Raw genomic sequence first — 72,089 nt, 5'->3', positions numbered from 1 at the left:
AGTACCACATAGGACTCTAATGGTGACTCCAAGGTTAGTGCCAAAAACAGGTGTCTCACAAAAAGTAACTCTTTCAAAAAGTGCCTCACTTGGCTACCTGTCCAGTGTAAGGAGAAAGAACAACCTTTGAATTAATCACACATCTGATTAAATCTAAGTTGAATACTTTGCTTAGATAGCGCCATTCCATTCCATGACATGGGTACTCGATAATGTAATAAGGACCAGCATTTATCACTCTCTGGCTAATGACTCTGAGCTCATTTATATTGTCAAAGAAGGTCTTGAATATTCCAACAAAGCTAAATTACAAGAAAAACACTATAACCCCAAATGTATGGAGATGACAGAGTTCCTTAAAGAGGAAATGACCAAATTACTTAGAGAAATCCAGGAAAACAGAAAAAAATTGGAGGAAATCAGTAAATTCCACAAGGAAGTCCAGGAATACACAAACTAAAAGGTACAGGAAGCCAAAATTCCTATAAATAAAGCCAAAAAAGAACACACCAACGGGTGAAGTGAAAAAAACTATTCAATACATAAAAGTGGAAATAGAAGCAACAAAGAAAACTAAAACTTAGGAAATAGTGGAAATAAAAATTTAGGACTGCAAAAAGGAACTACAGAGGCAAGGTTCACCCATAGAACACAGACATGGAAGAAAAATCTCAATCATTGAATAAGCAATAGAAGGAATGGGTAAATCAGACAATGAAAATGTTAAGTCTAAATATTCCTGATATAAAACATTATGGAAATCCAGGACACTGTAAAAGGACTAAACATAAGAATACTTAGGAAGAGAGGAAGGAGAATCCTCCTCAAAGTCTCAGAAAGTATTGACAACCAAATCCTAGAAGAAAAACTTCCTAACATAAAGAAAACACAAGAATCATCAAAACACCAAACAGAGGGGACCAAAAAATAAAGTCTCTTCTCTGTGTAATAATAAAAACACACAGTTCAAGAAAAGAATACTAAAAGCTGCAAAGGTAAAAAGCCAGGAAAAACATAAAGGAAGATCTATTAAGATCACAGATGTCTTCTCCTTGCAGTCTGTAGATGCCAGAAGGGTTTGTACACATGTGCCGCAGAAACAACAGATGTCTGGATTTTAATATGTAAAAAATGACTACACCGTAAATGGAAAAAATTAAGATAGTTCATGATAAACTCAAATTTAGACAACCTCTCTCTACACATACAGACCTACACAAAGAGACAGAGGGAGAATCTAACCCGAGGAAGTTAAGGATACACAGGAAAACACAGTTAGTAAATAATCTCTTACTGTCTACAAAAGAAGGGAAAGCACACACACAGCCCAACACCAACACCACCTGCAGTGGCAACAAAAACAACAAAATACAAGGAGTTAGCAATCACCATTTATTGATTCATTCAATAAAAACAAGTTTTGATTTGGGAGAAAATGTAGCTGAAAATTGGCCCAGGACTTTGAGGTTTTATGTGTTTGAAAGCTATACAACTTTCTGTCTCAGGTTGGGTGTGGGCGGTGAGGTTTTGAAGATAAACTTCTCAATATATTTTTGTGTCTCTCACTGATCAGTAGTGACTTAATTCCAATAAATTCTTTTTTTTTTCCTTTTTTTTTTTCCCAGACAGGGTTTCTCTGTGTAGCCCTGGCTGTCCTGGAACGCACTCTAGACTTGTTGGGCCTCGAACTCAGAAATCTGCCTGCATCTGCCTCCCGAGTGCTAGGATTAAAGAAGTGCACCACCACCAGCCCAATAAATTCTTATCCTTTGCATTGTCCTGGAGTGTGAGTTGTGTTGAACCTGACTGGACACAACAATGTAAAGGTTTACCACACTGCTGACATTCATAGCATCTGTCTCCAGTATGAATAATCTCATATAAAGAAGAATATACATAAAAAGAAGCTCAATGAAAAAGCTTCACCATACTAAATAGATTCACAATGTTTCTACCCAGCTCAAATTCTTCCATGATGAAGATGACTACAAAATTGTGCAAAGGCTTTCCCATATTAAATATATTCAGAGGGTTTCTCCCTCAGCCTTTCAATGGCTAGGAACAGATCTCATGACCAAACCAACTCTCAGAAAAGCAAACATTTAAATTGGGGTTTCTCTGCCGTGCAGTTTGTCTTGTGTATGCCTAAAGAACTATGACATGCAAAGGTTTTACTACGTTCTTAACATTGACGTGGGTTCTCACTTGTATGTGATCTTTTATGTCATCGTAGATGACTGTGACATCAAATGCTTTACAACACCGACTACCTTCCTAAGGTTTCTGTCTTCTATGTGTTCTTTTAAAATAATGGAGACTATAGAGTTGTAAAAAGTCTTTAACACATTGATTGCTTTTATGAGGTTTCTTTCCAGTGTGGAATCTTTTACGTTTGGAAGATGAGTGGGATATGCACAGGTTTTAGCACACTGATTACGTTCATAAGGTTTCTATCTAATATGGGTTCTTTTATGATTATAGAGACAATAACTTTGAGAAAAGGCTTTATCACATTGATTACATTTCTAAGGTTTCTCTCCATTATGGGTTCTTTTATGATATTGGAGACAACTGTGACCTGCAAAGGCTTTACCACATTGATTACATTCATAGGGTTTCTCTCCAGTATGTTTTTTTTTTTTTTACATTTCAATTTTTTATTGGATATTTTCTTCATTTACATTTAAAACGCTATCCCGAAAGTCCCCCTATACACTCCTACCCCAATGCTCCCCTACCTACCCACTCCCACTTCTGGGCCCTGGCATTCCTCTGTCCTGGGGCTTATAAAGTTTGCAAGACCAAGGGGCCTCTCTTCCCAGTGATTGCAAACTACGCCATCTTCTGCAACATATGCAGCTAGAGACATGAGCTCTGGGGTACTGGTTAGTTTATATTGTTGTTCTGCCTACAGGGTTGTAGACCCCTTCAGCTCCTTTGGTACTTTCTCAGGCTCCTCCATTGAGGGCCCTGTTTTCCATCCAATGTGAGCATCCACTTATGTATTTGCCAGGCACTAGAATAGCCTCCCAAGAGACAGCTATATCAGGAAAGCATGTGTTCTTTTCTGATATTGGAGATGACTGTGACGTGCAAATGCTTTCCCACATTGATTACATTCATAGGGTTTCTCTCCAGTATGTTTAGTTTTATGACGTTGGAGATGACTGGGTCTTGCAAAGGCTTTACCATGTTGATTACATTAATAGGGTTTCTCTCCATTATGTGTTCTTTTATGAGATTGGAGACCATTGTGACCTGCAAATGCTTTACTACATTGATTACATTTATAGGGTTTCTCTCCAGTGTGTTCTTTTATGATAGTGGAGACTACTGAGTTGTGCAAAGACTTTACCACATTGATTACATTCATAGGGTTTCTCTCCAGTATGTGTTCTTTTATGACATTGGAGACTACTGAGTAGTGCAAAGGCTTTACCACATTGATTACATTCATAGGGTTTCTCTCCAGTATGTGTTCTTTTATGATAGTGGAGAGTACTGAATTGTGCAAAGGTTTTACCACATTGATTACATTCATAGGGTTTCTCTCCAGTATGTGTTCTTTTATGATAATGGAGACCATTGTGACTTGTAAAAGCTTTACCACATTGATTACATTTATAGGGATTTTCTCCAGTATGTGTTCTTTTATGACATTGGAGTCTACTGAGTAGTGCAAAGGCTTTACCACATTCATTACATTCATAGGGTTTCTCTCCAGTATGTGTTCTTTTATGACATTGGAGACCATTGTGACCTGCAAAGGCTTTACCACACTGATTACATTTATAGGGTTTCTCTCCAGTATGTGTTCTTTTATGACAGTGGAGACTACTGGATTGTGCAAAGGCTTTACCACATTGATTACATTTATAGGGTTTCTCTCCAGTATGTGTTCTTTTATGACATTGGAGATTACCGAAATGTGCAAAGGCTTTACCACATTGATTACATTCATAGGGTTTCTCTCCAGTATGTGTTCTTTTATGATATTGGAAACCATTGTGACTTGTAAATGCTTTACCACATTGATTACATTTATAGGGTTTCTCTCCAGTATGTGTTCTCTTATGACATTGGAGATGAGCGGGTCTTGCAAAGGCTTTACCACGTTGATTACATTCATAGGGTTTCTCTCCAGTATGTGTTCTTTTATAACGTTGAAGATGACTGCATTTTTTAAAGGCTTGACCACATTGATGACATTCATAAGGTTTCTCTCCAGTATGGGTTCTTTCATGATATTGAAGATGACTGGGTGTTGTAAAGGCTTTACCACATTGATTATGTTCATGTGTTTTCTCCCCAATTTGACTTGTTTTATGACATTGGAGATGACTGGGACATGAAAAGGCTTTAGAACGTTCATTACATTCATAGAGTTTCTCTCCACTATGATTACTTACATACCTGCAATGAAAATTGGCACATGTCATATGTTTACTATATTAATTTCCCTGTTCAATCATTTCATCAAGATGAATAAAGTTTACAAATTGGTCTACTGATAAAGATGGACCAGATCATCTGGTTTTATCACTTTATATGTTCATTATTATTATTATTATATTCCTTATTATTGGTTGTTTTGCATCTTTCGAGATATCTGTGATGGTTATTACATGGCTGACATTTATAACATCCTTTTTATATTGGGTATTTATATGATGTATTTCTTCTATATGAGGAAAATGGAACAACCCAGAACATTATAACACTAATTGCTTTCATAATTTTTCCTGTAGCGTGAATTATACCACAATTTGACTGTGAACTAGGACAAACAAAAGAATTTCCAAATTCCTAGTACCCATAAAGATTTTCTACAGTGTGAGCTTGGGGAAGTTCCCAGTAAAGTTAGTAAATCAATTGACTGCAAACTTTATCATATACAGAATGTCTACCAAAGGCAGAATCTGACATATTTTCTCAGCGTTCTGGTATAGAAATGGAACATTGCTTCTTTCAATATCTCTATGCTCACATGGCTTTTATCCATTGTGACATATGATATGCATATAAAAAGAAGAATAACAGATGAAAGGTTTCCACATTGCATTCACACTGTTTGACTTTTTGTTCCTCAGAGACATGTAATATATGAATTAAGGTTTCTCCTATGACAACACTCTTGACTCTCATAAGCTGTACCCTAAACAAATGATCAATTTCACTAAAAGAATATGAGTATCACCAACTTTCCCATGGATTACTTGCTTATCAGAAGGTTTTGGATATATATTTATCACTATTCGATGTGCAATATCTAAGTCTTGTAAGTCTATACACATTGTCAGATCAGTATGGCTCTAATAGAGGTACAAATTGAATAAAGGTATCTCTTATGGCAATGTTTCCTCATTTTGAGGAATGCTTTGATAGATAAATCAGATAACTACATCGAAGCAGAACATTTTTTTAAGAATATTATAATTAGGGCTGGCGAGATGGCTCAGTTGTTAAGAGAGCAGACTGCTCTTCCGAAGGTCCTGAGTTCAAATCCCGGCAACCACATGGTGGCTCACAACCATCCTTAACGAAATATGATGCCATCTTCTGGAGTATCTGAGGAAAGCTATAGTGTACTTACATATAATAAATAAATAAATCTTAAAAAAATAATATTGTAATTATAGTTACACGTGAAGTATTGACATTTTACACTGCTGATTTTCTTTAGAGCTTCCATAAAATAGTAAAATTTCTTCAGAGGCATAATTGCATCAGCTTGTACATGAAAATTACCTTTCATTTCTTCTTGAACTTTGACAATGTCTTTCAATATGATGGTTTTCCCAAGTGTAGCCTAAAAGACAGTACCAGAAAAATAAATGATACAGTATTGGAAATAAGGCAAAATTCAAGGTACTGTGAATTTTCACATCACTGGACACTATTTATGCAGCTCAGTCTTCCTTGTTCTCAATTGTAATAACTGAGCATCATCACTCACCAAGAGAGACTCCTGCTATTTTGAAAAGCAAAAGAAAATTCACAGTCATACCTATAACAGTGAGGTTCCAGTAGGTCTCCAGCATCACATCTTTGTAGAGACTCTTTTGGGAAGGATCCAGCAAATTCCACTCTTCCCCAGTGAAGTTCACATGCACATCATCATAAGTCACTGCGTCCTAAAATATCCCATACATGTGTACATCACAAAACACAGTACTGACATCACTGTAAAGTAAACGTATGCTTCCTTCACCATATATTCATGTAATTCTGGTGCTTCCTCCACTGACTTCCTGACACAGAAGTTATAATCTAAGTACCATAACATATTGAAGGAAATTGAGTTGAAGGTTCACCTGTGTTGCTTATGAACATTTTAAATAAATAGGGTAAAGACTTTTGAGAGGAATTCCAATTGACAGTGAGATGTAGGGTGAAACAGATCAACAGTTCTGAGGACACATCCCAGAAATTGTAAGAAGAATCACTAACGAGAAAAATCATGGACAAGCAGGGTGTATTTGTTCATGTCTTTAATCCCAGAGTCACGGGCAGGTATACATCATTGAGCTGGATCCCAGTCTGTTCTATGTAACACATTCCAGGACAGCAAAGGTTACATATTAAGACCCTTACTCCACTGCAAAAATCAACCACAGAGACAAAAATGATAGAAAGAACTCAGTTGTTTACTACAGTTCCTACAAAAAGTATACAATCCCTGCACTTCGGTACTCATCTAGCAGAAACAGGAAGTGTACTGGTTTAAACTGCAACATTAGTAAAACTTTACTGGCAATCAAGGCACATTTAATGGACCAATGGACAGATGAAAATATTAGTAATATAAGTGTTGAACATAAAAAGCAGCGTAAGGCAGGAGAGAGTGATAACTCAGCCGTGGAAAGCTCTTGTTGGTCTTCCAGATAACAGTGGTCAATTACTAGCATTTACGTGACCCATGGCTTTATGAACAGGAGTTTTGAGTCCACCTTCCAACAACACTAAAAATGAGGCACACATGATATTCATATTCACACACACAGGCAAAACACTCCTATTTATTTAAAAAATTAAAAATTTCAAAACAAACACAAGAGTTTGGAGAAACATCAACACCCAGAATCCATTGACTCTGAAGCCTCAGGCAGTATTGATGTCATGAGCATATGCCATCCTAAAAAAATAGACTATAATAATCTATGTGCCCACGGGGTACAAAGGGGGCCCCAACCCCGCTCAAAGGAGAAACGGAGGAGATTGGGAGGAGGGAGTCTGTGAGGGCAGGGACCTAGAGGAGGGACAGTGATCAGGGTGATAATGAATATCTAAATTATAGGATAAACCAAAAAAAAAGGAAAGAAAGAAAAAGGAAAATTTTGAGTGTATACACTTTCATCTTCCTCACAATGAATCTAGAAAGGCTCCTGCACTGTTCAAATGTCTAAAGTCTCTGCTGACACTCAAGACAATATCTTGACAGCCACATCAGAAAGCAAAGTTGCAATATCAAACAGAAAGTTATATCGTTCCAACATAAAATGGCACTGAATACCCCTTCCCATTCCAATCAATAGGAATGTGCACACAGGGAGAGAAGATTGAACAAAGGCAAGAAAAACAGCAGGGCAAACACCAAATCCTATAGCTTTGTTTCAAACACATTGGACTTCAATTCCTGAAGGCATAGATGGTGCTCTTCCTGTAACTTCTCATACATCTCTCAGTTTGGGTACTTCATCTCCCTGTAGCATCTCTCCATGGCAAATTTCTCAATGTGTTAATTTTCTCCATAATTTGTGGTCACAAAATGCAACTCAAGCATCAACCTCACCACTTAAATGCAAGGAACTCAAACAGTCTTCCCTGGGATCCTGACTTTGTCAAAAGATGGCTGGAGTGGTGCTAAACTGAAACCATAAAGAAAGAATCTATGACCATGCTATTTTCATCTTTCAGTTTCCAGAAGCGGCACAATGTGGATGACCCTGTGAAGTTTGGCTTCTAAATTAACGGACCCTGCCTCACTTGGACCACATTTGCAGCAGGTTTTGTTTAAGGTTCCGTCCTGGGATGAGGAAACACTGAATATTCCTCCCATTAATTTAAAACATAGCAAGCAGGAGGAAGTGCTACACTTAGGGTACCTTCATAGGCTATACCCACAAGAGCATTTGCTCCATTAAGTTCATAGCCACTTTATTTATAACAGTTAGAAACAGGAAAGAATGCAGATGTTCCTCAACTGAAATGTGGACACAAAAACCATGTTTAATTTACAAAATGGGAAGCTATTCAGGTATAAAAAACAAGGACATCATGGATTTTGCAGAGAAATGGATACAATTAGAAACTAATATCTAGAATGAGGTAACTCAGGCCCAAAAGGACATGCATGTACGTACTCACTTACAAGTGAATAATAACCATAAGTACAGGATACCCACACTGCACTTCATAGACCGAAAGACACTAAAAAAGATAAGGCACAAATGAGCATAGTTGAATCTCACTCAGAAGGGGTTAAGAAAGAGACAGAAGAGGCAGATGGAAGGGAGAGAACTGGATGGGACAGTAGTTAAGAAAGAAGAAGGGGAGTGTTAGGAACAGGTGTGATAAGAGACAAGGGAAGGCCAGAGAGTCAGGAAAATGAAATGAAATCAGCAGATGCTGGGAGGGTTAGGGTGGAGGCATCTGTCAAATGTGCCTGAGACTATGAATGAGAGAGCACAAATGCAGCTAGGGAGGTGATCTTAGCTGAGATAGATAGCATTGAGTTATGGACCATGAAGAGGTGACATATTGCAGTCAGGCAGAACAAGCAGTGAAGTGTTCAGTACACCAAAAAAACCAAAAACCTTTCCTCCCAAAATTTGTTCCTTCTGCAAGTAAGGCAGGCACAAAGTTGAAACAGAGACTGAGGGAATGGCCAAACTATACCCTGCCCAAATGGTAAACCATCCCATGGGCAAGCACCAAGGCTGGCATTACTGAGGATAATTTGTTATACTTGCAGATAGTAGCTTAGCATAATTGTCCTCTGAGCATCTTCATCCAGCATCTGACTGAAAAATATGCAGACATTCACAGCCTAACATTGGACAGGGCTCAGGGAGTATTTTAAAAGATTTGGGGAAAGAATTGATGGCCTCTGAAGGAATAGGAAGTCCATGAGAAGATCCTCAGAGTCAACTAACCTGGAACCTAGGAGACTCTCAGAGATGGAGCCACCAACCAAAGAGAACACACCCAGGCTGGGACGGAGGCCCCCACCATATAGTGGATGTGCTGCTCAGTCTTCATGGGGTACCCAACATCCAGAGCAGGACATGTCCTTAAGCTTTTCCTGTCTGTGCAAACTGTTTCCCTATCTGGGCTGCCTTGTCTGACTTCAGTGGGAAAGGATGTGTCTAACCCTGCAGAGACTTGACATGCCATAGTTGGGGGATACTCAAGTGGTTCCCACCCTCTCTGGGGAGATAAAAGGGAGTCAATTATGAGGGACTGTGGAAGGTGGAATGGGATGGGTGTAACAATTAGAATGTAAATTGAATAAAGAAATAGGGGAAGTTGGGCATGGTGGTGCACACCTTTAATCCCAGCACTGGGGAAGCAGAGGCAGGGGGATTTTTGAGTTCGAGGACAGCCTGGTCTACAAAGTAAGTTCCCAGACAGCCAGAGCGACACAGAGAAACCCTGTCTCAGAGGGGGAAAAAAAAAAAAAGAAATAGGAAGATTGAACAAATACTTATCAATAGCATAAAAATATACAAATCGGGGAATATTTTTTTTGTTTGACCTACTCAATATCTCAGGGCATAAGCCAAGTACAAAAGTTTTTTTTTTTTGCCAAAATATCACAGAAATGACCTCTTCCTAAAGTTTTCAGTCTATTTTCCACTGAAATAGTATGACCTCATCTTTGTGTGGCTGCATTACTATCAACACTCCAATCTTCCAGACCCTACGGGAACAACTGATTAAGCTCCATGTACACCTTCCTATGACTTTTGCCATCTGATATTTTCCATAATCCTTCAAAAGAGACCATAGATTCTGTCCAGCAGCAAAATCAGCTTTTGAAACAATTGCTATTGTTGCTGTTGTCCTTGCTGCTCTACCTTGCAACTCTGCTACTGTGATGGTTTCCTCTGAGCAGAAGCATCTCAGGTAATAAATGTTTGTTTTACAGGGTTCTGTCAGATCATACCCCATCCTACTGGGAGCTCAGACTAGAAACTGAAGCTAGAAAATGAAGGCAAAAACATTTGACAAACACTACTTCCTGCTTTGCTTTCTTGCTTGGTCACTCTCTCATGCTCTGCAGCCTCCCTCAGCCTTGAAGCAGGCTGATCCAGACTTTGACCTTGCTGCCATTAAGAAGGAGATTACCTAGTGTCTTAGTCAGGGTTTCTATTCCTAAAAAAAAAAAAACATCATGACCAAGAAGCAAGTTGGGGAGGAAAAGGTTTATTTGGCTTACACTTCCATACTGCTGTTCATCACCAAGGAAATCAGGACTTGAACTCAAGAAGATCAGAAAGCAGGAGCTGATGCACAGGCCATGGAGAGATGTTCATTACTGGCTTGCTTCCCATGGCTTGCTCAGCCTGCTCTCTTATAAAACCAAGACTACCAGCCCAGAGATGGTCCCACCCACAAGGGGGCCTTTCCCCCTTGATCACTAATGGACAAAATGCATTACAGTTGGATCTCATGGAGGCATTTCCTCAACTGAAGCTTCTTTCTCTGTGATAACTCCAGCTGTGTCAAGTTGACACATAAAACCAGCCAGTATACCTAGGGTAGAGCCTTCTGACCTTGATGGCTCTATTTGTTCTTCTCCAATACTCTGCTTCCTGCTGAAAGGTCCTGGAGACTATCTGGAGACAAGCCCTGTAGATCGCCTATGGGCTGGCTCCAGGCACAAAGAATGGGCTGGCAGAGGATGGGCCTACCCTCTTTATAAGCAGGGACTCTTAGTAAACATCAGAGGCTTTGAACAGAAAGGTTTGTCTTGGCCTCATTCTTTTGTTGCCCTCTGATCTCTTTCAGCCCCGGGCTGCCTTTCAGGGGAACCCAGTTCACATAGCCACAGGCAGCTACAATGCTCACCTAGCTCTCTCATCCAACCCACGACCACTTGCTTCCCAATATTGCCACCATTCATGGAAGAGTCTTCCTATATCAATTATCAACACTATCTCTCAGAGACATAGAAACCAGCCATTCTGATGAGGGCACACCTGCAACTGAGACTCCTTCAGATGACTGTAGTCTGAAATGTTGAGTTAAAACAACTATGACACAGAGACAATAATAAATGAGAAAGTTGTAAAATTCCAAAACCAACGATGTAACCATATCAATTATAGGACCCCTGCCACCACATCAGGGAGTTGGAGTAGTGTCTGAGCCAAAATAAAATGGGAAGGGATCCTGGCTCAGAGCATGGAAAGATACAGTGGAATGGGGAGAAGAGAGGCTGCACTGCCCTGTGGTGAGGTGTCCTTAACCCTGGATTCCCAGGCCAGGGAGACCAAAGAGGTGTCCAAGCAGCTGGAAGGTGAATAGAGGAGCAGATTGCCCCACAGACCTGGAAATAAGACTGCTGATGTAAGGAAGATATGCTAACTTTGCTGGAAGGGATGAAAAACAACCTCCTATATACTAACAGCTCCAAGTTCAAAACTACAGAGTCACATATAGACTGAGAACAGGGGTGTTTAGAAGGGGCCAAAATGAGGTCTTTGTCCTTTCCACCCTGTTTTGCAGAGTCTGATTTTGCCCTGAATGCGGTCATAAAGAGCTCTCTGTCAGGGGCAATTTAATGGGTACAGGTCCTCTTGATAAGAGGAATTTAACCCAAGATGGAAGGTGAGTAACTATATCAATTGGGATGGAAACAGTCTCACTTCCTCTCTCAGTGAGAGAATACTAAAGTGCCACACACATAATACAGGGCCACGACGGGGCGGTGAAGGCTACGCAGCAGATTCCACCACTTGTACAGAGGAGAAAATGAAGACAGGATGGCAGCTGTGAGCCATGGAGCAGGGTTCCAAGACTGCTGTAACTTCCCAGAAAGTAAGACCAGGGGCACACGACCCCTGTTCCAGGCTCTGGAATATCGTCCTGGCCCTTTCTTGCCATGACTCTCCAGCATTTCCACTTCACTGGAGTTCCACATTCGCTTTGTTCATCTCCCTCCATGAGTACTCAAGAAAAATCAAAAAACCAAGATACACAGACATATTTCTGACAGATAGGTCACTGACATAAAGAACAGCAATGACACATCCTAACAGCGGTCTTACAATGCTTCATATGGGAGTCCTGAGGGTCTTGGGGTTCCAGTCAAAGCATCAAGATTTTATGCCCAACTCACAGAAACTGCAATGACCAGCACAGAGCCTATTGCAATGCAAACACACAGAGGTCTTTTTTATGAGCTCTATAACAAGAACTCTTAGCAATCAAACTCCCATTAGGTACAAACTGAGAGATCAAGTCTAGAGGTTTTGAGTATTTATTGTAGTTACAACAAGATTGGGGAGTTTGCATAAAAATCAGCATTGTAATATTTTAAAAACTGTATGTCTGGCATAATGTGCAGGAACCAAGCAAGGGCGGCAAAAAAAAAAAAAAAAATCTGACAACCATGATGGGTAAGCTGTTTCTGTTTTTGTTTTCTATAGGAGGTCTTAGTTATCTCTATGTAGCTTGATCCTGCTGATGTACCTTAACTGGCTGTTGATAAGGGGATTTTTGTCATGGGATTTTTGCTGGAATGTACAAATGTCCATTCCCAAAAAGCAAACTGTTTGGGATTTACAAACTCATGTCTGTTCCTGAGCCCCTGATTATCGTCAGAGACTCCTGGTTAACCACAACCATGCCTGTCTGTAGACTAGACTTTGTCCAAAGACCTACCTCACTATCTGTTACTGCAGACCCTACTATCAGCTGCCCTTACCACTGGAACAGAATACCACTGGAAATTTCCTCTCCTCCTGTGCAAGCCTCTGATAAACACCATAGACAATCCCCACCTGCCTCATCCCTGTGTCTCAGCCCCCACTTGGGCAGATACTCCCTGTTCAACCACATTCCATGCCTGAAAGGACACAAAGTAAGCTTCCATAGATCAACTTCATGATTGATTGATTTACCCCAGATTCAATTTTCCCAGTTGTTCCAACATTGTATTAAATACCATGGGCTGCTTGACCTCTCTCCTGACTATGTCTCCTTGTGGATTACTAAGATCTTCTGTTCCTGCCTGCCTCTTCTCCCAGCTTTTAATATCACAAAGCATCCCCTGTTGACCATACCCACCAAACAGGTCAGTAAAATAGGAAACTGTCAGAGAACACTCTCTTCAAATCCATGTATCAAACAGTAACCCAGGAACAAAACTCCCACCCAAAAAGCCAAACCCAGAGGCCAGTACCTAGGTCAATAATCACCCAAGCAGAGATGGCTACACACCAGCATAGCAACATAGAGAGTAACAGCCAGGAACAATTGCAACCAAGAAATCCAAGCTATCCCATCACAGCAGGTCTGAGAAACTAAAGCATGCAACAGATAAAGTGCAAAAGAGGTCGTTTGGGGGAAGGGAGAGGAGTGAGAACCTGGGGAAGGGATAGAAGTACAGAAGAGGACCTGCAGACAGGCACACAGACAGGGAGGAGAAAGAGAGCCACGAGGGGAGACATGACAGAGAGTGTGCATGTGCAGAGAACAGAGACGGGGAACAAACAGAGAGAGCTGCTATAGCTGGTGCTCCATGTATATAAAGCACACCTGACAACAGACACAGGGGATGGAGGCAGGAAATGACATAAGCAGTTGCTAAGTCCCTAAGAGCAGGACATGAGATTAACTGTACACTGACAACTACAGAGGCAAGGTTCACCCACAGAACAGGAAAGGAAGACAGAGTCTCAGGGATTCATGATGAAGAGAAAAAAATTGATATCTCAGTCAAAAAATGTGGATTCTAAAAATTTAATGGCAATGAACTGGGAATTCTGCAAAATATGTGAAGGCGAAATTACAAACGATTGAAATAGAAAAATATCAGCTCAGAAGTCTATAATTTTTCAATAAAACCATTAAAAAATTCTGAAATTATTAAAGTCTCTTTGGCAAATAATAACCAAATCACTAAACGTATGAAGTAAAAAATATGAAAAAAATGCAACAGAAAAAAATTAACAAAACAAAAACAAGTATAATGTATGAAATTAGACCTATTAGATTTTTACCTGTCTTCTTAATGTATACTAAAAGACAAAGGGGTTTGGACATATGTGCTACAGACTCAAAGAAACCAGCCTTTTTTTTACAAGCCAGCCAAACTAAGGTCAAAAACGATTTGGACAATGATAGGTGAGTTATCAGAGGTCACCCCCTGATGGAGCAAGTGAGGAGCAACACCAGAGACCTCACAAGTGCTCACATATGGCTTATACTTCCCATCCAGCCCCAGAGAGGACTCACCACCCCAGCTTCCACTGCTCAGCACCACCCTGCCCCTATCCTCTGTGGGCAGTAACCCTGTGCTCAACATGTCTCGAATTCAGAGCTTCCCTGAGGTCCCCTCACAGCAGCCAACAGCAGAGCTGAGAGCAGGACACAGAGAACCATTCAAGCCAGGACAGCCACAGTGAACTTGGGGAAAGGCACCTGGAAGATCCCGCCTTCTCGTCTGACTGGCAGGTCTGCCTGGAGACCTTGATTGGCCAGTGCATCTCACCCTTCCTCAAGGTTAAAGTGTGCTTCAAGTCCAGGACCAGACCTTTTCCAGATCTCCAGTGTGGTTTGCATTACATTAGCATTTGAGACTGTCAAACTAGAGGACTCTCACCCCTCCCAGCTCTGGGGGAGAACTCACCATTCATGTGGGACACTGGGCTATGCACAGACAGGGTGGTCTCCAGTTGAGCTGTGGTGTGAACCCCTGAAGGGTGATAATTCACTTACTTGACAAGGAAGGCATTAATTCCCTCATGTTTCAGGAACTCAGTTCCCTGCCTAAGTTACCATCCTCCACCCCCACCCCCAGCCACCACAAGAGAAGCCTGGCTGAAAGTCTTGTAGGCAATATCCCAAGCTTCTGACCTTCAGGTTAAACTCCTCCCCAGTTACCTAGCAACAGTAAAGCCCATAAAAAGGACTGTTCAGCCGCGCCTATCTCTCTTGCTCTCTAGCTCCTTTGTTCTCTTACCTCTCACTTCTCTCACTCCTCTCTCCTCTTTCCTTTCTCTTTGTCTTCTCCTCTCCTCTCTCCCTCTGGGCTGCCCCTTGTTCACACCCAAAGAGTTGGTCAAAGGCTTGGATGCCGACCCTGGGCTGAGCAGAGAGTGTATGGCAGCTCTCCCACATCTCTGTCCAGAGCATAGGTGGAACTCTGGTAGGGTGTGGGCCTTCCCCCTTTTCCTTTCTTCCCTAGGGCCCCCTTTTAGTTCCCAACACATTCCAGCTCAGGCTAGTCGGCTGCCTGCTCCTGCCCTCTGTGAGCAATGATCCTGCATTACCAGGACCTGACTTCAGACCTGAGCTTGACTCACATGACTTGCCTTCCTCTTCCTGAAATCCAGGGGAAGAGCATGCATAACGCATTACCCAAGGTGCAGTGGGGTTATCAATCTGAGTGGGAGGGTGCCCAGGCAATGAACATTAAAGAGGGATTTTAGGAAACAAGAGTTTTGTTTGTGGGTCAGTGCTAGGCTCAGGGAGACTGCAGCTCCCTTTCATCAGATGATAGGAACCAAACAACCCTGGGAGGAAAGCCAGAAATGTAAGGGAAACACTGTTGAGCCTTCTTGGTAGCCAGCACATCGCCATCAGTGGCAAAGTAGAGAAAAGCCACAGTTGTATTAGGACAGGTTCTCTAGATAAACATATCTCAAATCAGAATGAATTTCTCTATGGATATAGAAAGGAAAGTTAATAGAATGTCTCTCTAATGTCTAATATAGAAAGGCTTTCGGCCAAGGAAACTTAGAAAAATCAAGGATGGGTTATCTCATGTTGCAGGATATTATAGCTGATATTCACTATGTACCAGAATTCTGAAAAAATAAGTACTTTCCAATGCCAATTTTAAAAAATCAAACAAGCGAATCACCTTTTCTAAAATACAAAAATAGGGTAAGTATAAAAAATGAAAGAACAACCCTGTTCATTGTCTTTTATGTATGTAGGATGCCAAAAGAATCTATTGCCTAGACTGAAGGTGGATCTGACGATCTCAAAAGATCAAGATTAAGAAATGGTTTCTCACTTCAAAAGGTATAATGAACACATTTCCCCCACAGTAAGCAGGGTTAGACTTAGGGTTAGCCTATTAGAGGGTTATGCATTTGTGCACACAGTATATCTTGATTGTTTCTATCTCTCATTCCTCCCTCTACCTACATCCTCTCAGACACTTCCACCGCCATGTCTTCATTGTGTCTTCTTTTTCCTCCTAGTTCCCCCATTTCTCCCCCCCTCCATCCCCTTCTCTTCCTCCTCTTCCTCCTCCTCCTTCTTCTTCTCTTCTTCCTCCTCCTCCTCCTCTTCCTCCTCCTTCTCCTTCTTCATCACCATCACCATCGTTACTAAGGTCACTTAGTGCTGCCTGATGGAATATTACTCAATATCTGTTAGGCTGGATCTTGTGCATATAAATAGAATGGCACTGTCCAGGGTGCAATGGTTGCATTATATCCAGAAAACAATTGTTTTAACAAATTTGTCCTCTAATGCTCTTTGTACCCCCTCTTCTGCCATGTTCCTGTGGGCATTAGTTTTGGAGACTTTTTCTTTGATCTGAGAAGGATGTATCCTGATGATTAGGACAGCCCTAATTGGAAGGTCTGTCCCTAACAGTTACCTTAATTGGCATGGTTTAGCTTGTGCCCCTCTAAGAAGCAGCAGCCACCACACACAGATCTCCTGGCCTGGAAGATGCACCCTGAGTCCGTTCACTATGAGGCCTTTATGTACACAACCCAGATGGTTTTCTGGAACCCACAGCCGTAAGGAACCAGGTGTATTATTAGACAACTCACTCTGTGGCAGTGAAGGCCTCTCAGTAAACGCTTCTAGAGGCTACAGAGGCAGCTCAGTTGGTAGAATGCTTGCCTGGCATTCAAGAGGCCCAGGGTTTGATCCCTGGCACCACATAAAACAAGCATGTGTTACCATGCTGTAATTTCAGCCTTCAAAGGTGGAGGCAGAGGCAGGAGGATCTGAAATCCAAAGTTATTATTTGGTACATAGAGTTCAAGGCAACCCTGAAGCCTTACTAAAAAGTAAAGCAAGAAAAGAAAAGCCTCTAAAAAAGGGCCTCTAATGCCTCCCCAGGGGTTAGCACTTGATATCTCTGGAGTTGTCAGTCTTGACTCCTCTAAGTTAACAACAATGGAAGCTGGCCTGCAGAGACTCAATGGACACCAGCTTGCACTAAGGAAAACCAACTCTCTACAGTGAAAGGACTCCTGTTTTGTCAACTGCTGAAACCCAGAGTCACATGACTCCATGGTGCCAATATGACCTCTCTCAAAAAGAAATAATCTTAAATGAGCTCATTTAATGCTTTCTTACTTTACAATTACTTTTCTTTATTTTTTGAAATTGTAATATAATCTCATCGTTTCTATTCTCAAAACCAACCCACATATCCCTGCTTCCTCCCTTTCAAATTCATAACCTCTCTTTTCCTTTGTTATTTTATACATATATGTATATTCCCTAAACAAGTAAACACAGCCTGCACAATCTATATATTATTTATATTTCTGGCTTCGGTGCTGACCACTTGGTATTAGGCAACCAACTGGCAAAAGCACATTTTCTTAACATAGAATTAAAGCTCATAAAAATGCTAGTTATAGCCAGGTGTGGTGGTGCACACCTTTAATCCCAGCACTCAGGAGGCAGAGGCAGGTGGATTCCTGGGTTCGAGGCCAGACTGGTCTACTAAGTGAGTTTCAGGACACCCAGGGCTATACAGAGAAAACCTGTCTCGAAAAAAACCCACCCCCCCAGAAAAAAACCCAAAAACCAAAAACAAACAAACAAACAAAAAGCAAAAACAAAAAAAAAAAGACTGCTTTCAATACAAGTCCTCCAGCCAGCCAATCTTCACAGTAGACCTGGTCTCTACCACTAAGGCATGCTGGACAGTGCCACTTTTACCTTGGGGATGATAGGAGACCCAGGCTTCAAGTACCAGGGAATGACACTCAGTTCAAAGGACACTTCTGCACTGCCACCACCGCAGCACCCAAATGAACCCCTACTTCTTTGCTGGTCTCTCCACTTTTCTACTAGGCCTAGGAACAAGCACTGAAATGTCTTTAAACTGTGAAGCAGTGGCTGGAGAAATGGTTTATTGTAAGAGAACTTCCTGCTCCTCTGGAGGTTCCAAGTTTCATTCCCAGCACCCACAACCAAGCAGTTCACAGGTGCCTACAACTCTGGCTGCATAAGCTCTAAGGACATCTGCATTCTGAGTGTCACACACAGACACAAATCAATAAAAAGTAAATCCTAAAGAGGAAATCAGACCATGGGAGTCTGAGCCCCAAACCCTCTAACAGCTTCATGCTATTCCACAGCCAAAGTGCAAATTCTCTCCCCAAGGTAAAGCCCAGTGGTATCTGGACCTAAGCCACCCCTCCACACAGACCCCTCTGCTCTCCCTCACCTCTGATCACAGGCCTTCTGTCTGCCCTGATACTCACATCTCAGCCCTTTTCCCGGGCTCATCTATGCCTAGGTCTTTGCAAGCAGGCAGCCTCTACATTCCAGACTGCTCAAAGGTCACCTCTGCAGAGATGCCTATCTTGACTTCAGTTTCCTCCCCTCCAAAACTACATCCTATCCCCAAGTTATGCATAACCTTGATTCATCACTACCTGACACACAACATGACATAATCACCAGTCTATCAGTGATTATCAACTAGGGAGGAGCCTTTTATAAATATAAAAGCTAAAGGCCTCAACCAAATCTTATGAAATCAGAATTTAGGAGACAGAACCAGGTTCTTCCAGTCCACAGACACCCCCTCCCCAACCAGGCAACTCTGAACACAGCCAGGACTCAGGGCAGCCTACAACAGTACTTTCAAACCCTGGTGCACACACTGCTCCTGAGAGTGCTGTTAAAATGCACACACTATTTCCACAGCTCTGCCATGGATCCTGAGGCTCTGCAAGTTCCACACCACACTGACTGGTGCTGTCAGGTGAAGCATTTGCAGTTGCAAGGGCCTAAAACTGTGCTCATCAACAAGACTTCCTACAAGTATGGAGAACAAAGTCCTGAATCCACATCATGCAACAGAGTGGCCACCAACCAATGTGACCACCAAGCATCTGAGGCAGAGTAAGGTTAGCAAAGAGCTGACTTCATTCTTGGGCTATAATACTGACCAAAAGCCAGAAGCACAGTCCCCCACCATGAAAGGCCTCTGTAAATTCTCAGCCTAAGGAGCCTTCTGCAGTCTGGATGGATAGGAAAATTCCACCAAAGGCCTAGTTGATCACCAACCCAAGAGTGGATAAATATTTCTCTAAGGTAGGGACACAGATATGGAAGACTGGATTAAACCACCTTGGAGCCTCTTACACCAGGCTTCCATTCAAGGCCCTTTCATCCACATCCCTGGTCACATGTAAGCAGTCCCACTCTTCCTGTTCTCTATATCATGGCCATAGATGCTCTGATCACATGTAAGCAGTCCCAGTCTTCCTGTTCTGTATATCATCACCATAGATGGTCTGATCACATGTAAGTGGTCCCAGTCTTCCTGTTCTCTACATCATCACCAAAAATGCTCTGGCAGACATGACCTCACGTCACTGATCTGCCTGGAGAATCGGTTTCTCCCCACGGAACCACAGATTCTTTCAAAGAGAAGAGATGTCTAATCCCTTCACCTAACACACAGCAGCAGGTCCCAAATGAACCACATCAAAAGCGGGGATGCACAAGGAGTGGTATCATAGTAACTGCACTACTAATCATAAAAGAGAAATTGAATTCAGCTGGAGGGAAACTGAAAGACCCACAACGTGAGGACTCCCCCACGTCCTGACTCAGGAGAGGCGACACCCCAAATCACACAAGAAACAGTCTTGCTGCAACTGCAAGAGGATTTTTATTCAAGAGTGCTCTCGGGCCCATGGTCATACACCACGTAGGGGTAGAGGACCATGGCGCCCCGAGTAGCTGAGTAAGGGGGTATTTAAAGGAAGAAACCACAACTCATGGAGGTGGGGAGGGCATTGTTGGAAAATACCAAAAATACCAGTTAAGAGTCACAAGGAAGTACAAAGTTACAAGTGTCAGGTTATCTCTCAAGACAATTTCTAAGAGCCCCTAACAATCTAAGAGCCCCTAAAGATAGCACATTTGCATTGCAGGTTCCAGTAATGGTCAGGGTGCCTTTCTTTGAAAGAACACTCTTTGAACCCAGGAATCAGGTGGGTGGAGGAAGGAATGTCGCTATCTGTTTTATGACCAGCACCTGGAGCACTAAGCCACAAAACTACACTCCCAAGCCTGGGCCCAAAAGCCTCGAATTTTGCTATACTTCTTCAAAACCAATTCCACCCTAACTGATTCAAGACATTTTCAGAGACACCAATTCAGATTTCAGGGCAGCATAAAATGATGGCCTGTTAACCTACTCCCTTCCAAGGATACACTGAGAAAAAGGGGGCATCCTTCTGACCATAGATTCAAAATCTGTTAGCCTGGGATTCTGAAGGAGCTGGTTTACAAACAAGTCACAAAGGACTACAACTCAGAATCAAACGCAAGGCCAGTTCCCACTGGAACTGCTGGGCGGAGCCTGGCCCCATGAACATCATCCCCCTGGGAGTCTGTACAGTCCAGATGCTCATCGTCCTTTTGAAGTTAGAACAGCAAAGCAATTTCTAAGGTAACCAAGTACAACAGAACAAGAGACTCATGACCATGGAAGGAAAAAGTTAAATTTTAATACTTAAGAGTCAATATCAAATTTATTTTTAAAATTACATCAATGCCAAATAAGCAGGGTAGGAATGAATGGAGCTATGAAGAAGCCCTAACAAACAACAGGAGTGTCCCAAGAATGCACACAATGTTTCTCTATTTCCAGAGTATTTTGAAGTAACCAGAGGCTTAAATAAACTAAGATATAAAAATCAAAGCTGGGAAGGAGTTGGGGGTGGTGCAGCTCAGTTTTCAGATTTATGCCACAACTACTTATTTTCTCCCTTATTTCCAAAGCACAAAGCTGACACCAGTTGCGCTCTGCACTTTGCAAACTGGGCAAAGTAAATCACCCAGAGAAAGTCATCAGGAAGTGAAAAGTTTCAAACCACCTACACTCTCACCTGTTACCAAGACAATAAGCTCCTTAGAGAGAATGCATGGGGGCTGGGAAGACAGCTTAGGGGGTCTGGTGCTTGCTACACAAGCTTGTGAACCTGCATGGGGATCCCCAGGATTCAGGGGAAGCAGAGACAGGCTGTGGGGAACTGATTCAGGAAAGCTTTGCAAGTTCAGCCTCTGGCCTGGGTCAGCACAGGAGACAACACACACACACAGAGGCACACCTAGGGGGAAGGACAACAATTTCCATTTATATGCACACCTTCATCCATTCATCCATTTTCTTCTCCCCTGCTCCATTCTCATTCCAGGGTCTATACAGTAACTACAGTGAAATCTGGTAAAGCAGCTACCATTTACTAAGTCTACTGGATACTGTACCAGAACCTTCAGAAATAGACATGATTATCTAGACTGTGAACTGTAATGAAAACGGTAAAAGAGTTTGTAGGCAGGGAGGGTCTCATCCCAATTCATACAACTGGAAAGTGATGGAGCCTGACTTGGAGGTGGCTGATCTAGCTATGGGCAGTTTTGAGAATGCACCATCACTAAGCATTAGATAACGCCATGCAGTTTGAGAAAGCAGCATCCAGCCAAGTTCAAACTCCACTTGCTGTGTCTATAACCTGAACTAATCTCCTAGCCTCAAATTCCTTATCTGCACAGCAGGGATAGAGATTAAACACAACAGTATGATACCTGTAATACAGGTCAGGCACTGGCTAACTACAGACATTCTAGCTATAGGTGTGCAAGTCAAGAAAGCCTGTTTCAGGGGCTGGTGAGATGGCTCAGTGGGTAAGAGCACCCAACTGCTCTTCTGAAGGTCTGAAGTTCAAATCCCAGCAACCACATGGTGGCTCACAACCATCCTTAATGAGATCTGACTCCCTTTTCTGGAGTGTCTGAAGACAACTACAGTGTACTTACATATAATAAAAATAAATAAATCTTAAAAAAAAAAAGAAAGAAAGCCTATTTCCGTCAGAAAATGAAAACAGCTAGACATATTCTCCATTGGGAGCAATCAGGTTTGCCAAAGTTAATCAGATAAGTTTACTAATTCCATAACTCATTTAAGTAGAAGGCCAGGGGCTTATTTTTTTAGTGGTATTTCTATGAAATGTGTAACTTTTTGTACGTCACAAAACCTACCCTAATGTCTCATCTGACCATAAAAAGACATTTGCTTAAAGTCTAAGTATTGTAAACATGGTGTGTTATTACATTAGAGAGAGAACAACTTTTTGTTTTGGAAGTAAACATTAAATAATGTAGGAGGAGAAAGAAAGCATTATTTTAAGTAATCTACACTGAGTCCTTTCACCCTTCAAATTAGTTCATATACACTATTATCTTAGAGTGGATGCTGGCTTTACTTAAAATGAGATAAGCCTGCAAAGAGTTCAGGTTTTCCCTGTTTCCAACTCAAATCCATTTTTTTGCTTTGGAGGCTGAGTGAAGCCAGCCTGCTATTTAACAGAATGACAAAATCCAGTCTCTCTTTAATCTACCCAGTAACTGAGCTCTTGGGTAATCTCCTACACTGCATGGAAAAGCAGCTTTGGGTTCATCCACTATAAACTAAAATTAATCAGAGAGAGGCCATGCCAACTTTAATTGCAACTCCTATTTGCCAGGCTTTCCAACATCTGCCAGTATTACTGATACCTAACTGATTCAATATAATGAGAGAAGCGTCCTAACTTTATAAACATGGGCTGTCTTTTAAGGACATCACACACAAGTGTCCTTTCCACAGAGGGAATCCTACCTTTTTGGATGTAATCATTTTCATAAGCATTAATGATGTATTTTCAAAACACTGTGACTATCTTCCTAGTGCTTTTCAAGGGCCCTCATGGGGGAGGGGCTCTCATCCCCCTCATCCTCCACCGGCCTCATTAAAGGCATCAGTGGCACCTAAAGGCCAGGCTGACAAAAGTGGACTAAAGCAATCTGCTCTCACTGAATTTGCTACAAAAGATTTACAAGCAGATCTTTGGGAAGACAGGAGAGAGAAAAGAAAGGGGACTAGGGTGAAGGAGAAGAACGGATACCCTAGCTCACTTCCAAGAGCAGGATGCTGAACCTAGTATTTTTCATTGAGTCTAGTCCTGACTGTGTAGGTCTACAAAGACAAATATTTTACACGAAGGAATAATAGTCTAGTCCCCCACCCCATCCCCCGCGCAGGCAAAGCCTAATAGCGAATGCTTTGGTCAAGAAAGGGGAAAGGATGTAATGACATAGCCTAATTTAAAAGCTCTCTGAACACCAGCCTCTGACACAAGTATTTTAAAATATGTACCTTGATGTTAAAATTCTGAGCAAAGGAAATGTAGTCATCGGTTCACTACTGCTACACATGTGTGTCTCATTCTCCAGCTACCTTTTGTGAGTCCAGCTGGACGAACAAAGCCTACAGAGCCGAAAACAAGAAACTCGAAATTCTGTTGGGGAGGTAAAGAAAATGATGTAAGTGAGGCTTTCCCAAGCTGCGGACAGCCGAGGTCCCTGGACTCACACAGCCTCTTCCAAGCCTGCTTCAATTTTCAACCCAAACTGCTTCCTTCTCGCAGTCCTTCTTCCCCAGGATCTGGAGAGATCGCTGCTTAGCCACTCAATACAATGACTATGCAGGCCGTTTCCAGGTTAAGGGCACAGGAGCTGATCATACTGTCAACAGGCACCACACAGGTAGCCCAGAAGCGGCCACCAAAGACCTTTTGGACCTCAAAGAGACCATTCTCCACATCCCACAGCGGGGCTCTGTGGCAAGTAGTGGGCACTGCCAGGCCTCCCAAGATGGGATGGGCACCCATGCCTAAGCAGCTTGGGGTCCCTGGATCTGCTCTAGGTGTTGGCTCAGAAGCCACAGCTGCTCCCGCTGGGCTACTTCCGGAACAAGTTGGAGAGGTCCACGCAGGGAGGCCATCACTAAGGGGACGCAGAGCTCGCAGGGGTCCCTGGCTCGAAGCTGCTACAGACTCTACAGCCGAAGTTGACCTCTCCGAGGATGGGAGCAAAGAACCCGAAACCCTGCGAGGGAAATGGGAACAGACAGGAGCGTTCCCAAAAAAGGCCCAAGGTGGCCAAGCAGCCTCTCCCTAGAGCAGGGAACAAAGGGCTTCTGTGTCGGGCACAGCTGGTCCGGCTGCGTCCGGCTTTCGGGTACCAGAAACTTTTCCCGGGTGTGGGCGCAGGCGGAGGGCACTGGGTATCCGGCACCAGGCGCGGAAGCCTACCGGGTGCCCAGGGCGCAGCGCGATCCCCGCGACCCTAGCCTCCCGCCCAGCGCGGGCTACGCTACCACTCACCTCCTCGATGGCCGCCAAGGTGTCCCGGCACTGGGCCGTGCGCGTGGTAAAGTTAGTGGCCGTGGGCGCCTTGTAGTCCTCAAGGGTCTCCGCCACGAATTTCGACACAGACATCTGGTCCCGAATCGCCAGGGCGCCGGGGCGCGGACTGCGGCCGCCTCAGTGGCCTAGGGTGCGGGCTCCGACCCCGTCGCCGCTCGGGGACTCGGACAAAGGGAAGCGTGGGCGCGGAAGTCGCCGCGGGGCGCGGCGGGAGGCCCGGTGGCAGCAGGGGCGCGCGCAGCCCGCAGCTCTGCCCGCTGTGCTCCGGGAGCTGCAGCCACGGCTTCCTCCGCAAACGAGCCCAGACGCCGGCGCGCACAGTCAGCGGGAACTACGGGCCACCAAGCGGCTGTACGGGACGCCTCCCGCGGAAAGGGGAGGGCCCGGCTGGGGAGGGCACGGAGGCCACCCAGGCGGGGCGGGGCGGGGCGGGGCTCAGGGCTGGCCGCCAATCGGGTCGCCCGCCGCTAACGCGCCGCCGGGAAGCGGAGGCCTCCGCAAAGAGGGCTATGTGCGCTCAAGGCCTGTCAGTGGTTGTGGGCTGCTGTGTTGCATCTGCCTTCCGGACGTGCTGGGGTTCGAGGGCGCGCCCTCTCATAAGCTGCGGTGCCCGCCTCCCACCCCGCACCTGCCATGACCTCTAGCAACATTGCCCAGAGGGCGTGGAGTGGAACCGGGGATACTGGCTTCCCGGCTGGAAGGGAGCCCACCCTTTTGCTCCCCAATCCCACCCTTGGGCTCAGGACCCCCTGAATTCCCCACCAGAACCTCAGGAAAGGGCCAGTGAGACAGTGTGGGTAGCTCGCCCCCTACAAGACATTGAAATCCTCCAGGGCACTTTAGCAGGACAAGATGTAGGGACAGTTAGTTGGGGATGCAATGATAGGGACCATGTTCTGTCTGTGCTCCTTCTCACAGCCTTAAGAAGCCAGGCATAAAGGGTAAAGGCAGGTGTTTTGCATAGGGAGTTGACCATGGAACAAGCCGAATGGGAATTCAAACCCATGACCTTTGACTTGGAAGAATACTACAACCCCTAGTAAGCATCCTGTTCCCTAAGCTTGTACAATTAGGGACACTCCCAGTTACCTGAAGACAGTTTTAGGGTGCTAGGCCAGGCTTCACCCTGAGAAAATCATAGAATGCACTGATGTGCTGTGGGAAGTGGGGGATATCCAAGAGAACCAGAGGTAGAGATGGTTCTCAGAGAGAACTCCAACCCACAGCTGACTGATCACAGATACAACTGGGCAAATAAATCATCTGAATTAGGACATTTTCTTCTATATTTCATTCAGAAATTCTCAGCTGTATTTTAAAAACCCAGAGGTTCTGAAGACACTAGTCAAAAATCACACCCTCTAACTCCCCGAGGCAAGAGGCATGGTTACTGCTGCTGCCAACAATACAGCCTAGAGAAACTTTACAAAAACCTTTTGTGGGTCTGAAAAGAAGGGAATGTGAGGGACATTATAAGCCCAACATGGGAAATAAAAGTGGTCTCCTGCTGCCATAGGACAGTAGACCAGTCAATCTTTTTAAGGCTCCCATGTACAAATATGCTGTATGAGGTAGCAGCTGAGGTTAGACATTATTTATGGCTTCTGGTATTTTACCAGCACTGCCTGTGAATAAGTTCAGCCTTCAAAAATAGCTGTGCCAGTGGGTAGCTTTTATTCCTGTGCAAGGCAATAAACTGCAATCCCAAAACTCTGCCACTCTCTGCCACTTTCCACCATTGTGATTATCCTTCCATTTAGTGTCTCAGGGTCACACCTATCTCAGCATGTATAACTTGAGGGCAATGTGTTATAGTACAGGCTCTCCTTCACAAGGCAATTTTCTGATCCCTCTGCCTCTCTTCCCACCTATAAGTCCTTTTGTTCTCTGAAATTGAAGAATATTCCCTGTAACGTTTCAAGGTTTTATTTTTGGAGACCTGGTCTCTGTGATGCCGTGGGAAGTTAAAAGAAAGTAGTGTTTTTCCTTGACATAATATAGTACCAGTCAAACTAATCAATGTGTCTAACACACACACACACACACACAGACACATAGACACACAGACACACAGACACACACACACACACACACACACACACACGAACATACACATAGACATATACACACACATACAAACACAGGGACACACACATACACATACAGACACAGAGAGACACACACATAGACACTGACACACACATACACAGAGACACACACACACAGAGAAACACAAAGGGATACACACACAAACAGAGACACACACACAGACATGAACATAATTTAAAGTTTAAATGTTGAACAGGAATCAAGAGAACACTACCCACTCCTTTGTATGTGGTGCTGAGGATTGAATCCAAGGCCTTGAACCTATAGGCAAGTGCTCGAACACAGAGTTACTACCCCAGCCCTCATTTACATATTTTTAATGCATCGAGAAAAGAAGATGCTGGTATTACCATTAGAGACACGGACACCACTAAGTTTATTTTAAAACATACCTGAAATATCTATTTCTAAAAATAATTCTTGTTGGGCATAGTGTCACATCACTTTAACCTCAGCACTCAGGAGTCAGAGACAGGTGGATCTCTATGAGTTTAATGACAGCCAAGTCTACAAAGTGAGCTCTAGGATAGCCAGGGTTCTATACAGAGAAACCCTGACTCAAAAAAGACATAATAATTCTCAAGGATAAAATTGTTCTAAAACTGATTTGAGACAATGTACAAATTCATTTATCCCATACCATACAAACATTTATGTTTTGCTGTAAAATATAAATGTCTTTGATCATACAGTATTCTTGTAGACCTCACTAGGGGCTGGTTCAAAATACATACCAAGTAAACCTATGTTACTTTTAAAGTCTGAGAAATTATGAATCCATATATATTTGAGCCTATATTTTTCATATAAAAAACTATAGTCCTATTTTTTTTCTTTGGGTGTACTGTTCTGTTTCTGTTGCTCTAATATACCTGAGGTTGAAATTTTTGAAGAAGAGGAGGTTGGCTAGGATGTTGCCCAAATGGTACATTGTTAGTGCTTATCTGGAGTATATAGAGCCTGTGGGTTCATCTCTACACCGGGAGAAAATAAGAACAGCAAGGGGAGGGGGGAGGGGAGGAAGTTAGCTAGTGGTTTTGGAAGCTGCCCTGGTTAGTTTTGTCAACTGGACACAAACCTAGATATAACTGGAAGGAGAATCTCAGTGAAGGAATTGTTTCCATCAGATCCTAGTCCCCATCTGAGCCCCACCATGACACCAAGGCCAAGGCTACAATACGAGGACCATTAGGGGACAAACCACATCAGAGCAGTAGCAGAGAGAGAAAGGGTTTGTTATTGCAGAAGTTGGGATAAGCAAGAACTATGCATAAATTCATACAAGTTCATTTCAGATCAGTTTATTTTGTTTTGTTTTTGTTTTTTTGTAGACAGGATTTCTCTGTGTACCCTGGCTGTCCTGAAACTCACTTTGTAGACCAGGCTGGCCTTGAACTCAGAAATCTGCCTGCCCCTGCCTCTCGAGTGCTGGGATTAAAGGCGTGCGCCACCACGCCCCACACTTCAGATCAGTTTTACCACTGAGAGTTATTTTTAACAACTAGACTTTTGCCAAGTGTGGTGGCCATACCTTTAATCCCAGCACTCTGAAGAAAGAAACAGGCAGATCTCTCTTAGGCTGTGGCTAACCTGGGCTGTACAGTGAGACCCTCTCCCAGACAAGTGGATTCTTTTTGAGACTTGAAGAGCTAAAAAGGTCTGGATAAAGACTTGTAGACCTCTGATGACATCATCAGCATCTGCTCAACAGTGCTTCTGGGAGGAAATGGAAGCTAGCAGAGAGGCCTTTTTTGGGCAAGTGTTACTAGATCCTTTCAGGGAAGAAAATGCTGGAAGTCTGGCTTCTCTCCTCTGTCTGATTCCCCACTGTCATGCTGTGAGGATCTCCCCTCCCCTGCATTCTTCCACCACGATGTCTTGCCTCAATTACAGGCCCTAAACCAGCAACCAAAAGACAGAAACCTCTAATCCTGTAGGCAACATAAGCTTCATCCTTTACTCAATTCAGCTAAGGCAACCAAAGGAAGAAGGATAGAAAAGCCCATGCCTGGTGCCCAGTAAGATTGGCTAACAGCCCATTTTCCAGAGGAATGTTCTGCCTCTAGTTATTCCCAAGAACCTGAGATTTCTCACTGTCCAGCCAAGGGAAAAGGTAATGTTCTCAGCTCCGGAATTTTCTGGAGGCTTGGCTGGTTTAACACAGACATTTCCAGTTTGCTTGCAGTTAACTTGTAAATGATTACTCTTGGAATGAACAGATCTGAGTATTAAAGTAACTTTGTGGTAAACAATGCAATAAAATAGGGACACCCACAAGGACCTGTGATGTGAACAGGGAAATGTCACTGGGACTTTCTCCTCCACCTCATAGAGTACTTACCCCCAGATAATGTTGTGAAAGCAAGCCATTTACACCCCAAGGTGAGAGACAGCCACATGTATGGGTCACTCACCTCATGGTTTGTGCTTTGGGGATAGAGGCAGGGAAGGATTTGGCAGCACACAATTATAACACAGATGGAAATTTAGATCTGGAGATCAATTTTTTGCTGATGTGCCCAAAGACCAGAGAGGGTGTCAGATCCCCTTGAACTGGGGTTACAGATAGTTGTTTTTTTTCTTCCTAGACAGGGTTTCTCTGTATAGCCCTGGCTGTCCTGGAACTCACTCTGTAGACCAGGCTGGCCTCGATCTCAGAAATGCACCTGCCCCTGCCTCCCAAGTGTTCCAGTGGTGGCAAGTGCCACCACTGCCTGGCCAGATAGTTGTAAGCCACCATGTGAGTGCTAGGAGGAGCAACAAGTACTTTTAACTGCCAAGTCATCATTTTCCACCCTACCCCTATCTTTAAAACACACTTACACACATGCACACACATGTACAAGTGCACACCTACACATGCACACACACACATGCAAAAGTGCACACATATACATGCACACATACACACACATTTTAAAGTTCTTGTCATTATTTTATGTGGCTGTTTTGCTTTCATGTATGTCTGTGCACCACATGCATGCAGTGCTCTCAGAGACCAGAGAGGGCATCACATTTACCTGGAACTGGCATGACAGATGATTGTAAACTTCTGTGCTGGAAGTTGAACCTGCTCTCAACCTCTGAATCATCCCCCCTTTAAAAGGTGTTCTTCCACTGAGGTTTGCCCTAGATGTGCTCATGTCTACACCAGAAGTATCTGCTCTAGTGTTCACGATCCCATTATCCATGTTTTGTGTTTGTTTCTGCAAAGAAAGAAAATACCTTAGGAAGCTCATTCTTGGGTCCACACACTTGTGTTTGATCTTATTTTTTGAGACAGGGTCTAGTTTGTAGCCTGGATAGCCTGGAATTTTTTTGTAGGCCAGGCCAGCTTCAAACTCACAGAGATTTGCCTGCCTCTACTTTCCTGAATTCTGGGATTAAAAGTAAGTGCCACCATGCCCAGTTAAGGCCTCAGCATTTGAAAATGTGTGTTTTCTGGGTCACCTTTATGACTGACTTTAGAAAATGAATGACAAGCAGACCTATCCTCAGATTATTTTACAGAACAGTACACAAAGACTGTTCAATTTGTCATTTTAATAAAGTCTGTAGACTCTCCGTGCGGAAATAAAGTAGACAGTCTTAGATACAGGAGCCTTATATTGGAGTCTGTGGGGGCTAGTCAGGTGAGCTCTGCCACACAGTCAGGAAAGCTGGGTTTGGGAACTTGTGTATGTGGTACAAATACTACATGGTGGTATGTCACTATGCATCTTTTCCCAGTTCCATAGTCTGGTAGCTTGAAATTGCTTCGTAGGACTTTTTACACCAGAGAAATGGGCAGCCGCTGATCATGACTGGACTTCTTGCTTAACTGATTGTCTAAGCCAAACAAGGCAGGGGAATGTTGGGACTTTGTTGAGGATTATATTCACAGGCAGGCACATCTTAGCCACTGCATTGTGAGTAGCAAAGATGTTTGTGGAAAAAACGCTGCCAATCCTCTCTGTTATAGCAAGGAGGCCACAGGTGTCATGGGCAGATGAAGTTACACCAGACATCTTTACCAGCCTTGCTTGCTCATTAACATAAACAAATGCCAACTGACATTGATGTTGGAAAGAGACTCATCTGTCAATGACAGCAGCTACTTCTTTGCTGACTGAGCTGGATAATAAGCATTTCTTCTACGTCTTATTTTGTCCAGGCATGGTTAAACTGCAGACTGGGTATTGATGTAAGCACTTGGCAAAAATCAATGGAAGCATGTATGAGAATCAATTAGCTACATGGGCTTCACTATAGAGTAGCGGATATCTCTGAATCCTTTACAGGCTATGTGCTGTCCAGTCTGTAAGTCAGCAAACATAAAATAAGTGTATTTATGGCTATACACACACATCTATTTTCAGAGACTAGCCATTAAGTATTTACTAGCCCACTTTGAATACAATTCTATCTTTCCTGCCAACAGGCAGAGAAGTGGCCCTCCCAACTCTGATTCATGCTCCTGGAATTAAATACATATAGGATTAAAGCCCTGATATGCTGAAATGCAAGCAAAGGCAACTAGTGTTAAAAATATTATTTGTCTTTCAGCAATTAAGGGAATGCCATTTGTTGTTTTCAAGCACTTAGAATAATACAAACAAGTGCCAGAGGAGGGCGGGGTTTGTTTTCATGGGAAAGCAAAACAAAACAAAACAAAAAAAGAGTTTAATTAGCACTCCATATGCAGATAGCTTTTGCTAAAGCTTTTAAAGAGTGCTTGCAATACTTTATTTTTTTTTCTTAGATTACAGCACTCTCTCCATAGCTGGGTGTGGTGGTACATGCCTGTGATCCCAGCACTGGTGAGGCTGAGTGGGAAGCTTAGGAATTTGAAGCTACAAATTCTGGGCAGCAGAGCTGATTAGAAGTCAGACATAGGCTCTTCCGGTCAGAAAAGCACCAGGGTAGCTAGGGCGCAGAGTCGGCTGACACTCGCCAGCTATCCACAACACCCGCCACAGGATCTTAAGACTTCTGGTGAGTGGAACACAGCTTCTGCTCCAATCCAATTGCGCGCGGGACCTGAGACTGCATTAGTTAGGGAAGCAGAAACCGGCCTGAGTAGGGCCACAGGCCTCATCCGGCTGGAACAGCACTGGTGTAGCTAGAGCGCAGGGTCGGCTGATACCCGCCAGCTACCCACGACCCCCGCCACAGGATATTGAGACTGCTGGTGAGTGGAACACAGCTTCTGCTCCAGTCCAATCACGCGGGATTGAGACTGCTCTGGTTGGGGAGGCAGAAATCCGGCCTACGTAGGGCCACAAGCCTCTTCCGGTCAGAAAAGCACCAGGGTAGCTAGGGCGCAGGGTCGGCTGACACTCGCCAGCTACCCACAACACCTGCCACAGGATCTTAAGACTTCTGGTGAGTGGAACACAGCTCCTGCTCCAATCCAATTGCGTGCGGGACCTGAGACTGCATTAGTTAGGGAAGCAGAAACCGGCCTGAGTAGGGCCACAGGCCTCATCCGGCCGGAACAGCACTGGTGTAGCTAGAGCGCAGGGTCAGCTGACACCTGCCAGCTACCCACGACCCCTGCCACAGGATTTTGATACTGCTGGTGAGTGGAACACAGCTTCTGCTCCAATCTTTAAACAGTGACAAAGACAACAACTAACCCCAGAGATTACCAGATGGCGAAAGGTAAACGTAATAATCTTACTAACAGAAACCAAGACCACTCACCATCATCAGAACCCAGCACTCCCACTTCGCCCAGTCCAGGGCACCCCAACACACCGGAAAAGCTAGACACGGATCTAAAAGCATATCTCCTGATGATGGTAGAGGACTTCAAGAAGGACTTTAATAACACACTTAAAGAAATACAAAGGAACACTGGTAAACAGGTAGAAGACAATAAAGAGGAAGCACAAAAATCCCTTAAAGAATTGCAGGAGAACACTGCTAAAGAGTTACAAATCCTTAAAGAAAAACAGGATAACCTAATCAAACAGGTAGAAGTCCTTAATGAAAAACAGGAAAACACATCCAAACAGATGATGGAAATGAACAAAACCATACTAGACCTAAAAAGGGAAGTAGACACAATAAAGACAACCCAAAATGAGGCAACACTGGAGATAGAAACCCTAGGAAAGAAATCTGGAACCATAGATACCAGCATCAGCAACAGAATACAAGAGATGGAAGAGAGAATCTCAGGTGCAGAAGATTCCATAGAGAACATCGGCACAACAATCAAGGAAAATGTAAAATGCAAAAAGATCCTAACTCAAAACATCCAAGAAATACAGGACACAATGAGAAGACCAAACCTACGGATAATAGGAGTAGATGAGAATGAAGATTTTCAACTCAAAGGACCAGCAAACATCTTCAACAAAATTATAGAAGAAAACTTCCCAAATCTAAAGAAAGAGATGCCCATGAACATACAAGAAGCCTACAGAACTCCAAATAGACTGGACCAGAAAAGAAATACCTCCCGACACATAATAATCAGAACAACAAATGCTCTAAATAAAGATAGAATACTAAAAGCAGTAAGAGAAAAAGGCCAAGTAACATATAAAGGCAAGCCTATCAGAATTACACCAGATTTTTCACCAGAGACTATGAAAGCCAGAAGATCCTGGACGGATGTTATACAGACACTAAAAGAACACAAATTACAGCCCAGCCAAACTCTCAATTAACATAGATGGAGAAACCAAAGTATTCCACGACAAAACCAAATTCACACATTATCTCTCCACGAATCCAGCCCTTCAAAGGATAATAACAGAAAAAAACCAATACAAGGACAGGAACCACGCCCTAGAAACAACAAGAAGGTAATCCCTCAACAAACCTAAAAGAAGACAGCCACAAGAACAGAATGCCAACTTTAACAACAAAAATAACAGGAAACAACAATTACTTTTCCTTAATATCTCTTAATATCAATGGACTCAACTCCCCGATAAAAAGACATAGACTAACAAACTGGCTACACAAACAAGACCCAACATTTTGCTGCTTACAGGAAACTCATCTCAGAGAAAAAGATAGACACTACCTCAGAATGAAAGGCTGGAAAACAATTTTCCAAGCAAATGGTATGAAGAAACAAGCTGGAGTAGCCATTCTAATATCTGATAAGATTGACTTCCAACCCAAAGTCATTAAAAAAGACAGGGAGGGACACTTCATACTCATCAAAGGTAAAATCCTCCAAGAGGAACTATCAATCCTGAATATCTATGCTCCAAATACAAAGGCAGCCACATTCATTAAAGAAACTTTAGTAAATCTCAAAGCACACATTGCACCTCATACAATAATAGTGGGAGACTTCAACACACCACTTTCACCAATGGACAGATCGTGGAAACAGAAACTAAACAGGGACACAGTGAAACTAACAGAAGTTATGAATCAAATGGATCTGGCAGATATCTACAGAACATTCTATCCTAAAACAAAAGGATATACCTTCTTCTCAGCACCTCATGGTACTTTCTCCAAAATTGACCACATAATTGGTCACAAAACAGGCCTCAACAGATACAAAAATATTGAAATTGTCCCATGCATCCTATCAGATCACCATGGACTAAGGCTGATCTTCAATAACAAAATAAATAATAGAAAGCCAACCTTCACGTGGAAACTGAACAACACTCTTCTCAATGATACCTTGGTCAAGGAAGGAATAAAGAAAGAAATTAAGGACTTTTTAGAGTTCAATGAAAATGAAGCCACAACATACCCAAACTTATGGGACGCAATGAAAGCATTTCTAAGAGGAAAACTCATAGCTCTGAGTGCCTCCAAAAGGAAACTAGAGAGAGCACACATTAGCAGCTTGACAACATACCTAAAAGCACTAGAACAAAAGGAAGCAAATTCACCCAAGAGGAGTAGACGGCAGGAAATAATCAAACTCAGGGGCGAAATCAACCAAGTGGAAACAAGAAGAACTATTCAAAGAATCAACCAATCAAGGAGCTGGTTCTTTGAGAAAATCAACAAGATAGATAAACCCTTAGCCAGACTCACTAGAGGGCACAGGGAAAGCATCCTAATTAACAAAATCAGAAATGAAAAAGGAGACATAACAACAGATCCTGAAGACATCCAAAACACCATCAGATCCTTCTACCAAAGGCTATACTCAACAAAACTGGAGAACCTGGATGAAATGGAGAAGTTCCTAGACAGATACCAGGTACCAAAGTTGAATCAAGATCAGGTTAATGATCTAATCAGCCCTATATCCCCCAAAGAAATAGAAGCAGTCATTAATAGTCTCCCAACTAAAAAAAGCCCAGGACCAGATGGGTTTAGTGCAGAGTTCTATCAGACCTTCAAAGAAGATCTAATCCCAGTTCTTCACAAACTATTCCACAAAATAGAAACAGAAGGTACTCTACCCAACTCATTCTATGAAGCCACAATTACTCTGATACCTAAACCACAAAAAGACCCAACAAAGATAGAAAACTTCAGACCAATATCCCTTATGAATATTGATGCAAAAATCCTCAATAAAGTTCTTGCTAACCGAATCCAAGAACACATCAAAACAATCATCCATCCTGACCAAGTAGGTTTGATCCCAGGGATGCAGGGATGGTTCAATATACGGAAATCCATCAACGTAATCCAGTATATAAACAAACTCAAAGACAAAAACCACATGGTCATCTCGTTAGATGCGGAAAAAGCATTTGACAAGATCCAACACCCATTCATGATAAAAGTCTTGGAAAGATCAGGAATTCAAGGCCCATACCTAAACATGATAAAAGCAATCTACAGCAAACCAGTAGCCAACATCAAAGTAAATGGTGAGAAGCTTGAAGCAATCCCACTAAAATCAGGGACTAGACAAGGCTCCCCACTTTCTTCCTACCTATTCAACATAGTACTTGAAGTACTAGCCAGAGCAATTCAACAACAAAAGGAGATCAAGGGGATACAAATTGGAAAAGATGAAGTCAAAATATCACTTTTTGCAGATGATATGATAGTATATCTAAGTGACCCTAAAAATTCCACCAGAGAACTCCTAAGCCTGATAAACAGCTTCGGTGAAGTAGCTGGATATAAAATTAACTCAAACAAATCAATGGCCTTTCTCTACACAAAGAATAAACAGGCTGAGAAAGAAATTAGGGAAACAACACCCTTCTCAATAGTCACAAATAATATAAAATATCTTGGCGTGACTCTAACTAAGGAAGTGAAAGATCTGTATAATAAAAACTTCAAGTCTCTGAAGAAAGAAATTCTAGAAGATCTCAGAAGATGGAAAGATCTCCCATGCTCATGGATTGGCAGGATCAACATTGTAAAAATGGCTATCTTGCCAAAAGCAATCTACAGATTCAATGCAATCCCCATCAAAATTCCAACTCAATTCTTCAACGAATTAGAAAGTGCAATCTGCAAATTCATCTGGAATAACAAAAAACCTAGGATAGCAAAAACTCTTCTCAAGGATAAAAGAACCTCTGGTGGAATCACCATGCCTGACCTAAAGCTTTACTACAGAGCAATTGTGATAAAAACTGCATGGTACTGGTATAGTGACAGACAAATAGACCAATGGAATAGAATTGAAGACCCAGAAATGAACCCACACACCTACGGTCACTTGATCTTCGACAAGGGAGCTAAAAACATCCAGTGGAAGAAAGACAGCATTTTCAACAAATGGTGCTGGCACAACTGGTTGTTAACATGTAGAAGAATGCGAATCGATCCATTCCTATCTCCTTGTACTAAGGTCAAGTCTAAGTGGATCAAGGAACTTCACATAAAACCAGAGACACTGAAACTTATAGAGGAGAAAGTGGGGAAAAGCCTTGAAGATATGGGCACAGGGGAAAAATTCTTGAATAGAACAGTAATGGCTTGTGCTGTAAGATCGAGAATTGACAAGTGGGACCTCATGAAACTACAAAGCTTCTGCAAGGCTAAAGACACCATCAATAAGACAAAAAAACCACCAACAGATTGGGAAAGGATCTTCACCTATCCTAAATCAGATAAGGGACTAATATCCAATATATATAAAGAACTCAAGAAGGTGGACTCCAGAAAGTCAAATAACCCCATTAAAAAATGTGGCTCAGAACTGAACAAAGAATTCTCACCTGAGGAATACCGAATGGCAGAGAAGCACCTGAAAAAATGTTCAACATCCTTAATCATCAGGGAAATGCAAATCAAAACAACCCTGAGATTCCACCTCACACCAGTCAGAATGGCTAAGATCAAAAATTCAGGTGACAGCAGATGCTGGCGAGGATGTGGAGAAAGAGGAACACTCCTCCATTGTTGGTGGGATTGCAAGCTTGTACAACCACTCTGGAAATCAGTTTGGCGGTTCCTCAGAAAATTGGACATAGTACTACCGGAGGATCCAGCAATACCTCTCCTGGGCATATATCCAGAAGATGTCCCAACCGGTAAAAAGGACACATGCTCCACTATGTTCATAGCAGCCCTATTTATAATAGCCAGAAGCTGGAAAGAACCCAGATGTCCCTCAACAGAGGAATGGATACAGAAATTATGGTACATTTACACAATGGAGTACTACTCAGCTATTAAAAAGAATGAATTTATGAAATTCCTAGCCAAATGGATGGACCTGGAGGGCATCATCTTGAGTGAAGTAACACAATCACAAAAGAACTCACACAATATGTATTCACTGATAAGTGGATATTAGCCCAAAACTTAGGATACCCAAGATATGAGATACAATTTGCTAAACGCATGAAACTCAAGAAGAATGAAGACCAAAGTGTGGACACTGTGCCCCTTCTTAGAATTGGGAACAAAACACCCAGGGAAGGAGTTACAGAGACAAAGTTCGTAGCTGTGATGAAAGGATGGACCATTTAGAGACTGCCGTATCCAGGGATCCATCCCATAAGCAGCTTCTAAAAGCTGACACCATTGCATACACTAGCAAGATTTTGCTGAAAGGACCCAAATATAGCTGTGGCTTGTGAGACGATGCCGGGGCCTAGCAAACACAGGAGTGGATGTTCACAGTCAGCTATTGGATGTATCACAGGGCTCCCTATGGAGAAGCTAGAGAAAGTACCCAAGGAGCTAAAGGGATCTGCAACCCTATTGTTGGAACAACATGATGTACTAACCAGAACCCGGGAGCTCTTGTCTCTAGCTGCATATGTATCGAAAGATGGTCTAGTCGGCCATCAATGGAAAGAGAGGCCCATTGGACTTGCAAACTTTATATGCCCCAATATAGGGGAATGCCAGGGCCAAAAGAATGGGAATGGGTGGGTAAGGAAGTGGGGGGCGCTATGGGGGACTTTTGGGATAACATTGGAAATGTAATTGAGGAAAATATGTAATAAAAATATTAAAAATTAAAAAAAAAAGAAAGAAAAAAAAAGAAGTCAGACATAGTGAGATCCTATTTCTAGAAAACAAAACAAACAAAAAAAATCCCTCTTCCTTCAGCGTGTGGATGCATTCATAGGTTTCTCTCCCTCTCCTTTAGATGGCGCAGGCATTTCTCCAGTGTTTTCCTATTGTCTATGAAATAAAGTGAAGCTCTTGATTTTACTCTAGCCCTTCCCCCAATCGTTCTCCCAGCTACCCTCTGACCTCTAAGCACCTCCAAACCCTGCCTGCCTGTGTAGGGGCCTTCCACTAAGAATAACTTTGACAAGTTCTGTGGGACTCAGACATGAATGACTGGGAAACATTTTTTTATTATGCATTTCATAACATGCACATAGTATATAATATGATGCATATCCTTCTAACAGGAACAGATGACCACAGCTGAGTGATTTTTCTCATCAGCCAGGAAAACACTTCCTTAGTCAATGTTCTCCAGGCCCTTGGGGCTGAACTTGAGCAGCTGTTTCATTGCCCCTGTTGGTGAAATTGTGCATGTATCCAGTGGACACCCCAAGGATGATCAAGCACACCCCCATAATGGCAAGGCCAGGGAGAATCTAGAACCACAACTCCACACCATTACTCACACTCCAACCGGTCACTGGCTCCTCAGAGGTGACCCAGCTTTACCTCTCTTCCCCTGAGAAACTTACTTACTTTTTCTACCTTTCTTTCTTTCTTTCTTTCTTTCTTTCTTTCTTTCTTTCTTTCTTTCTTTCTTTCTTTCTTTCTTTCTTTCTTTCTTTCTTTCTTTCTTTCTTTCTTTCTTTCTTTCTTACTTTCTTACTTTCATTTTTGTTTTTTTGAGACAGGGTTTTTGTGTATAGCCCTGGCTGTCCTGGAACTCACTTTGTAGTCCAGGCTGGCCTCGAACACAGAAATCTACCTGCCTCTGCCTCCTGAGTGCTGGGATTAAAGGCATGTGCCACCATACCCAGTCTGAGAAACTTTCTTGACCACACCATTCATTCACCTGTAGAGAGTTGAGAAGTTGCAGCACTCACCCAAGAGCCCCACACTAAAGCATCTGCAGTACACTAGACCTGCTCAGCAGAGAGTGTCAGCCACATCCTTGAGACTTCAAGTTGCCCTTCCCCAGCAGCTCACAGTGCCCCTGTGTGTTTCCCCACTGAGAGCAGCTCTGCTCCTCATTGGCTTCCTGTAGGACAGGCTAGCTAGCTTTTGACCCTGGAACATTGTTGTGAGCTTCCTCATCTTCACACACCTTCATACCCTCGCACCAAATCCTTGGCCTGGAACACTTTCTTTTTCTTGACTGCTTGGGAAGTGTCTTGGTCATCTTTCAGAGTCAACCCCAAACCTGAGCCTGAGGGTCCAGCTCTTTTCAATTCTTTCTCAGCCTGTCTGGGAAAAATTGGTGGTCTTGGCTACTCTCCTTCCTTGAAGCACTAGACAGAGAATCTGTAAGGCAGCAGAAAAGAAACAGAGCAAAGCACAGCACTAAGGTCTTGATGCATGGGGGTAGCGGGGAGGGACATCGTCTTGGAATCTGGGAAGAGGAAAGGGATGAGAAACTGCCGGAGGTTAGACCAGGAGGGGGATAATGACTGGCCGGTAGAAAAAAGAACTATTATTAATAAGAATAATACTAATTGATCTTGGTGCACAGTGAGACGCCTACCACTCATTTCTCTGCCTGTCTCCATCCTCACTGACATGTGAAGTGATTGGTTTTTGGCCAAATATTGAGTCAGACAAGGTGAGAGCACTCATTTCACTGAACTTACAATACATCTCAACCCCAATCTGTTCTAGAAGCTTCCATTATAGAACGATTTGCACTGATCGCTAAAGCATCTGCTTCTTAATATTTATTTATTTATTTATTTATTTATTTATTTATTTATTTATTTATTTATTTATGTAAGTACACTGTAGTTGTCTTTAGACACTCCAGAATAGAGCATCAGGTTTTGTTACCGGTGGTTGTGAGCCACCATGTGGTTGCTGGGATTTGAACTCAGGACCTTTGGAAGAGCAGTCAGCACTCTTAACCACTGAGCCAGCTCACCAGCTCCAGAATCTGCTGCTTGATGCTCACCTCTTGCACTCAGCTTCTGGGAAGTTCTAAAATGGGGCAAACACAGAGTAGGACCTCCATAAATTTCATTTGTCTTTTTGAGACTGGGTCTTTCTATGGGCTCCATAACCATTACTAGAAAACTAATTGCATGGCACCACTTAGCTTTTGGAAGGCAGAATGAGAGGTGACATGAAATCTTTACTGAGAAAGCCATTGGTCTGCCATCTGCCAAGACAGAATGGGGTCTTCACCCATGATAGGTTAGGCAAACTGCTCAAGTAGTCTGGGAAACTTATTTACAGAGGAATGAACATGCTGGTTGGGAGGGTGGTGATTGGACCACCTTGCTTTTCCCTACACTGCCCCAAATCAGACACAGTAACTTTCAAGCCTCATCCTCCTCCATGTTGGAAGCCTAAGGCTCAAGATGACAGCCATGAACACAGTTCCATATGAATAAAGGAACTCCTGCCTCAATCTGTGGTGTGCCAACTGTGGTCTGGAGAGCAGCATCTGCCTGGGAGCCTGGTAGAAATGCAGAACTCACTCCTACCAAGACTTAGGGAGACCTCGAGCTAACTCGTTTGCACTTAACCTTTGAGAGATGTTTTTCTAGCTTACATAGGGATACAACAAAAACAAGGACTTTGTTTTCTCATCTTGTCAGAAGGCTACTATTTCAAAGTGTGCGAACTCTATTGTACTATTGGAATTTAATCTAAGAAAAATCAGGGGTTTGGGTCTCTATCATATGAATGTGTCATTTTGAAGGTGTGTGTGTGTGTGTGTGTGTGTGTGTGTGTGTGTGTGTTTAGGCTCATGTGTCTCCCAGGTTTTCCTCTAAATTGATACATAGCTAAGGATAACCTTGAACTCCTGAGCCTCCTGCTTCTACCTCTCATATGTGGGAATACACTCTATGCACCATTTATTTTGTTCTGGGGTCAGTGCAGGGGGGTGGGTGTCGTTGGAGTTAAAACTCAGAGTTTTGTGCATGCCTAAGAAGGACTCTATCACTGAGCTACATCTCCAGTCCTCCTATGAGTCCTATTGAGAGAAACAAAATGAGGTGATGTAATAATAACTGGGGCAGGGGCAGGACATGAACAGTGGCAGTCAGAAAAGGCTTCCTAGAGGAAGAAACTTTCGAGCTAAGTCTGAGATGAAGAGAAGAAACAGCTGAGCCTAAGGGGCTGGGGAGAGTCCTCCAAAGGAATGTAGAGAGCCAAGGCCCTGAGGTGGGAACTTGCTAGCTGTGAGAAAGAAGGCCTTACCTGGGTTAGAGCGCTGCCCTCAAAGGAAAAGAAAGCCAGTGCTGCAGACATGGGCAGGCACTGATTGCACATGGCCCTAGAACCTTCTAGAGTGTGGTTTTTCATGTCTGCAACTAACACAACTGTCCTTTCACTTTAAAAATAAAGGAGACTTGACTCTGGGGTGATGGCTCAGCAGGTAAAGTGGTCACTGCTCCAGCATGGGGACCCCTAACACTCGGGTACAAACTGGGTCTGGCAGCTTTTCATCCCGCTGTTGATAGACAGAGGCAGGGGAATCCCAGGGACACACTGCCCAGCACTGTAGCCAATTGGTGAGCATCTTGATGAGCAAGAGACCCTGTCTAAGATTAACAAGACAAGAGGCAGGGGAGCAATGAAAAGGGATATCCAATAATCCAATGTTGACAGTACTATAGATACTCACACACATGCATACACCACACACTACACACACACACACACACACACACACACACACACACACACACACACACACACTCACACACACAAATATTCCTTTACTGCTTTTAGAGAAATGATTTCATGGGTTAAGGGTGGCGCCAAAACAGATGGTAAAGCAGTTATTAGTAATAGAACGTCGGATTACATCCACCTTTTAAATTCATTAGCTTATGTTATTTGTACAAAATGACAGGGTTCGTTATCAAATTATACATGGGTGTGTTTTGGCAGCACATATCAAGGAAGTAAAGGTGGGAGCCACAGTGGACTACAGATAAAGGGGGCTCCAGGCAGTGGTGGCCTTCCTGCCTGCTGCTAAGCAAGCAAGCTATGGAGTTGGCCATTGTGATGAGCTACAGGCCCCAGAATGCAAGAATTAGAAGCTTTTTGTTGGATGCTGGGTTTTAGGAGCCTATCAGAGCTCTGGAAGAACCCCTCCTGACCATGCACTCACTTTTCATTGGATTCTTAAGTCTCATCATGTGTCTCCTCCAAGACCAATCTTAGATTTTCTAAAAGCTTTGCTGAAAAATATCTGGCTGAAAAATATCTGCATGTTAATTACTAACTAATTAATTAATAAATCAGTAATTAATTACTCACTAATTAAGAAAATGCCCTACAAACTTGCCTACAGGTTATATAAAGTATATGGTTTGGGTAGCTAGAGAATACATATCTGGAGATATACATATACACATATATGAATACGTGTATATATCCATCTACAAATATTATCACAATCAAAATTGTAAATCAAATGGGTTGGGGTATAGCTTAAAAATTTTAGGAATGACTGAAAATTCAATGTAAAGCTCAGTGGAAACAGTAGACTATTTAGCATGCAACAAACCCTGTGTCTTATTTAGGGTTCCTGTTGCTGAGACAACACACCATGACCAAAGCTGGTGATGGTACACACCTTTCATCCAGCACATAGGAGGCAGTGGCAGGCAGATTTCTGAGTTTGAAGTCAGCTTTGTTTACAGAGGGAGTTCTTGGACAGCTGGGCCTACATGGAGAAACTGGGCTCTGTCTCGAAAAACAAACAAAACAACCCCGAACAAACCAAACAACAAAAGCAAATTGGGTAGAAAAGGAAATGGTTAATTCCATCTTTTGCTTTCACATCACTGTTCCTTATAAAAGAAAGTAGGGGCAGGAACTCAGGGCAGGTACTGAAGCAGAGGCCAGTGAGAAGGGCTTGTTCCTCATGAGTTGCTCGGCCTACTTCTACATTCCAGGACCACCTGCCCAGATATCCTGTCCCTCGGGACTCAGTTATTCGTGAGTGCGAGGGGGACTGCAAACCTGGGAGAAAATGGGAGGAAGAGAAAAAGGAGCTGGAGACCAAGTAGAGGGTCCTATCAAGGTCTCAGTTTGTTAGGCTGAAACCCATTGTTTTAAAGCATACATTGAGGGTAATAGGGAGAGGTTGAGGGGGAATTAACAAAGAACAAAGAAGTGGGCATCAGGGGACACGAGGGCCGAAGTCAGGTGCCAGGCGGTGGGCACTCTGCGTCTTATCTCCAGAACATAGATCCTCCTTAACAGCCTTGGTTGTCAGGCTGCGCTCAGTGTGTAACTCATGTCCTTGGATGTCATGAGAGTCAGGAAGAGATAAGGAAGAGGGGACTATAATTCAGCTTTTACAGCCTCAGGTGCCAGGAAGGGAACAGGGAGAAGGGAGTGATGACTGGCTCCTTAGCACAAGGCCATTTGTCTTGTCAGGGTAGGCAACTGTGAAAAACTCACTTTCTCACGGTATGGTATCCAACATCTCCCCCTTTTCAATTAAATGTAATAAGGCCACACTTAACTGAGGTGATCAAATGATCTTCTCATCCTTGGATGAGTGGGCATTAACCATTGCTAGGGGAGCATTGACCCGATTCCTCCCATGGGTGCTGTCACGACCCACACTTATGGGGAGGGGAGGCAGAGCCTTAGAAAGATTCTTTATTTGTAACTGGAACTAGATACCAACCTCCGTGCAAACGGGGTGTGTCTCTCAGGGAACTCAGAAACGGTCTAGTTTGACCGTCCCCTGCAGTGCTTAGCCTCATACCCACGCTGGTGCCCATACTGAATTCATATTATCACGAACCAGCATGTACAGTTCTGAGTCCTGTGCAGCTCCCAAAGGAGAATTGTCAACCTCAGATTCAGCAAGGCCTCTACAAGAATTATGCCAATTGTAACACCAAAATTTGTGGCTCTTAGGCTATATTAGGAACTGGAGGTCACCCTTCTTCATCCCTATTGTATCCATGGCCTGAGGAACCAAGGGGACCCTGCATTAGCAACAAGGGTGGAAAACCGGAGACCAGTAGTTGCTTTTTCTTCACCGGTGGGAGGAAGATCTTCTTCGTCTGAGTCATTGATATCCAGTTGATGGTAGTGAACTGCAACTGGCTTGCATAAAGCAACTTCTATCTACGACTTAACAAAACTGGTTAATCTATTAAAGGCCCAGGGGCCAAAAGACAAAAGCAGTAAAATACCCACGAAAGGTCCCAAACTGTTGGGACGTAAGGTAGTGAGCCAAGAAGTAGAAAACCAATTTTGATACCAATATTTTTGTTTCTCTCTGTTACGTTTTCACTCTTCTAAACTAGTTCTGTCTATGCTATCTTGAACTAAGCCAGTCATATCAGAATAAAAACAACATTCTTTTAATATCTGAAATTTCTGTCTTTGTAGCCTTAATATTTGTTATATCCTGCCTTATTGTTGAGACCATTACTTCTAAGACATTAACCTTTGCCTCCAATTTTTTATCTACAATAAGTTACTAATATTCTTATTCATATAATTAACAAAATGAGCAGTATGCAGCTGTTAATCTAAAGCTGCGGTAGATATTGAAGTTAAAATTGCAATTAAAGCAGTAAATCTTAAAATTGCTCATTTGACATTTTCCAAGTTTGCATTCCCAGATTTTTAAACCAAGGATCATTTCCTAACTCTAACAGGCCGCAAAACATAAGCAGGTCTCTATAATGAAATCAAAACAGCAGATTCCTTATCTAAATTAGGATCTACACAATTAGTTAATTGACAACAATTACAGTGACTATGAAAAGACTTGTCAAGATTAGTGATCTTAACTCTTAAAATTATCTAACAATATAGCATATAGGTAAGGTAAAAAAGCTTTCACAGCTATAGGGGATTTGGTCTGAATGGCCAAAAACAGTGTCTCTGATGAAATCTTGTTAAATACACTGTAGCAGTCCCTCTGCCTCATGGGTCATCATTTATATTTATCCTCAAATTGACAGAAGGTTGGCTCTCCCTGCCCATGGCAGAGATGGGAAGTTTCTTCATCTTGTTTGCAAGTAGCTGTTCTCCCTGATTACTCTTTCTCTGGGCCCTCAACACAGTTTTCTTGTCATCACTGTCAGGGCACTCATGAACTCACAGGTCAGTCTGTCACATGAATCATTCTGGAAGCTAGCATGCTTCTGTAGCATTCTGTGGAAAAAAAAACAGAAACACCACCCCCCTTTCCCCATATTAACTTTCTATTCAGGTTCATGCCATGTGTCAATAAGTGCATCCTTTTCATCTCTCCTAGACATAATTATGTCTAGTTTTGGGATACTATGAGGCATTTATTAAGTTCTTAGACATCCAAATTTCAAAATTCTTAAAAATAAAAGTATGATTTAAATAATGTGCACGGGGGTATAATTTCTCCCCTTTTTTGTTTTTAAGAAGATAGAGTTTTTAAAGTTCCAAAATACCTTGTCTTTGAGAATTATTAAATTGTTGACAAAACATCTCAAATACTTGACTTATAGTCAGTTTTAATATAACATGGGCAGTGACTAATTACACTTTCAATTGTTTCTCTTGAAGAGAGATTGTAACTAGAATGCTTGAAAAGTTATTATAGTCACATGTGTATAATTTATTTATTTATTAATCAGAAATAAGAGAAAGTCCTTAAGTTGTCTCTGTGAATAACTAACTTCTAGCGACAAACAGCTTGTTCAGTAAGTCTAAAACCCAAATAATTATAAGGATCCTGAGTTTGTATTCTTTCAGGAGCTATCTGTAATCTTTATCAGTTAAAGCTTTATGTAAACCTCTATAACACAAAAGCAAATCCTGGGGGTCTTTCCCAGGCAACCCAGGACAATTTCTTAACTGGCCAAAAACAGGCTTCTTAAAGGAACAGTATTTTTTCTTATAAGTTTCATAAGCAATTGCAAGCTTGAGAATTAATAGCGTCTGAGGGATGAAAAATTTTAAGCAATTGTAAGCTCTGAGATATAATATTGACTATTAATATACAACTTAAAGTTTGATTGTTCAACATTTTACAACACCATCTACAGCACACAATTTAATTATCTGTGCTGAAACAGGAGGAAACTCAAAAGAATAAGTGTGTGATCCAATTCACATATACTTTTCTCCCATAGAAGGGCTGTTTTTAAACACAGTAAATGGGATGCATGCCTGCATGCATGAATTTATAGAAGATATAGAAGCATGCATAAGAACAATTTTTAACTATCTTAGGATAATGATTATCAATTTTGTTTAATATGATGGTATGCAATAGATAAACATCAATATTCTGTAATAACCAAATTAATGGCTATTTGGAACAAGGAACAGACACTTAGTCAGGTTCTTAAGACACAATTTTTATTATAGTTTTTCAAAAATATATGAATTTATCTTACAATTCTTTATTATCACCACCGTGGCTTTATAGGTTGTTAAATCTTTACTTTGAAATGAAGAAGGATGATTTTACAACAATGTTTTCTCTTGCCAAAGATTTGTTGTGCGCACATAAATAAAATGAGCAGGTAATATTTAATTACCATTGATTATAATTGATAACAATTGATCACAGAAGTTTCTTCTGCTTTCTGTGAAACCTTGTTTCTCGCCAGTAATTTTGAATCCCACTAGATAACACCTAACAAAGGTTTAAGTCGCTTTAAGGCCTCAAAGTGAGGTCTTAGTCAATTAACATCTCCTGGAAGCTTTTGAAAATAAAATTTTGAAGCAAATCAATTTTTTTCTTCTTAGTTTTTCTGTACCACGATTTTCTAATATAGCTAAAAACCCTAAGTATTAAAAGATATTGCCTCTGAATCTTATCTGGAGTTACAGCTACCCCCCAGAACTTAAAAGCTCATTGTGTGAGAGCAAGGATTTAAAGTTAACTTCCCCTTAAAAGCATAAGTAACTAAAATACTTTTCACTTAGGAAACAATATACATATACTTATAAGCAAACTGTACACTTTAAATTTATATAAAGTAGGCAAGTCAAATCACAATGTCTTGATAAATTCCACAGCCTGATTGACTTTTATAAACTTTGAATTTAAACTTTATTTAGAACAACATCTGGCTAGGTCTGCAACAAGGCTCTTTTAGCTAAAAGGAAGGGAGGGAGAGCTGAAGTCCGAGGTTTCCCTAGTCACGGTTTGCAAAACAAAAGAAGTGCCACACAAGCCTCCTGAGGCTGCTCCCCTCTGAGCTCAGCACCAACCCAAATGCAACCTTTTCTCAATCTGAGCACTCTGCCAGAGTTCTGGGCCAAAGATTATCCCTATTTTGAAGTATCTTTAAAGACCTGTTTTCCTGGGTTCGTTCATGCTGCATGTTGTTTAGAATGACTCCAACCCTGAGTTACCAATTTTAAGCTAACTTTCTGTTACAAGCAAAAGGCTGCCTGCCCCTTTAAGAGCTCCTTTTGCAATCGGCTCCCAGCAGGGCTTTTCCAGCTGTATTTGACTCCCAGACACACTGCAGCATAACTTATCAGTTTCTGCTGTGCAAATTGAGACTGCTTTTTTAAACAAGTTGAACTAAATCAAAGGATGGACAGCCAGCAGATAAAGTTTTAACCATTTATATTTTTCAACATGAAACACAGAACAACAATCATTCAAACAACAAAACAAAAACAAACATAGACAGACATATGGACAAATGGTACACCAAGGACAGACAATAGACAGAGAGTGAATAGAACTTAATGTCTCAAAGGTACCCAGATATCCTAACCAGAACTAAGAATAACTCCATAGGAGCCAGAGAGGAAGCAGGACGTCTCCCGTTTTCCTTCTGTCCCTAGGAGAGCTCTGAAATAGCTTATTTTCATTTTCCCTCTTTTTTGCTAAAAGGAACCAAACAGGGGTTCTGAAACTTATTTTCTCTCTCTCATGTTCAGACTCTAATTCTTTATCTCCTTCTTCTGGGAATTCTGCCAGAGAAGGAAGAGGAGACACAGTGGCAGCTTCTGATAGTTACTCCTCAATAAGAAAAGACGGTTGCAGGGACCACATCGGGACACTCATTAGCTAGTTTATCATTTAAATCTCTACCTATCTTTTGCCATTTTTTACATTGTATCTCTGCTCCATCTATAATAAACCATGGACATGCCTGGTCTATGAAAATAAATAAGTTTATCAAATCTTTCTTTTTAACTCTAACTCCTCTTTCCCTGAGAGCTATCTTTAAGCCACTTATAAAGGCTGCCTCTTTAGGTAGCTTATTTCCCATTTCCTGAAGTGGAGATGTTTCAACTCACCAAGGACTTCTTACTCCTGTGAGTGGCGGAAGCGGCCCTTCACTACTTCTATTTTCTTGGGGTCGAGATGAACTTCTCTGGGACCTCCACTGAAGGAAATACGATCCAGACCTCACCTTCACTTCGGGTGCCACTTATCCTGTCCCTCGTGACTCAGTTATTCATGGGTGAGAGGGGGAACACAAACCTGGGAGAAAATAGGAGGAAGAGAAAAAGAAGCTGGAGACCAAGTAGAGGGTCCTATTAAGGTCTCAGTTCATGAGGCTGAAATGGCAGGTTTTAAAGCATACATCGAGGGGAATAGGGAGGTGTTGAGGGGGAATTAACAAAGAGCAAAGAAGTGGGCATCAGGGGACACGAGGGCCGAAGTCAGGTGCCAGGTGGTGGGCCTTCTGCGTCTTATCTCCAGTACATAGATCCTCCTTAATAGCCTTGGGTGTCAGGCCAGGCTCAGCGTGAAACTCGTGTCCTTGGATGTCATGAGAGTCAGGAAGAGATAAGGAAGAGGGGAGTATAATTCAGCTTTAACAGCCTCAGGTGCCAGGAAGGCAACAGGGAGAAGGGAGTGAAGACTGGTTCCTTAGCACAAGGGCATTTGGCTTGTCAGGGTGGGAGACAGTGAAAAGCTCGCTTTCTCACGGTATGGTCTCCAACACCCAGAGGTGCACAAATGGGTAGGGCCTAACCTTAATAGTCACTAATTAAGAAAATGCCCTACAATCTTGCCTGCAGATCACTTTTGTGGAGGCATTTCTTAAAAATTATGGTTCACTTTACTAGCTTGTGTCAAGTTCATATATGGAAAGAGATAGATGAATAAATAAATAAATTTACCCAGGAAACCCTGGTTTCATCCCCAATACCACAAAATAGGAAAGTAGATAATGGTTGACAAATATAGATTATAGATGATAGTGGTGGATAATAGAAGACAGATGACCAGATAGATAGATTGATAGATAAATTATAGATAGATAGATAGATAGATAGATAGATAGCTCTCTACCTAGATTGATAGACAAGATGATAGAAAATAATGATATAGGTGATAGGTAAAAGACAATAGAAGAGAGATGAATGACAGATACGATACTATCTATAGATGATAGGGAATAATAAGGTACATGACCGGTAGATGAAGAGATAATAAAAGAGAAGACAGAGCTAGATAGATAATAAAGACAATAGATAAATGAAATAGCCAAGCATGGTAGCCTGATTCTTTAATCACAGTACTCAGGGGCCAGAGTCAATAGGATGTTTGTGAGTTCAAAGCCAGCCTAATCTAAATACTGAGTGCTAGGATAGGCAGGGCTATTCAGAGAAAGCTTGTCTTGAAAAACTAAAAATAAAACAAAACCAAAATGCAGATGAAATAGATGACACATCTAGATCATAGAGGAAGATATCACAGAGATTGATTGTCATACAGGAGATCTGTAGTTAATAGAGACAGATACTAGAAGATAAGATTAGCTGGAGACGTTGATGAAGATAGAACAAATATAAGGGAAGGTCTCATAAGGGAGCATGGGAATTGTTAGACCACAGAATGAGAGGACAGCCTAGTTGGAACTGGGCAAGCATTCCACGTTTGTCCTTTCATAAGGACAGCAGTCATATGAGTTACTTCCTATTGTTGAGAAAACACCCCCACCATGATCAGCAGTTGAGAGCTCATGTCTATCTTTTTTCTTCATTTTTCCACAATAGTTTTCTTTTTTTTTTTAAAGAAAATATTCGTTTTCATTGTAGTGCACTGGTATTTCACCTGCATGAATGTCTGTGTTAGGATGTCCGATCTTCTCGAGCTAGAGTTACAGACAGTCATGAACTGCCATGTGGGTGCTCACTTCAGGATTATTTCCATAAAGAGCAGCCCCACGTTATTTCAGAAGTATTATCCAAGGATGGGCTATAAACTCCAACACACAGAATAGTCCAGAAATATCTCTCCTCAACACCTGTTGAGAATGCTGTGTCTTTTCTCATGGTTGGCCTAGACCTCTCCACTCTTGGATTGACATAGGTACAGTCTTCAGCATCTTTTCTCACCTACTGGTTGCAATGACCATGGTCAAAGCCATGACCATGTCATAGGATGTGATCCCGTGCCAGAGCTGCCATGCTGCTGAATTAAAATTCCTCTCCACATGTGTGCTAGGCTTTGAACTCAAGTCATGCTTGCCCAATAAGTACACTTGCCCTGACCTCATTTTCCAAATCTAGATTCTGGGAGGCCTTATTTAGACCTTTAAAATTAGTCTTCAGGATAGGAGCTCAGGGAGCTTGTATGCTTAATAGGATTTCCATGATTTTCCATCAAACAAAATTCTGAAGCTTTATGTGGCAGTTAGGTGGAGAAGCTCAAAGGCAGAGTGTTGGGAATTTCTTTATGAGTGTAGGCAGGCATGGGGTCATTCTTGGAGGTAAGTGAGCAGTGAGCCCATTCCAGAGCCCACAATCCAGCAATCCTCTGAGGATTCATCTACAAAATAATGACTCGAGAACAAACATGGCCAAAAAGTAGGGAAAAACACTTGCCACAAAGCCTGGTGACCTAAGTTCAGTCTCAGAACCAACATGGTAGAAGAGAGAACCAAGTCCTGCAGAGTGCCCTCTGATTTCCGCATTAGTGCATGCTCACACAAATATAATGAGAAATATTTTTAAGACCAAAAGCATTCCCAGTGGAGCTGAAAGTGTCTAATATCCATGCTTGGAAAACTCTTTTGCTCTCCTGGTATGTGTTTGAGGCAGAGGGATTTGCTTGTAGGATTCTGAGCTACCTGTAAGTGGGAGCAATGCTGAAATCACAGAGGCGATCTAGTCCCTATAGTCTGTTTTCTCAGTGCAGTGGAACTCCTAGTGTCTGATGCCCTGGGGGGGGGGCTCTCTTTGCAAAAAGCTTATAGATTGTTTTCCTGAGGCTTTTTGATTTGCTTGGAAAACTAACTCTAGCAGCCTGAGGCTTGGGCATAATTCTCCCAGAAAGCATTGGGGAACCAGGCACTTTGCCCCCAAACTTTCCCTTTTTTGTTAGTGCTTAAAAAACAGGGTTACATTCCTTTTCTGTTTGTTTCAGTACTCCTCTCCTCTCTCTCCTGACCTCTTCCACTCAGCTTTGGCTTCACAGCCAATGCTGATCTCACTGGCTGACTCTGCATTGCATTTTGGTGAGTCCCACGTACTAGTGCCAAGAATTGAAAGCAGAAGCAGCTAGCTCCTGTCCTGGTCAAAGTTTCCTAGGGGCTCCCAGCATCCCCAGGGTCATGCCCTGAACCCTCCCCTGGGTAGAACCCCTGAGTGTGGCAAAGAAGGTCCCTGCATGGGCCAGACCTGTAGAAATGTCTGGTTAGGCAGTTTCTCTGGGTCCCTCTGAGTAATTAGCTGGAGATGGGAGCCCAGCAAGGCCAAGACCAAAGGATTTGACATTAGGGTTGCCAGCTGATCAATGTGGTCTTTGTTCCTTGTTCCAAAAAAGATGACACAGTGATCCAGCCTGGAGCTTTTAGGAACAAGCAGCATCCCTGGAAGATGCTGCTCACTACTGTGAACCAGGAAGAGCACTGATGGCAAGCCAGGAATAACCTCCATCCTTCATGTCTCAGGGGACTCATCACACATATAAGCAGGCTACTCACTTGTCTGAAGTCTGATCTCAACAGAGAAAAAGACCCTACAGATCCTGTCCTGGCTAGTTTTATGCCAACTTAACACAAACTAGAGTCATCTGAGAGGAGAAATCTAGATTTAGAAAATGCTTCCATAAGATCCAGCTGTAAGGCATTTTGTTAATGAAGAAATTAAGGCAATTTCATAATTAGATGGGGGAGGGCCCAGCCAATTGTGGGTGCTGTCATTTCTGGGCTGGCAGTCCTGGGTTTTATAAGAAAGCAGGCTGAGCAAGCCAGGAGGAGCAAACCAATAACTAGCACTCTCTCCTTCATGACCTCTGCATCAGCTCCTACCTCCAGGTTTCTTTCCTGCTCAAGTTCCTGTTCTGTCTTTCTTGGATAATGAACTGTGAGGTGGAAGCCTAAGCCAAATAAGCCCTTTTCACCCCCAAGTTGCTTTGGTCATGCTGTTTCAGCACAGTAATGGTACCCCTGACTTCAACAGGTCCCTTGTCAGATTAACTACTTGGGGCAGTAAAACATGCTCACTTTCACGGAGGTCCCAGTGGTTGCCAACCCACAGGGAGTGGACACTTCTCCTGCCCACTGTTCCCTGTCTTTGTTCTTCTCCCTCTAGTTATCTAAGCAGAAGCTTCAGCACCACTTTCCGGGCTCTTCCTCTTCAACTAATGACAATCAGTTGGCAACGAATCCACGTGCCATTGGATTGGATATTTCAGTTTATTATCCACAGACATTTTAGTCCTGAGCTTTCATTTCCCACTGTGCCCTTATCCATTTAGGTCTCTACTCATCTGCAAGTGTTATTTTATAATAAATCTTCCCATCTCTGGGTTAATCAAGTTTCCAATCACCCTGTTTACTGGGTGCCGGATTCTTTCCCATAGTGATCCTTCTAAAAAGCAAATGTAGTTTTAAGTGGCTCAAAATCTTCCAGGGTCTCCCTAACGTCTACGAATAAACCCCAAATTCTTCAATATGCTCTAAGAGATCCTTCATGGCCCAGAATGCCTGACTGTGCTGCCTCACTTCTCCTCCAACCTTGCTTGTACCCAGAGATTGAACCATAGTCTATTGACTCAGGCATTTCCTCATTCAGTTCCTGCTTTATTTCTTTTTAAGGTGTATCTACTTATTGTATGTATATGAGTACACTGTAGCTGTCTTCAGACACATTAGGAGAGGGCATCAGAACCCATTACAGATGGTTGTGAGCCACCATGGGGTTGCTTGAAATTGAACTCAGGTCCCCTGGAAGAGCAGTTAGTGCTCTTAACCACTGAGCCATCTCTCAAGCCCCAGTTCCTGCTTTATTTATCATTACACAATTAATGTTTGGGGGGGAGCTGGAGCATACATATAAGGGAGTGTGCATTTGCACTAGCATGAGGTCAGGGGGCAACTTGCAGGAATTGGTTGTTCTATCTTCCCTTGATTTAGGTCACAGGATCAAACTCAGGTTGTCTGCTCATGGAAAGTCACCAAGCCACTTCAAGAAGGTTTGCATTTTCAAAGTATCTCCCTGATTGGGAATGAAAGAACATATTGAAATCCAGTCATAGTGGTACATGCCTTGAATCCCAGCACTTGAGAGGCAGAGGCAGATAGATCTCTGTGAGTTTGAGGCCAGCCTGATCTCCATAGTGAGTTCCAGGTCAGCCAGGACTACATAGTGAGACTCTGTTCCGAGAAAACAAAAAACAAAAAAGAATGCCTTGAACCCAGATTACCACATGGTCTTTCTGCGCTTAACAGAGGCCAACCAACCTTTTATCCACTAGGGCTGACTTCCACTTCAGTCTACCTGATGAATTCATTCCCACAGTTCAAAACTCAGCTTGCAAGCTTTAAAATTCAAGAGCACTCCTTCCCTTGCCATGTTGAGCATATCTGAGGCACTTCCAATAGTACCTTGTTCTATTATAGCATGTGGTAGTTTAGATGTGAAATATCTGCCAAAGAACCAAGTTTTGAAGAATTGCTCCTCTAGGTGTGGCCTGAGGAAGAAAGTTAGATCATTGGGAACATGCCTTTGAGACACTGTTGGGACCTTGCTCCCCTTTCCCTCCCCGCTTCTCTGCCATGGTAAACCTGCTACATGCTGCTAACATGATGCACTAAGTTGCTAGATGCCCAAAGCTACAGGGCCAAGCAACCATGGACAGAAACCATGAGCCAAAAACTAACTCTTTCCTCCTAAATTGATTCTTTCATTTCACCACAGTGATGTAAATGTGAGTGACATACAGCACTCTCAACTCACAGGTATGTCTTTGTCACTACATGAGTTTGCAGCAGATCAGGTATATAATCCTTTCAGCTTCCCTAAAACCCAGCACTTGATTTAATTGTATCCTTTGAATAGATACATTTATACTAGTGTGTGTGTGTGTTGTGAGAGTACAGAAAGGTCCTCCTTTAAATCATAGAAAATGCCTTTATTCACTGTCTTTCTCTACTGGAGGACACTGTCCATCTAAGACCCAAAAATATTGTAAGGGATAGGTGGACCTTGTGTGTTGCTCAATATTCCACAAACAGGCTTCTAGAGGAAAGGGGAAGAGGGTTTATTTTTATTGAGTTGGTTAAGTTTGGCTGCTACTGTTATTGTCCTGGGGAGTCAAACCCAGGATCTTAAGCTTGCCAGACAAGCACTCTGCCATTGAGCTGTTCCTTAGCCCAAGGAGGGGGGTTTTGAGCATTCTCCCAATATTGCATGATTTGGAATAGAAGTTTCTTGAACACAGACCTACATGGGAGGTGTAAACTCACAGTAGGCTTTAGTGAAGTAGGGCAAAAGGCCATGCAGACTGTGTGACATGGAACTATGGGGAGGAAGGGTTTCCTTGTCCTTCACAATTGGCAAGATTGACCTGCAGATTTCCTTGGCTCCATGGCCTATGGGTGACATTGGAAATAAGAGAAATAGATAAGTTTGCCATGATGAAAACAGCTCCTCATGGCCTAGACATAGTAAAGATTGTGAGGTTTGAAAACCAGAAGGTGTAGTTGGGTGAGAAGCTTGATTGAATTTGTGAGTAAATTCTGTCAGTCTTTAGTTGAGATTAATCAGTTTAGGAAGAAGCAGGTTGGGACTCGAACTCGGAATGCACCTACCATCTTTGCTGATGGATGTAAAAGGAAGTGTGATGTAAAAGGATGTAAAGGATGAAATGTAAAATGGACGTAAAAGGAAGTGTAAAAGGCTGTGGATATAAAAGGAAGTGTGGTCAGAACAGTAAAGCTCATGGTGGAGGGAGCGCTTGGTATCCAGGCTCTTAACTCTTTCGAGATCTGTTCAGCGAACAAATGCACGTCTGACTGACTGGGGTTAGAGCTCAGTTGGTAGAGTGCTCACTCAGTCCTGGCTTCAAGTCCCAGCACTGCACAATGTGGGAATGGGGATGGTACAGGCCTGTCATGCCACCCCTTGGAGGGTGGAGGCAAGGTCAAAGTTCAAGGCCATTTCCCTCCTTGCAGCAAGTTGGAGGTCAGCCATAGTTATATTGAGATCCTATTATTACAAACAAACAAATATAGAATACAGTTTGTATCTACATTACATACCAGGACTCCCCTGGGAAACACTCCCTAGTCATTAGGGATGTATTTTACATGAAACCTGTTACCCTAGGTTCTCTACTGTTATGGATGCTTTAGTGTGGTCTATGGTGTTCATGTCTAAGGGGTTTGCTACCATTCAAATTTATTATGCTTTCAAAAGTACTTGGTAGATGGGATCGCTTTCAATCTTATAATTTCATAGCTATCTTTTGAATAGAGTTTAGCATATATAAAATAATTATACTAAGCAGCCTGATGATTATTCCTTCATGATAAACATCTGCTTACAAGGATCAGTTCTTTTATAGAGTAATGCTAAGTTTTCATGTCTGGAACACAAATTCTCAGAAAGAAAAAAAAAAGACAGGATTACTGGGTGACAAAATTTTTTGGTGCAAAAACATTGGTGTCCAAGCCTCTGTCATCAGGCTTACCAAAGTGCTGGACTCAAAGATGAAGAACAGTTGGCATGAGAAGTAGAAAGGAGCCTTCAGAAGATAGACCTGGGTCCTTCAGTCCCACACCTGTTGCTGCTACTGTGAATGGTGCTGATCTCTGACCCCAACCCAGAGGGCTGGATCCCAACGACTAAGCTGAATAGCAGGAATCATGGTTTTGGAATGCTGGCCAGAGGGCCTTTAGCAGGTGAACATTGTTGTAGAACACAGCCCTCTGACCAAAACAGACATCATCTTTATCTTGCATTCTCCCTCATCAACCATGCATTCTCTCAAGAGTCTATCAGAAGCAACCTGTGGAATGCTGACCTTCCCTCAGAAAAGGAGTCCCTGGATCCTTAGGTGAGACTCCAGCTTCTCCTTGCAGGCATTTAATTCAATTCTCCTAATTGTACTTAGTCTGGGGCTTAGGGATTACTAAAGCACAATGGCTGTGGAGGGGATGTAGTTAGATGGGATATATCAGATGTGCTGTGTGAAGAGTTTCCAGTGTGCCTTCTTAGGGGTCACCCGTGTACCTGCTTGTAACTCTTCACCCCCACACTATAAGGAAATAGTTTGCTTAGTTTGTTTTCTATTGGAAGGATAGACTGCCATTAACAGAAGTGAATTGGGGAGGAAAGGGTTTATTTCATCATACAGCTTGTAGTCTATCTTGACAGGTAGTCGGGGTGGAACTAAAAGCAGGGACCTGGAATCAGGAACTGAAAAAGAAGCCATGGAAGTATGCTGCTTACTGGCTTGCTCCCATGGATTGCTCAACCTCTTTTCTTATGCTGTTCAAGAGCATGTGCTTAGGGGAACACCATCCAAGGTGGGCTGGGTCGTCCTCTCTCAATTATCATTCAAGAAAACCCTACAGATTTGCGTATAGTAAATCTGATGGAGGCATTTTCTCAATTGTGGTTCTTTCTGTTTGACTCCAGCTTGTGTCAAGTTGAGAAAAAACTAACCAGGACATAACCTCAGTAAACTCATTGGTTCTGGTGTATGATCCTCAGTAGAAACTAATGTTGGTTTGTCATTGGGGACTTAAGAGGAGGGAGTAGATGTTGCTTATGTTTCTCCAGAGAGAAACCAAGGCTTATCATTTCATATCTAGCCATACAGTAAGAAGGAGGAATTTCCAAGGTAATATGTCTAAGCTAGCACGCTAAGCCTCATAGAAGCAAAAATCTATGTTCTGTGTGTTTTTCCCCATCAATTCCTTAGAAATCAGATCCCTTGAGATGATAGAAAGGGAAAGTGGGTTCATTGCTTTTCTGTTGCTATAACAAAACCCCTCACCAAAAACAACTCATGGAAGACAGGGTTCATTTTAGCTCATAGCTACAGTGGGATACAAGGCTCCCATGGCAGGAAGGCACAGCAACAAGTGACAGGCACAGAAGGAGGAAGAGGAGGTTGAAAGATCACATCTTCAACTCCATTCAGAAAGAGGACAAGAGCAAAAGTGGAAGTGGGGAGCATTTATAAACTCTGAAAGCCCACCCCTATGCTATGCTTGCTCCATCAAAGCTATACCTCCTAAACTTCCTCTGACAGCACCACCAACTGGAGATTTGCTGTTTAAATCCCTGAACCTATAGGGCAGTCGTTCTCAAGCCGTGGGTGGTGACCCCTTGTGGGGAGTCACATGACCTTTTCATATGGATCACATATAAGATATTTACATTATGATTCACTACAGTAGCAAAATTACAGTTATGAATTAGCAGTGAAATACTTTTATGGTTGGGGGTCCCCACAACATGAGGAATTGTATTAAAGGGTTACAGTAGCAAGATGGTTGAGAAGCACTGCTCTAGGGGATATTTCTATTTCAAACCACTACAGAAAGGAGGTGTGGCCTGTGTTCTGTCATACTTCACCATTTTAACTATCTGTGAGGTAGGCTTTCCATGCACACCTTAAAGCAAGACTCAGCTGGCTCTCTAGCTAACATCACTTCAAAGTGGTGCTCGCCCATCTGTAAGCACAGGTGCTTCCCTGCTGTCTGGTTGTCCTTCTGTGAATGTTCTATATAAGCCAGACTCTAAGGATCAGGGTCCATATGGAGGTGGTATAACCTAAGCTAAAGGAATATGCCTTTTTAGGTTTCAAACTAAGCTAGCTGCACAGTGCACAGTACACCTTTCTTGGCAAGGGAATAAAAACAAGCCGCCTAAATCAGATGGGAAAAGAGACAGCCATATTTGGTCTGTACATGGGAGGAACATGCCAGAAGCCTACCTGCTCTTGAAGAGAGCACTTCAGAGCCCTCCTTACCATCTTGATAACTTACAAAGAAGAAGGATAATGATACCAAAATGTTACTTCTACCAGAGAAAAGCCAGTAGTAGGCCTGGCCTTGCAGCCTGGCCACCCCCAACAGCCCCCGTCTTCCTAGCTTGAGCATTAAAGTTTTCTCTGTGGAAGCTGGATGGTCAGTCATTCCCACTGAGACTATTCACAGCTGCATGCCTGAGCTGACTAAAATAGAATGTCATCTCAAATAGGTCTCAACAACCAGCTTGCTCCATTGTCATGGTCACAAGGTGAAGATGTCCAGGGTTGCTCTGCAAAAAAGGAACCAGCACAGGGCTCTGCCCACATCAAGGAGGTATTTTTTTCATCTCCTGCTGTTAAAGTTCTTTGTATAAACTGCTGTGATAACAGATGATTTAACAAAAGCCACATAGGAGAATAACAATAGCCAAGGGCACTGAGGTCCCTCCACAGCCCACAGGAGAGACTTTGGGGGTCTAAGTGAGTTTGGGAGGTTTCTACAGAGTCGGTAGATCCTAGACTTGGGTTCCCAGAAGGTTTTGGGCCAGGGACAGTCCAGCCAGAAAGACAGAATTAAAACATGGCAAGGTCTTTGCCAAGGGCACGCTAATATCTCCCATCTATCACCCAGGGAAGGCAATGTCTGGGAAGAGATTATTGACTTTTCATGGAACAGATGAAGTTTTACATGCCATGCTTCATGAGTGACAGCTTTGCCTTGGGACAGCAGCAGCATGCAGGAGGGAAAGCATGTCCAAACTCTATCCTATCCTCGGGCCGGGGTCTAACTCAGACCTGCAAGGTTATTTCCATCACTTAGACCACAAACTCCATCTGTCTTTGTATTCATCCCAGAAAACGGAATGGTCCCCACATTCCAGTCCACAAATTGCTATCACTTTTATTTTCAGGTTTTTGTAAAAATATGCTTACACATTTTGTACTTTTTTATTGCTACCCTATTAACAGATATGCAAATGGTATGCAAGGAGTGACGAGATTTAATCTGGTTTACCTGTAGGTAGACGAAATGGGGGCAGGCACTAATATGCCCCCTGAAGTTCAGAAAGGCAAAGTGGCACACTCATTTTTGCAGAGCAAAGCAGGGCATGACCTCATTCTTCAGTTCTCAAGCTCTGCCTAGACACTGTGCCCCAATTCAGCCCACAGGTAAGAAATGCCTCCATACCTGATGCTCAAGGGTCATGTGACAAAGCTACCTGCCCATTATCCTCAATGTTTGTCATGAGCCTCTCCTGTAATGACACTGCTGCTCACAGAGTCGCCAATGAAGTTGTCTCCAAGCAGACACCCGCACACACCTGTCTTTTTTCGTGAATCTCTCCTGTCTTTTCCCAAGCTTGGTGAGGCACCAGACCACTCTGCCTGTCCTTCCTGTCACCTTCCAGCCTCACAGCTGGGCTCTCAGAGTCACCCAAAGGGACATTTATATCTCTGTTCAGACGTCTGGAACTCCTGAAGCTGGTTCAACCAGTCTGATTTTTCTAACAATAGAGGTTTTACCTCTGTGTTGCTGTAAGCACCTTATTTAGATAAGGACTTCACACAGTGTCTTATCTATAATCATCAGTTAACAACTGAGGATTAGAGCGTGTTCCTAGAAAGGACCACACTGGGAACAGCGACACAACACAGGGACACAGTCATAGGAGCACCTAGGAGATGCGCTGGGTGACAGAACACATATGAGGATGTCCCTTTAGGCTCCAAAACCTCCCAGGAGTCTCCTCTTCCTACCAGTTCACACTGCTCAGCATTCCACATACTGTCTAAAATCCCTCTGTATTAGTCAGGGCTCTTTCTGTTCTGAGAGATCAAAGTCCTATTCTAAGGGACTTAATTACAGAAACATTTGTTGGTTGGCTTTCATGCCTACCTGCCCACTAAGGAGTGCAGACAGGGGAGTCACAGAGAGGCTACCACATGCCTGGCTTCCTGAGGCAAGACCTAGAAGTTGCACTCAGTTATGGGGGAATGAAGAGGCAGAATAATAGGAGGTGTGGCACTGATTGTTCTGAATTCTGGCTTTGATGCCATCACCACACATGGGCATGCAGGGCAGCCTACTGCTGTCTCTCTGGGTGGCCCCCCCAGTGGGTGTTAAGGACTTTCTTTAGGACTTCCCTAGTTAAGGTAAGGAGAGAGGGAAACACTCCCAACAAGGAGTCAAGAATTCCCACCCAGAGCAAGTCATTTACAAGAAACCCCTCCTCCATGTGGATATCATTTCCTTCCTGTTAACAAATCAATGAGAGAGCTTCAGGACCACGGCTGCCCTGGTTAACTTACACTTTGGGCCAGAAATCAGAGAGCTGCTTCCTGCTCCTTCACTGTGATTTTTTGTGGCTTCCCCTTTGTCAACATGGGATTTCACCCATTCAAAGAGGTTGATACAAACCAGCCACATTTCCTGGAAAACCCCTGGTAACCCAGGACAATTTGATGAAACCAAGGTTGACAGCTGCAGGAACTACTGCCAGCATTAGTCTGTGCTTGGCATGGTGTACTGTGGTTCACAGCTGATGGGTTCCTGTTGGCTGTGTGTATAGGAGGGACACATTTACCATCACTGTACATTCAGTCAGTTCTCATAATAACAGATCAGGATGTGCTGGAGGCCCAAAGAAACCTTGGCTGCTTCCTCTGCTTCTCCACTCAACGATTGCACACAGAGGGCTTGAAGCCTGATTGAATCAGATAAGACCTGGAGGCAGATGTTTAGGACATACCACTATCCAGATCAGCTCATGTTTACTGATTGTCTCCTCCAATAACAGTATCATCCACCTCCTACATTAGAAAGGTTAAGTGAAGGGCTGGAAAGAAGGCACAGCAGTCAGGAACACTAGCTGTTCTTTCAGAGGACCTGGGTTCAATTCCTAGAACCTGCATGGCCCCTCACAACCAACTGTAACTCCAGGTCCAGGGGATGCTATGCCTTCTTCTGACCCCAGTGGTCAGCAGACACTTCAGTGGAGCAAAGCCATACATACAAGCAAGGCATCCATCCACAAAAAATAAATAAAATCTAAGTAAATTTTTATCCATCAGGTACAAACTAGAGCAGTGGCTCTCAACCTTCCTAATGCTGCTATCCTTAAATATAGTTCATCCCTTAAATACAGTTCCTTATATGGTAGTGACCCCCAACTATATTTGTTGCTATTTCATAACTAATTTTTTCTACTGTTGCAAATTGTAGTGTAAATATATTTGGAGATGGAGGTTTGTCAAATGGGTTATGACCCACAGGTTGAGACCTGCTACTCTAGAGAGACACTGCATTTACCTGCCTGGTTGTCCTCACAGAGACATCCTCTATGTGACCCTGGCAAGCCTCTAACTCTTTCTGAGCCCTGGTTCTTCCTTTGGGAGGCTAGGAAACTTGGTTGTACAACACACAGAACTGTGTTGTACATATTGTAAATGTTCCATAAGGGGACTCAGGATTATCTATTATACTGCTACAGAAAGTGCTTCGCCTAGAAGCACAGCAGACTGTAGACACAGCATCTTTTCTGAATAGCCCTGGGAAAGCTCTTTCACTTTCCCACCAGGGCCAGGCTCTTTACCATCCACCCTCACACTGGGACCAGGACCAGGACAGAAGATCCTCATGGGGAAGATCAACTGGGAGCTTTGGGTGTGTTTCCCCTCATTGGCCTAAATTAGATGGGCTGATAGATGGCTGTTTGGGGAAAAAAAAAAGCTGCATTCTTCATGTGTTTTCCCCATCAAAACATGTCTGTTTCATTCTCTTTTAAAGGGCACCCATGAGTCTTTTAACAGGAACAAAGACATCTCAGTCTGCAACTTTCCAGGCGATTCACCTTCAACAGTGTGTTTGCATAAAATCTTTTGAGATCTGAAAACATGCCCCAGAGATTCCCAAAGGCACCTGAGAAGAGGGGCTGTCCTGACAGAGCATTACAGAAGTGACTTCAGAGTTCTCAGCATCCTTTATTCACAGATGTTGTCTGGCAGGGAAGCAGTCATAGGCAGCCTGCTTGTTCTATCAGGGAAGAAAGACACACACAATGTGTTTCCCCAGGCTAGCTCACTGGGTAAGACACAATGTGTTAAGCCGGGCATTGTTGGCACACGCCTTTACTCCCAGCACTTGGGAGGCAAAGGCAGAGGCAGAGGCAGGCTGATTTCTGAGTTTGAGGCCAGCCTGGTCTACAAAGTGAGTTCCAGGACAGCCTGGAATATACAGAGAAACCCTGTCTCAAAAACACCAAAAAAAAAAAAAAAAAAAAAAAGACACAATGTGTTTCCCCAGGCTAGCTCACTGTTGGAGCACCATGCTCTCAGGATCATCTCCATTCTTTTGGGGGACAACTCTCCACTCACTCCCCAGGATTAATAAATACACCTAAGGCAGATGGGATGATAGGAGATAGAATAAACTCCAGGCTGTTCCCTGGGCCTCTGATAACTTCACCCTATGTATCTTAAGCAGGCTTCCAGTTGAGGTTTCCCTGGACACCTGTTTAATACTCCACTTGATTGTGCATTGGCTGGGAGAGCCCAGAGGTCAAGAACACAAGTTGGATGCAGGCTTTCCTCACTGACCTTGTGCTCAGACCCTGTTTTAGGGTGTCATGAAAAGCACAATCCTTTATCTGATACAGAAGAAGCCCAGAACAGAGGTTACATGCTGTTCCCAAGAGCATGTTGTCCTGACTGCCTCTACCACCACCACCACCAACACCAACACTAACACCAACACTGTCAACACCACTAACACCAACAACCAACACCAACAACCAATTTCTCCCTCTGTTCTCAGCAATTGGAACTCATTCTCTGCTCCCAAATTTCATGCTTATGCTGATAACCTTAGGCCAACTTGACACAAGGTAGAGTCATCTAGAGGATGGGGTCATACCTCAATTGAGAAAATGCCTCCATTTGTAAGGCAGTTCCTTAATTAATGATTGATAGAGAAGGGCCCAGCCCATTGTGAGTTGTAACATTCCAGGAACTGGTGGTCTTGTGATCTATAAGAGAGCAGGCTGAGCAAGTCATGAGAAGCAAGCAAGAAAGCAGCATTCTTTCATGGCTGCTGCATCAGGCCCAGCCTCCAGGGTCTACTTCGGTTTGAGTTCCTGTCCTGACTTCCTCTGATGATGAAGTAACTACATATGCAAGTGTAAGCCAAACAAACCCTTTCCTCCCCAAGTTGCTTTTAGTCATGGTGTCCTAACCAGGACAAACTGTGATCTCATCTCCCTAAAACCATCAGGACACTAACACAGTGTCTGTGCACAGCTTACTGCACCTTCCATTCTCTGACACACTTGCTCATTCTTTCACTTATTTACACATTTGTTCACAACACTGCAGAGCACGGTGAGGCCATTGCCTTCCAGGCACTGTGCTCATCCAAGGCAACAGAGCTATGGAATGTCCCTATCACTGCCTCTTAGAGCTGAGGTGATACATTCTAAAGGACAAACTGTTACCAGTAGGATGGGAGATGGAGGGAGCAGGGCAGTAACCAGCAAAAATGACCTGGATGGAGGCTGAGCCAGGATCCCAGTAATCTCCTAGAGAGTGCCCTGAAGTTCTGGGGATGCCCATGACTCCCTCAGTCTTCCATACCTCATCCAAGGACTAAAGAACTATAATCTGTGCTCTCTATTTGGCATAAGCATCTTCCCTATTGAATCTTGCTGGCTCTTTCAGCCTCCCGGGCCTTTTCTCCTTCATCCTCACCATGATCCATGCCCTCTGAAGCTCACCCAACCTAGTATAGAATCTTTCAATGCTTGCTTCCTTATGTTTACCTTGGTCCCTGTCTGTCTCCACCAGACTGTGAAATCCCTGGGGAAGGGACTGTCTCACTGGTGTCTGGATCCTGGGAGCTATACAGCCATTGTAAGGGGAGTTCTGTTCTCAGGAATAACTGACCCAATGGCTAAGTGGTCTGGGGGCAACAAGATTACTCACTGCAAGTTACCCAGTTTGTTCTGGCTAAATCTAATCTTAAAGAGCAAATAATCCAGCCTTGGACTCAGTTTTTGTTAATGTCCCTGGATCCCTCTTGAGAAAAGCAGTTTGTTGTGGATTTGTTGTTAGGCAAACCAGTGTGATTTTCAAACTATTCAGTAGCCAGGAAGCCTAAGCACAAATATCTCAATGAACAAGTCCTGATGAGAAAGGGACTCCTGGAATCACCTCTATTTGAAGATATAGCTACAGTCAATCCTAGTATGGTTGATTGAAGGAGAATGGCTCCTATAGTCTCATATATTTAAATCCTGGGGCTCCAGTTGATGGAACTGCTTGGGAAGGATTAGGAGGTGTGGATTTGTTGGATGAGGTGTGTTATGGGGGCGGCCTTTAAGCTTCAGAAGTCTCCTGCCATTCCCAGTGTTTCTTCTCTGCCTCTTACTTGCAAAATCAAGATGTGATCTTCCAGCAGCTGCCTCAGTGGCCTGTTGCCATCCCTTCACTCTACCAGCATAGCTTCCAACCCTCTATAAGTTGTCTTGGCCATGGTATTTAGCACATTAATAGAAAGGTAACTAAGGACATTTAACAGTCAGCAGTGACATGGCTGCCAGGCCCAGTGACTTGCACCTGTAGACTCAATACTTGGGGACCTGAAGCAGAAACATTGTCACAAGTTCAAGGCCAGCCTAGGCTACATGAGGAAGTCCACACCAGCCTAGCCTGGCTGCAGAGTGTGACTGTCTCAAGGAAAAAGAAAAAGATGAAGCCTGGAGAATCTATTGGTATTGATGAGACACTGCACAAATTCTGGGGCCTGTCTGCTTTCATCTCTGCAGAGTAGGAGAGCCCAGGGAAAGGATAAAATCTAAAATTAACCAAAGATCCTAGGAATCCCTGCCCACCACATATCTCCGTGCTCTGGAGCAAAACACTCCACATTCTGGAATTTCCCCAGCCTAGGGTATGCTTATTATGCCAACTACACAGGAGGCTGATGCAGGAGGATTGCAAGTTCAAGGCCTGTCTAGGCAACATATTGAGCCTTATTTGTCTTATTTGCCTCAAGATAAATAAAAATAAGCACAAGGATATAGCTCGGGGTTAGTATACTTGCATAGTGCACATGATGCCATGCGTTCATTTCCTGATACCACAAAAAGACAAAAAGTGCTTGGATTACAATTTCGTTTTCTGTAGCATGGATCGAGAGTCTTGTGAAGTAAGAGAAAACATCCATGCAAAGTGCATGTAATGACAACAGCTTGCTGTTTCCTCGGTGTGCTGTGGCAGACAGGCCCTTGTTCCTCTAGAAATTGGCCTGTTCCCCAGGCTACTGTCACTCAACTCCTGAGAGCCAAGAATGGTGCTCACCAAGGGCCTCTGCTCACACTGAGCCAGTTTACATCCTCCTACTTGTGATTCAAAGTCCATGATTTAATTATGCATCTGCAGGTAGTAAACCCGTGGTGTAAATAGAGTTATACAGAAGCAGCAACTTCATAGAACGGTGGTTCTCAATGCTTCGACCCTTTGATGCAGATCCTCCCATTGTGGTGACCCCCCACCCACAATCAAATTACTTTGTTGCTTCTTCATAACTGTGATTTTGCTATGTTATGAATCTTTTTGTTTGTTTCTTTTTGGTTTTTGAGACAGGGTTTCCTTGTATAGCCCTGGCTGTCCTGGAACTAACTTTGTAGACCAGGCTGGCCTCGATCTCAGAAATCAGCCTGCCTTTGCCTCCCGAGTGCTGGGATTAAAGGCATGCGCCACCACACCTGCCTTATGTTATGAATCTTGATGCAAGTATCTGATATGCAGGATATCTGATTGGGGGTTATGACCCACAGTTTGAGAAACACCGCCTTATATGAAAGAACATGGACAGAGCACTGATCATTCCAGCCACCTCTCTATTCATCTCCCCATCTCTTCATTCATCTCTCCAGCCATCTCTCCATTCATCTCTTCAGCCATATCTCCATCCACCTCTTCAGCCATCTCCACCTGTTCTTAGACATTTATTTTAACTGTAAATATACATTTACTCATCTGGTCAGTGTATTACCATGGCAATAGCAAAGTAACTATGGCACTGTCTTCTTCCCACAAGCGGTTATGGCCCTGGTTCCCCATTTGACACTCCAGAGTGCTCAAAGCGAGGAACACTTCCTTTTTGTCCCTACAAGGAATTCTCCTATGCTGACAACATTCAGATGACTCAGATGAGACTACTTTTGAAGTGAAAATTAATGTTGAAGAACAGGTAGAGAGAACTGGAGCTATGGCTTAGCTGTGAGGAGACATTTTTTTTTTCTCTTGTAGAGGAACCAGGTTCAGTTCCCACATCCATATGGCAGCTCACAACTGTTTGCCATTCCAGCTTCAATGAGCAGATGTGCTCTTCTTGCCTCCACAGGCACCAAGCACACACATGGTGCACATACATACATGCAGGCTATACACACAGACACATAAAGGATTTTTTTCCTTCAAAAGAGAGTGAGAAGAAAATTAGCAGCTTCAGTCTCATATTTTTGTCTCTGTCTTTCAATGAGGAAACAGACTAGGGAACAAAGCGTGGCTCCACCAGTATCCAGATGCTAACTAGATGCTAACTAGCTGTCATGGCTGGCCTAATGCAGTGGATACACTTGGCTACTGATGAGTCATATGTCTCTTGGGGCATCTGCATGGCTGCAGCTCAGAATCCCATCCTCCCCAATGATGAATTAAGAGCTCCAAGATGGATTGTACTGGCTAGTTTTGTGTCAACTTGACACAGCTGGAGTTATCACAGAGAAAGGAGCTTCAGTTGAGGAAATGCCTCCATGAGATCCAACTGTAAGGCATTTTCTTAATTAGTGATAAAGGGGGACAGGCCCCTCGTGGGTGGGACCATCTCTGGGCTGGTAGTCTTGGGTTCTATAAGAGAGCAGGCTGAGCAAGCCAGGGGAAGCAAGCCAGTAAAGAACATCCCTCCATGGCCTCTGCATCAGCTCCTCCTTCCTGACCCGTTTGAGTTCCAGTCCTGACTTCCTTGGTGATAAATAGCAGTATGGAATTGTAAGCTGAATAAACCCTTTCCTCCCCAACTTGCTTCTTGGTCATGATGTTTGTGCAGGAATAGAAACCCTGACTAAGGCATATTGGTACCAGCATAGTGGGGTATTCCTGTGACAACCTGAGCATGCTTTGGGGAGGACTGTGAAAGGACTTTGGAACTTTGGGCTTGAAGATCCATCCATTGTTTAGAGCTCTGTCAGATGTTGTGTAGGAGCTTGGAAGATAATGTTGAGAACACTGCAGAAAATGGAGGTCTGTTTTGTGAAATTTCAGAGGGAAAATTAAAGACTCTTTTCAGGGCTATTGCTGTTTTGATTGTGAAGATTCTGTAGTACTGGTTAGCTGGGGCTGAAGAATCAGCTGTGATTAACAAGATACCAGAACTACTAAAGCAAAAACTTTGCATTACTGGGACTATTGATGCTGGTTAGCTGGAGCTAAGAAATTAGTGGTGATTAAGAAGAGACCAGCATCATTGAGATGACATCTTCTGGGACGTGTTTTCTGAAAGCACAAAGAGGCTGTGTTCCAGAGATGGCCAAGGTTGTACTTCTGCTGCAGTGGGACTTGGTAATATGCAAGGGTCACCCAGGTGGTACTTCTTTTGAAGGCATAAAGGGGTCACACAAGACAGCTGAGGCTTGGCACTGTGAGAGGCCATGGAAGGCCATTGGTGAAGGTGCAGCCTCAGTTGCAATTGAAGACCCAGGACTGAAGGGCTCATGCAGTGTTTTGGAGATGCCCGTACCATGAGATGACCACCAAAAGCAGCAGAACCAGTGGAGTACAGGCATCTGGAGTCTAGAGGATGACAAGTGTGCTACAAAGGGCATGGCTGGAAAAGTGACCGAAGCCCTTGGAGGAGCCCAGAAGATCGTGACTTGGATCCCAGACATTGGATAGTTGGAGATTGATTTTTGCTTTTGATTGTGACTGTGCCCTGATATTTTCCCTCTTGAAGGAAGAAACTGTTTTAGTGGAGCCCACAGTTAAGAGAATTTTAATTGTAAAAAGACTTTTGATTTTAAAAGAGATGGATATTTTAAAGAGATTGAAATTTTAAGAATATGTAAAGACTGTGGGACTTTTAAAGTTATTTAGATCTTGGGGATGAATAAGATTGTAAGGGTTGAGGCTTACTAGTGATGTTTTTGTGTGTCAAGTTGACAAGGGGTCAATTGTACTGGAGTAGTTTTGTGTCAACTTAACACAGCTGGAGTTATCACAGAGAAAGGAGCTTCAGTTGAGGAAATGCCTCCATGAGATCCAACTGTAAGGCACTTTCTCAATTAGTGATCAAGGGAGAAAGGCCCCTCTTGGGTAGGACCATCTCTGGACTGGTAGTCTTGGTTCTATAAGAGAGCAGGCTGAGCAAGCCAGGGGAAGCAAGCCAGTAAAGAACATCCCTCTATGGCCTCTGCATCAGCTCCTCCTTCCTGACCTGTTTGAGTTCCAGTCCTGACTTCCTTGGTGATAAACAGCAGTATGGAATTGTAAGCTGAATAAACCCTTTCCTCCCCCACTTGCTTCTTGGTCATGATGTTTGTGTAGGAATAGAAACCCTGACTAAAGCATGGATCTAGGTCCTATTTATCCATGGCAGGTTTTTAATTAGTTTCCATTTTTGGAAAAAGTCCATAGCAGCTTGGTTCATTCTCATAACATGATTTTTGAGAGCACTTCCTTTCTAAAAGGAAGACTCGTCAAAGGAAAGTATCTGTAAACATGGTTCTGGATGTTGTTAGCATAGGAGAGTCCTTTGTGGGGATGAAAATGAAGTGGTCTTCAACTGGAGTATCAAAATGACGGAAAGGATAGCTGTCTCTTGTGAGACAATGCCGGGGCCTAGCAAACACAGAAGTGGATGCTCACAGTCAGTTATTGGATGGATCACAGGGCCCCCAATGGAGGAGCTAGAGAAAGTACCCAAGGAGCTAAAGGGAACTGCAGCCCCATAGGTGGATCATTATTATGAACTAACCAGTACCCCAGAGCTCTTGTCTCTAGCTGCATTTGTATCAAAAGATGGCCTAGTAGGCCATCACTGGAAAGAGAGGCCCATTGGACTTGCCAACTTTATATGCCCCAGTACAGGGGAATGCCAGGGCCAAGGGGTGGGGGTGGGTGGGTGGGGGACTGGGGGGGAGTGTATTGGGGACTTTTTGGATAGCATTGGAAATGTAATTGAGGAAATTACCTAATAAAAAAAATAAAAATAAAATAAAGGGATAACAATAAAAAAAAATTGACGGAAAGGTGTCATGACCTAAGAAGAAAATGTCTTAGTTACATTTCCATTGCTGTGATAAAACATGGACCAAAAACAACTTAGAGAGGAAAGGGTTCATCCAGGCTACAGTTTATTCTCCATCTTGAAGGGCAGTCAGGGCAAGAACTCAAGGCAGTAACTTGGAGCAAGAACTGAAGTGGAAACCAAGGAGGAATGCTGCTTACTGGCTTTCTCCCTTTGGTGGTAGTTTGCCTTCTTATACACCCCAGGGCCATCTGTCTAGGGATGGGACTGTGGGGCCTTCCAATCAATCACCAATCAAGAAAATGCCCCCACAGTCTTGCCACAGTTAATCTGATGTGGGTGTGAGGAGCCGCCCTTGCAATCGCCATTACAAGATGGCGCTGATATCCAGTGTTCTGACTGGTAAACAAGTAGTCTGCACATGTGCTGGGGTATTTTTCCATTCCTTGTGCCCTGCCTGTCCCGTGGCATCATCTGGGCTGATGGTGAGCAGCCAGTCAAGGTGAAATACGTCTCCAACTGCTCTTGTGGTCTATTTAAGGACTGAGTTTCCTGTGTTCTGGGCCTCCTCCCCAGAAGCTGATCATCTTTCTCTCGAGATGCATTAAAGCTTTGCTGCAGAAGGATCCTAGTGTGTCCTGTGTGTGTGTCCTCGCTGGCGAGACTCCTCATCACACAGGGACATGTGGGCATCATCTCAACTGAGGTGCTGCTTCCCAGACATAAGCTTCTAGCTTATGTCAATCAGAACATTTGGCCCCTGTCAACTTGATACACCAACACACTACTCTTAAACCAGAACTCTTCCTTCCTTGTTTATCATCAATATTTCATACATTAATATCAATATTACAGCATGAATAACTTTTAAAGTCCCACCATCTTTAACTATTCCAAGACTTTTAGTCCAAAGTCTTTTTAAAAATACAGATTATTTTTTTAAAGTTCAATGTCTTTAAACTGTAGACTCCTGTGAAAATAAAAAATAATAATAATTTCTCATTTCATGAGGGAAGTGTGGACGCCCACTTGCCAGCAAGTAAGACACCACAACAGGATCCTTCTGTAACACATTAATTGGAGAGCATGGACTGAATAGGCGAAAGACCCTGAACCCCAGAAATGGCGCTGCTTATATAGGCCTAAGAGTGTCGTGTCCATACCTGATTGGTTATGCTACCATTACCTCATTAATATGCCTCGGGCCAGGCAGTCACTTGGCAAAAAACTCTTATGCACATGTGCACATTGGTTGTTTACCCATATTCTTTGGCTGTGGCCAGTGGTACCTAGCGCCATCTTGTAATGGCATTTGCGGCTTCCCACATATCCCCCTTTTATTTTAATAAAATGATGTTGGACTAGGCTTATGCAATTATGTCCATCTGCCACAGCTCTTGCCTTACCTGTCATAGGGTAACCCTATGCCACCAGGCCCCGTGTCTTAGGTTGGTCTGTGCATGAGGAAAGTTGCCTGTCTTTGGATATCGAGATGCTGTGTAACAGTAATTGTTAAATGACCTAGGGCGAACTCTACAAAAGAGGCCAGCTAAGTCTTTTAAGGAATGAATTAGCGGAGAAATCATGATCACCCTATCGCATGCAATGAGGAAACCTCAGTGATGTGTAAGGGCTGATCAATGATCGCCAGGTCTTTCTAATCTCAGTGTAATGGATCTATAAATCTGTGGGGTGCAAGAGCAGAGAACTCAGATGTCGACTAATTTTTGAGCATAGATAACCAAACTTCAGGGGAGGCACTATTTTCAATGGCTAAAAGTGTCTGAGTTATAATCACCTTGTCACGTTTTTGTTGAGTTCTGAATTTGCAAACCAACCAAAGCATGAACACCAGTCCACAGCATATGGTGGCACCAGACAAAATCACTCCCACCCATTCCTTAAAGTAAGAAAATGCATAGGTAAGCCAAGAGGTGAAGTCTCCAAGGGTCACTGGTTCCACTCTGGTTCTATTAAGGTTCAGGATTTGTATCTGTAATTTCGTTTGTAACCTTTCTAGCTCTTGTGACCAGTTCCCCTTTAGATAATTTGATAAATCTGTACTTCTAATGAAAGAATTGTTAATATACCTATTGGGAGTAATGCACACATTTGGAGTTGATGCCACACAACTCATTTGTATGACATCCATCATCTGTTCTATGTTATGTTGTAAAATATCTACTCTTTGATTCACTAACATTAACCCTGAGGTGATATGAGAATCTACCCTTTGCAGGGTAAACAATGCCTCAGACTTTTTTTTTTATCTGATTTATGGTGTCATCAG

The sequence above is a fragment of the Mus caroli genome, unplaced genomic scaffold (genome assembly GCF_978045245.1).
Source record: "Mus caroli unplaced genomic scaffold, Mus_caroli_1 scaffold_14, whole genome shotgun sequence".
NCBI lineage: Eukaryota > Metazoa > Chordata > Mammalia > Rodentia > Muridae > Mus > Mus caroli.
The sequence above is the reverse complement of the archived record's forward strand: the minus strand, read 5'-3'. Positions refer to the sequence as shown.